This window comes from Phyllostomus hastatus, unplaced genomic scaffold (genome assembly GCF_019186645.2).
Source record: "Phyllostomus hastatus isolate PE091 unplaced genomic scaffold, TTU_PhHast_1.1 phas_contig_5, whole genome shotgun sequence".
In the NCBI taxonomy this organism is placed as follows: Eukaryota; Metazoa; Chordata; class Mammalia; order Chiroptera; family Phyllostomidae; genus Phyllostomus; species Phyllostomus hastatus.
This window is the reverse complement of record NW_025333897.1, coordinates 3,562,519-3,634,607: the sequence shown is the minus strand read 5'-3', so window position 1 is coordinate 3,634,607 and position 72,089 is coordinate 3,562,519. Positions and strand designations below refer to the sequence as shown.

Below are 72,089 nucleotides of genomic sequence, written 5' to 3'. Positions count from 1 at the left end.
TTCCTTGGGCGGTGGACATGACGGACCTGGGGGCTTTTTCCAATAATAGTATATCGTCCCAGGCCCCCCTTGTTTGTTCTGTAACAGGACTTAGGGTTAGATTTAGGGTTAGCCCCAGAGCTAGGGCTAGGTTTAGGGATGGGGATAGGCCTAGGGCTAGGGTTAATGTTTAGTTTTAGGGCTAGTTCTGGGTTTGGGGCTGGGCCTGGTGTTAGGGCTGGTGTTAGGCTAGGGTTAGGTTTAGGGTTAGGGTTATGTTTAGGGTTATAGGTTAGGGTTAGAGTTACAGTTAGGGCTAGAGCTAGGGTTTTGGCTAGGCCTAGGACTAGGTCTGGGATTAGGGTTAGTGTTAGAGCTAGGGCTCGGGGTTGGGCTAATTCTAGGGCTAGGGTTAGGATTAGGATGAGTGTTACTTTATAGTTAGTATTAGGGTTAGGGTTAAGGGCAGGTTTAGGTTTAGAGTTAGGCTTAGGGTAAGTTTAGGTTTAGGGTTAGAGCTGTGGCTAGGGCTTGGTCTAGGGCTAGGGTTAGGGTTATACTTAGGCTTAGGGTTAGGGACTGGCCTAAGGGCAGGGCTAGGTTAAGGTACGGTTTGGGTTAGGGCTAGGGCAAGGTCTGGGTTTAGGGCTAGGCTTGGTTTAGGGCTGGGGCTAGGGGTAGGGTTGGTTTTAGAGGTAGTGTTATCATTAGGGTTTTGGATTAGTGTTAGGGTTAGTATTAGGGCTATGGCAAAGGCTAGGGCTATGTCTAGGGCTAGGACTAGTGTTAGGGTTAGAGTAAGGTTAGGGTTAAGGTTAGGGTTATGGTTAGGGTTACAGTTAGGGTTATTGGTAGGGTTGGGTTAGGGTTAGGCATAGTTTTAGGGCTAGGGTTTGGGCTAGGGCTTGTGCTATGGCTAGGGATAGGGCTATTCTGAGGGCTAGGGCAATGTACATATTGTAGAAAAAATATGAAAATACTATTTTAAATTGCTTTAAATCTGTAAGTTGGTTAAGTTCATGAGGAAAATATATGTAGGATAATCTACTACTTACCATTGGCCTGCTTATTCTTTTCAGACAATAATAGTACAGTGTTTGAACATGCATGAGTTTAATGCATACCTGGTGAGGTTTGGGAGTGCTCATCATTAAACACTACAATTCGTAAATACCAACTCTTCTCATTATTTCTTGTCTAGAGTTGAGTTTACACATAAAACATGATTTTTAAAAGCACTTTTGATGGCATCAAAAGGAAAGTTTGTTAAAACCAAACCTATGTTTGTGTAAATCCATTCATATAAGCCTTGTTCAATGAAACAGTGTATGCCTGAATATGGATTAGAAGATAAAATTCTTGTTACTTGTGCACTTCAGAACGTTAATAGACAGAAAGAGGTGCTGGCAGGGTGCATTTTCTTTGTAAGGTTTGGGACACAGAAAATTAATTACTACATTGCACTTAGTGTACTATATTTTTCTTCATGTCATCAGAACTGCAGTTATACAGAGTGTATGGTTTAGTCAGCTGTGTAGGTAATACCGGGAAGGAAGTAAAGACAGACACAAGATCTTAGATGAACCATGGCAGCCTAGATTTCAGATTGCAATGTATGTACAACTTAGATGTCTCCATGGCTTTTCCAAAAATGCCCCCAAAATGTTAGTTGCCATTTTCTCCACCACCAAATACTTGACAAAATGTAATTCAGTCCTTACATATTTGTGGAAATGCTAGAGAAAACACTATGTCGTTTGACTTCATAGTAGGCCATATGTTTCTTGATTGTGGTGTTGTATTGATTGTTTGAACTACCTAGCCCAGATAAGTCAGCTCTGGTGTAAGTCCAAACATTCTCCAAGATGTACACATAATCAAGTTTAATAGAAATGTTTACACAGGGAAATGGGGAGTAAGAATCAAGCCATTCTACAGGTTTCTGCACCACTTTTTAACTCACAGACTGGGAACCCCTAGGACAGGAGCTGTTGCCCCACTTGTTTCATGATGTATCATAAAGAGACCATTGGCCACAGTGATGAAATTTTTCAGTCATTAGAAATTGTGATTGAATTCAGTTGCCATGTCAGCAGTTCTGTTGGGGGCATATAAAGTGTGTCCTTATTGATGACAGTAGTTTTCTCAAACTACCAAAATATTACACCATGTGAGTTGGTATAAAACATATATATGTGTGTGTGTGTGTGTGTGTGTGTGTGTGTGTGTGTGTATAAATATATATATATATATATATATATATATATATTTAATTCTGGATGTTACAAGTGTGAGATCAGGGTGTGGGCAGGATTGGATCCTCCACAATGATCTCACTGACTTTAATTTCTTAAAAACTATCAATCCAAATACAGAAACACTTAGTTAATGGGCCATTAGACTTCAAACTGTGAATGTGTGGAACAAAATTTAGATTTTAAGATATACTAATTTTTGGCTGAAGAGTATCACAAAGGAATGTGCTGTTGGTACAAGGATATGAACATGTATTGTTTTCTTATTTTTACATCAACAGCAGATTTCAAACCAAAAAGACTGTAGCAGTGACATTGCCACCATCAATCTCTGATCATGGCTGCTTCATTGCACTCAGCCTGACTGGGAATTTATTGTTCTTTTAATTTTATACAGTGGGAACAAGGGTTTTCAGGGACTACTATAAGGGACACATGGGAAAAACCAAGGGGGAGGGTGGAAGCAAGGGAGGGAGGTGGGTTTGGAAGGGGTGGGGGGAGGGGTGGGGAGAAAATACGGACAACTGTAATTGAACAACAACAAAATAATTTAAATTAAAAAAAAATTTTACACATACCTGGTGTCAGGTTTATTCCTGCTCTCTCAGTGCTCCTTTATAGGCACTTTGTTTCATTGATATTTTGAGTAAATTGTCAGTTGTTTATGGGGCACCAGGATTTTCCTATTCCTGAGTCATTTGCTCAAGTTCATTCCTTGTAATGGGCTATCTTTCTAAGTAAAATGTTAAAGTAATTACCCCTTTGCTAAATTTTAAAAGTTCATAATGAATGTATGAAAATTTGATTTAATGTAAAAAAAAAGAACAACCACTGTCCTTATTTTAAGTTTTAAAAGTTATTATAGTGTGTCTTTTATTTTACAGTGTCTCTAAATTGGAAAGAGATGACACTTTCCAGATCATTTTACTCCATGTCAGAGGCAGATCAAGCCAAAGTAGTTTAGAGGGAATGTGGAGACATGTGTTTTAGAGGGTTGTCGGTTGTGACCTAAGGGAGTTTGGGTAGCCATTGAAATCCATAAGTTTCTTCATTCTTCTCCCTATAATCAGGTTCTTTATTGCAGACTCACTGGGACAATGCTCTTAATACAGACTATTCATATAGGAAGGTCTGTTGGTCCTCACCTAACAAAATGCTCTGAAAGGAATGATCATATGTATTTTTTCAAAATAGTAAACACAAACTGTACATTTATAGCTCAGAAGACTTTTATGTTAAAAACTTTTGTTCTTCCACCCATGTCCCTAAAGAACTGAGAGATCCTGGGTGATGTTAACACCTTGACCTTTGGTAGTGCCTAGGGATGTTGCCCACATTATATCTCTTATTTTTTTTACTTAGTGTGAAGATAACACCAGCTTATCTGTGAATGCAACTTGCACCTTGAGGGCCCTTCAGGAAGCATAATAAAGAGGTATCCCATGTATCTGTGGTACTAACTTTTCAATGTAGAACAACCATGTACATGACTACCTAGCTGTTCAATTATATGGCACTTAAGACCACACAGTATATCCTGGACAAGCTTTTCACTAAGTGATTACTGGCTTTCTCCTCAGCACAAGGTGAACCAGCCTACATTCAGCTTCTATCTGGAAATAGTCTTCATCCCTTTGAGGCTCAATTTGCCTCTCTGAAAAGTGAGTAGTAAAAAAATAAATTTTGTATAATTTTTAGTGGGATCAATTGAATCAGCAGCCATGGCCAGTGCATACCTGGTGCTTTTTGTCCATAATATACTGGTGAACTTTCTCTGGTTGTTTGTATTTATAATTTTCCACTTTCTTGTGAAAAGTTCTCTGCCTCTTTCCTCACTGGCCTGTGGCCATTCAGAATTTGGAAAAGCACATGGAAAACAACCTGTTAAGAAATTATGTGTGCTATTTTTCTTGTCATGGTTTTTGCCCTTGCTGTGGTCAGATTAAGAATCTCTGGGGACTGCAGAGAAGCCCCAGAGTAACTCAGATATTTGGTACAATTTTGGATGGAGTTTATTTATTCAACTACAAATATATATATATTTCCTTATGCTAGCTGCAGGCACTTTCTGTGACACAGCATAACTCATGAAAAAATTGCACACAATTCTGGAGCTTCAGTTTTAGTAGAAATTTAGACAAACTAGACATCATTTGGTTCTCTTCTCCATGTGGCACAGATGGTATTTTTAGAGCCTTCTATGCCTCTGGAAGCATGTTCCCAACACAGCCCATAATGATGGATCTCAGGAACATTTAAAAATGTGATTAATCTTTGGCTTTAGAAAAAAACCCTCATGTTACCACTTAGCATGTGTTGGAAAGAAAAGCCTTGCAGTGTGAGTGAGGATGTCCTAGACGAATTCAGGATTCTGTTCAAGCCTATCTTATGGTGTGGACTATTTTTATCCTTTTCAGTGCAGCTGATAGCTTTGTTCTTGTGCCCTTCACATACAAATTCTTCATTACTGGCCTGTGCCAACCTGTTTGTGAGGCCACATTCTTTGAAGTTCAGCTCCACAAAGGTAGTTGTACAAAACATTATGAGATTCCTGAGAAGAATATTCTTATTTTCCCCACATTCTCTGCACCGAGTTTTGTTGCTACAGTTTAAAAAAAATATTGGGGGATAATGTGGCTGAAAATTTCATGTTAGAATCTAGAAATTGCCACAGGGCACAGAAGGTGCATTTTGCCTTTTTCTTCTCCAATACTGTGATTTTAAAAAGCACTGATCTCAGAGGGTTGTTTTGAGAGTTAAATGTGGTATAAAAATGATTAAATAACAATTGTTTTATTTTAAAGTACTGTGTTTTAAAAATATCACTAAGATAATAATGGCCTTAACTGCCACATTAGATGAGTTTGACTTGATAGAAATGAATGGAGCATTTCATCCAAAAGCTCCAACTTACATTTTTATTTCTCTGGTACTTGAAATATATTCCAAAATAGATAATGTGCTTAGCTACAAACAAGTCTCATTAAATTAACAAAATTTGAAATTATACTAAGTATATTTTCTGACCAAAATTGTAGGAAACTAGAATCAATTATGTGAAAAAAGGAAAATTCAAATATCATTGCTATTACCACAAACTATATGTTAAGGAAACCCCCAAATTGTAAACAAAATAAGTGAAGAAGCATAACTTAAAAAGAATTCTTCAGGCTTTTTTCTCCACTCATATACTGATGTGCTCTAAGTCTGACTATAAATCTTGGCTACTGTAAATCACATTGCAATAAATAGGCATGTTACCAAATAGCACTTTGGGTTCTGCTGCCCACTGCCCCTCTCCAGAAGGGAGATTCCAGAGACAAAATATCAGAGCCAAAGTTCTGATGATAAAGGAAAGAAATCTTTATTCTTTTTTTAAATATATTTTATTGATTATGATATTACAGTTGTCCCATTTCCCCCCTTCTCTCCCCTCCACCCTGTACTCCCTCTCCCACCCACATTCCCCCCCTTTAGTTCATGTCCATGTGTCATACTTATGAGTTCTTTAGCTTCTACATTTCCCGTACTATTCTTGCCCTCCCCCTATCTATTTTCAACATACATTCTATGCTACTTACTCTCTGTACCTTTTCCCCCTCTCTCCTCCTGCCACCCCGCTGTTGCTAACCCTCCATGTGACCTCCATTTCTGTGGTTCTGTTCCTGTTGTAGTTGTTTGCTTAGTTTCTTTTGGTTTTGCTTTAGGTGTGGTTGTTAATAATTGTGAGTTTGCTGTCCTTTTACTATACATGTTTTTTCTTTATCTTCTTTTCTTAGATAAGTCCCTTTAGAATTTCATAAAATAAGGGCTTGATGATGATGAAATCCTTTAACTTGACCTTATCTGAGAAGCACTTTATCTGCCCTTCCATTCTAAATGAGAGCTTTGCTGGATAGAGCAATCTGGGATGTAGGTCCTTGTCTTTCATGACTTGGAATCTTTCTTTCCAGCCCCTTCTTGCCTGTAAGGTCTCTTTTGAGAAATTGGCTGACAGTCTGATGGGAACTCCTTTGTAGGTTACTGTCCCCTTATCTCTTGCTGCTTCTAGGATTCTCTCCTTCGTTTTTACCTTGGCTAATGTAATTATGATGTGCCTTGGTGTGTTTCTTCTTGGGTCCAACTTCTTTGGGGCTCTCTGAGCTTCCTGGATTTCTTGGAAGACTATTTCTTTTGCCAGATTGGGGAAGTTCTCCTTTATTATTTGTTCAAATACGTGCTCAATTTGTTGCTTTTCCCCTCCCCGTACCCCTATAATTCAGATGTTGGAACGTTTAAAGATGTACTGGATGCTCTTAAGCTTCTCCTCATTTTTTTGAATTCTTATTTCATCATGCTTTCCTACTTGGTTGATTCTATCTTCCTTCTGGTCCACTGTATTGTTTTGAGACCCAGTTTCCTTCCCTTCACCATTGGCTCTCCTCCGTGTATCTTCCTGCATCTCTTTTATGGTAACCTGCATCTTTTCATCTAATTTGCGCCCAAAATCAACCAATTCTGTGAGCTTTCTGATCACCAGTGTTTTGAACTGTGCATCTGATAGGCTAGCTATTTCTTGGTCACTCAAAAGGATGAGTTCTGGGGCACTGATTTGTTATTCTATTTGAGCCATCGCATTCTCTCTTTTTTTTTGGTCTGGTCACTCTTGTTACGGGGGGGAGGGGGGCGCAGAGCCTTAGGTGTTCACCGAGGCTGGGCACCCCAGTCGCTAGATTGTGACGTTATATGTGGGGGCAGGGGCAAACAATGGCAATAGTTCCGTTTTCCTGGGATCTCAGTCCCTTCTCTGGGATCCTGGGCTGCGAGCTCTGCCCTGATCCACATTTGCCGCTTCACTGGGTCCACCAGCCACAGCTTGCGTACTCAGGGACCACCTCTGTGTTCTTGCACCCCCCAGATGACTTTTGCGCCAATTTCATGCCAAGTTTTCCCCGACCTCCGTGCGCTGCCGACCAGCGCCCGTCCGGCTCGTCCTCTCCTACTAGTCTGGATGTATGGGTCTACTTCAACTTCTTGGCTGTCCGACTTCCATTCAAATAAATCCTCTATCAGTTCTGAGTGTTATTCTAGCTGTAAATTGTTGTTGTTCTAATCTTGGTTGCGTGAGGAGGTACGGTGCGTCCACCTATTCCTCCATCTTGCCAGAAGTCAGAAGTCTTTATTCTAAAGCAGATACTGAAACATATCAAGTCACAGCTTTAAGCACTGAAGCCTATCAATTAAGGCTAAACTCTAACACCTGAGTTGTCCTCGCTCTTCCCCCATTAGTTTCTATAGTTATCTTGTTTTGATAGGGTTAGTTTACAATGGAAAACAACATAATATACAAAAACTACACAATTCTGGAAGAATGGCTGACTTCTGCCTCAGAAGAATCACTGTTCCCTGGAGAACACTGAAAAAATAAATCTGCCACCCTCTGCCAGGACAGCCTGACCCTATGCTTTGCCTAGAGTTCCTACCCATAGAAAATGTCATCCATTGGGAAATGCAGGCAGCTGCAGCATGATCACCCAAGCATCCTTAAGGAAGAACAATGCAACGTGATAGTGCAAGTCTGAGTGTGTAAACCTGAGAGAGACAGCTCAGGAGTCAGAGAGCTCCAGCCAGCACAAGAACATCCCAGCCCTCTTCTTATTTCCATTAGTTCTGGAGGCTTTCAGCTTCTTAGACAATCCCAACCTAGACTGCCAACCATGGTCTCAGCAAACTCCTCCCACAGCCCATCCCTACTTCCCCAATGATCTGAGTTATTTTAATCAAATATACATATATATAAAACATATTTTCTCAAATTAGTGTTTCGATTTTCTTCATGTACAATTCCAAATGTGGAAATGTGGGGTGTCTTGCAGCCTGTCAAAGCCAGGCAGGACACTTCAAATTCGGGCAGATGGAATAAAAGTCACAGAGCCACTGGGAATCTTGACATGCCTTTATTCAAGGGTGGGCGATCCATGCAAACTGCATGTGTATCAGGAAGCCCCTTAACCCTTATATACTAAAAAGAAACCCAGCAGAGAGCCAAAACAGGTTGCATAACATAGTGAGATTCTGTGCATGTGGGCCCTCTTAAGGCTATGTGAAGACTTATCAGGCTCAGCTTCAAGGCTGTGAGACTACTACTTGAGTTCCGACCAAGATGGAGACATAGGTATACCAGGGGTGTCAAACTCATTTTCACCAGGGGCCACATCAGCTTCGTGGTTGCCTTCAAAGGGCTGAACATAATTTTAGGACTGTATAAATGTAACTGCTCCTGAACACTTAAGTGAGAGCTTGGCACTGCCGTGGGGTAGAAACAAGGTGCTGTGCTGGGTAAAACAAAGTGGAGGGTAGGATTCGGCAGCATGCCTTGCGTTTGCCACCTGTGGTATAATCTCTTTGATTTCTCACACAACCAAAAGGAGGATAAAGACCAATCAAAAAACAAAAAACAACCAGAAATGCCAGAAAACCAAACTGAGTGGAACTCCGACAACCAAGAAATTAAAAAAACAGTCAACTAGACCAACCAGACTGGTAGGAGGGAGACAGGCAGCCAGGTGGGTGGGGAGAACCCGTGGCAAGGCAGTGGACTGCATGGTCAGGGCTCTCTGAAAGGACCTCCCAGTGAGGCAGCTGACTGGACTGTGCGGTGAGACAGGAGGCTGACTGAGAGAACCTGTGGCATGGCAGCAGACTGCATGGGTGGGGCTAGCTGAAAGTACCCATGGAGAGGCAGCAGAATGTGTGGGCCAGGCTGGCTGTACAGGAAACTGAGACTCAGAGTTGGTTGTGGACTACAGCAGGAGTTGCCACAGCAGGAACTCTCCCAGTCTCACACCAGAGTTTGTTGGAAAGTGGGGCTAGAGCCAAGCAAGCAAGCTGCATTGTTCCTTCTCTGACCCCTTCCCCATAGGCAGTGCCACAATGCAGCAAAGAGGGTTGCCTCACTCTTGTGAACACCTAAGACCCTGCCCCCTTATAATTTAACAGGTGCACCAAGACAAAGAAATATGGTCCAAATGCAAGAACAGATAAAAATTCCAGAAAAAGTGCTAAGCGATGAGGACATAGCCAACCTATCTGATGGAGAGTTCAAAACACTGGTAATCAGGATGCTCACAGAAACGGTTGAACTCAGTTGCAAAATGGAAGAACAAATGAAGGCTACCTAAAAAAGAAATAAAGCAAAATATTCAGGGAACCAGCAGTGGCAGGAAGGAAACCAGGACTCAAATCAGTGATTTGGAAAAAAGAAAGAAATAAACCTCCAACTAGAACAGAATGAAGAAACAGGACTTCAGAAAAATAAGGAGAGGCTTAGGAATCTCTGGGACAACTTTAAATGTTCCAATATCTGAATTATAGGGGTGCCAGAAGGATAAGAACAACAGCAAAAAAATTGAAAACTTGTTTGAACAAATAATGAAGGAAAACTTCCCCAATGTAAAATAGACTTCTTGGAAGTCCAGAAGCCCAGAGAGTCCCAAAGAAATTGGACCCAAAGAGGAATTCACCAAGGCACATTATCATTAAATTACCCAAGATAAAAGATAAAGAGAGAATCTTAAGAGCAGCAAGAGGAAAGGAGAGAGTTACCTACAAAGGAGTGCCCATAAGACTATCAGCTGATTCTCAAAAGAAACCTTACAGGCAAGAAGGGGCTGGAAAGAAGTATTCTAAGTCATGAAAGACAAGGACCTACATCCCAGATTGCTCTATCCAGCAAAGCTCTCATTTAGAATGGAAGGGCAGATAAAGTGCTTCCCAGATAAGGTCAAGTTAAAGTAGTACCAAGCCCTTATCATCACCAAGCCCTTATATGAAATGTTAAAGGGACTTATCTAAGAAATTGAAGAAGATAAAAAATACAAACTGTAAAATGACAACACACAATTATCAGCAAATGAACCTAAAAAATAAACAATGAAAATAAATACTAAGCAAACAACTAGAACAGGAACAGAATCAGAGGAATGGACATCATATGCTAGGTTTTCATGGTGAAGAGGAGGGGAAGAATGTGGGGGAAGGTACAGGGAAGATGAAGCATAATTGGTAGGCATAAAATAGATGGGGAGAGGTTAAGAATGGTATAGGAAACAGAGAAGTCAAAAAAGTTATATGTATAATCCATGAACATGAACAAAGGGGGGAATGCTGGAGGGGATAAAGGGGAAAAATTGGGAAAACTATGATAACATAATCAATAATATATACTTAAAAAAGAAACAACACTATTTATCTTAGTTACCCCAACATGTGGGAGAGGAAGCCAGATTGCCTCCCTTTACCCAACACTGAGTCATTAGGCAAATTAATTTTTAATTTCTTGAGGAAACTACCTGGAGTTTTCTTTGGTTGCTACAGTAACTTACATTCTCAAAAATAGTGCATGAGGTCCTCGGTGGTGAGGCTCAGTGTATTGAGCACCAAACTGAACCGAAGAGTTGCTGGTTTGACTCCCAGTCAGGGCACATGCCTGGGTTGCTGACCAGGTCCCTGGTGGGGGGCCTGTGAGATGCAGCCACACATTGATGGCAATCTCCCTTCCCTTCCCTCTAAAAATAAGTAAATAAAAATCTTTGTAAAAAAAAGGATATTAAAACATTTACACAATTCAGTACTCCTTGGCCATAAAAAAGAAAATATATCTTTTGTAATGGCATTGATGGATATAGGGTGTTATTATGGTAAGTGAAATAAGCCAATCAGAGAAAGAAAAATACCACATGGATTGATTTATATGTATAATATAATGAACAAAAGAAACAAACAAAATACAAACAGAGTCATAGAAACTGGAGACTGACAGATGTCGGAAGAGATGGGTTTGAAAGCTCTTCATAAACAATGAAAAAATAGACAAAACCTTATAGACAATGACAAATGTATGATGACTAAAGAAGGGGGTAGAATAGGGAAAAATTAATTATTGATAGAAAAAGACTTGACTTTGGATAATGAAAACAATAATGTAGACAAATAATGTGTAATAAAATTGTACACTTTAAAAATGTATTGATTTATTATGCAACACCATGCCTATAAACTCAATACACAATAAATAAATAAAAACTCCTCCACATGTTTCTATGGTTCTTTTTCTGGAATTCAAAAATGAAAACCTGAGTTAAAAAAACTATCCCCCAAAATACCTTGTCTTAAAAGACAAACAAACCTGGAACTCTTGAGAATAAGTGTTCTCATCAATGAATTGAAGTCAGAAATCTCATAGGTCAATTCCTACAATTCTGCCACCTTTGAGAAGAGGAGGCATTTCCCTTCTATCCCACACTAGATTTCTCAGACTGGTCACTTCTGATCAGTCATAGCTGTGCCTTAGTGACAGCAGCACCAATCCTCAGAAACCCAGGTATGGTGGACTCATGGAGGTCTTCCAGTCCTCTGGGTGTTTATTTCCTCTTTTGTAAAATAGAAACAAGCATTTCCACTTCTCATATGTGTGTTGAGAATGTTTGCTTATGTCACTTGGACATAGAAGTATGTGTTATAGTGGTGCACGGTCCTCTGTTTGGGAGTGTGCTTATCAACAAACTGGTACTTATCCTTGGTCCAGTATAGACATTGCCCAGAACCCACCACTCCACATACCCCCTTCGGTTAACTGCATTACCTGATTTTTTGGCCATATTTTATGTTTGTAGTAGGAATATAATGCCCCCAGGTTGCAAACTCTTGAGATATATATATATATATGAGTTGAATTATTATGAAGCAAGTTTATATTGTGACAGTGTCTCTGGAGGACATTCATTTGGATACAAAACCTAAACAGTGCTTTATTTGGAAGGTGAACCACTATCATTGTTATTTGTGTTCTCCATATTTAAGGAGTAAGGGCAACATTGACAGGATCAAGAACTCTTTTCTTATTTCAACCTTAAATACAGAGGGGAAATTTTAATCTATATCTTTTATCTGTACCATTTAACTGAATGTGAGTATAACACCCACCATGTGTGATACACTTGTAGCAAATTAAATAAACATGGAGTGGAAGATAAGTCTATCAAATTTCTAAATTAGAAACAGAATCTGTACCACAGTGATATTTTGTATTTAGGTAACAGACATCAGAAGACACAGAAAATGTTTGGATAACTGCCTGTATATTTAATTAAAATATTCAGTATAGAAAAGAAAAAGTATCTTTAATTATGTGCCATAGAAGAAATAAAGGAGATGCTATTAAAACAACAATTATGGAGGAAGAACTGGACAAGAGAGATAATGGGGAGTGTGATTGGCTATCATTCTAATTGAACAAGGTTGAATCCACTTATAGCTAGTTGATTGGAGTTGCTCTAGTTTGATACCAGTTGCAAAAGACCTTGTAAAAACTGTATGTAGAACAATCTCTACATAAGATTTTTGATATATTTCTCTCTGTCTGGCAGCATGGGATAACAGATATAAAGGTGGACTCTTATTCCTTCTGATATTGGTGTCTTTCTGTTCTTTATTTCACATATGGTTGCAGAAAGACAGCACTCAGGGTGCAAAGCAGAGCAGAAGTGGTAACTCAAGATGTTTTTGACACAAGTTTTGGATCTTTTCGTCATTTCTGTTAAACAAAAGAAACCAAAAGAAATGACGGTTCTCAGCAGCTAGGCAATTGTGTTGCTAGGCAATTTCCAGTACTGTAAACAAAGCAAGAAAACAAAAACAGCTTAGAAAACTCTGGTTTTGTTGTTGACTTATGGGGCACTGCTCTTACTACAGGCTATTAATATATCTAAAAAATTACTTGAGAATCATAATTGTATAATTCTCCCCCACCCACTAAACTCAAATTATACATTTAAAACTCAGTCTTTTTAATCTTGCGCCCATCTGTCCCTCCACACATGTTTTGAAAGTCTGCAGCTTTGGGATGACTCAAGATACTAAATCTTTAGTGGTTCATGGTGATATGGCTTACAACAGCCCCCTTCCTAGTTCACTTAGTAGGAGAATGATAATTGCTTGTCCCTAAGGAGAGATCTCACCTCCAGGGTCCACCAGAAGTGTCCCATATGTCTATAGTACCAAGTTTCCATGTGGAACTATTATTTACATGACTAGCTATCAAATCACCTCTATGGCATTCTGTGCCATTCAACATACCCTGTTGTAACATTTTACTAGGTGAACACCAGGCACCTTCTCAACAAAAAGTGACTCTGCCCACCTCCAGATTGTATGTTGGGAATATCCCTTCATTGCCATGGGCTTTAATTTGCTTATATGAAAAGAGGGTGTTAGTAAATACATCTAACATCAGCCATGGGGCCTAGTTCTGCGGAAGATACGGCTGGAACTGGTGTTGCTGTGCAGTTTTGTGAATTTTTACTCACATGTGAAAAGCCATCTGTCTTTTTCTTCATAGGCCTGTTGCCATTCTGAGTTTGGAAATGCACATTGAAAGCAACCTGTCATGTATTATGAGATGTCATCCATGGGGTCTTGTTTCTTGTCCTATATGTGTGGCCAGGTTAGGGATCTCTGATAGTGGCAATGAATCTCTAGGTCACCTCAAGTATTTGGGATAAATTTGGATTATTTCCTCTTGCAAAAATGCATATGATACACCTGCTACCTACAGACATGTTGTGATTCATTTAGCATAACTCAGTGAAACAAGTGGACACAATCCTGGGCTTCAGTTTTAGTCAAAGTGTCAGATAGTCACCTTAGGTATCATTTGAAGTCTGTTTTTTTATATGTCACAGATGTATCCTCATAGCCTTTTGTGCATCCGGAAGCATTTCTAAATGCTGACCTGAAAGATGGGTCACAAGACCATGTACAAAATTCATTGATTTTGTGTCCAAAATAAAGTCTTCATGTATCTACAGAAGATGGCTTTGGAAAGAGCATATAAGTGTATATGAGAAGGGCCTGGCATAACCCTGACTTGCTCTAAGCCATTCTGAAGGTGTGACCTCTTCTTTTCTTTCCCAAGCTGTTGGCGTAGCCCTGCTGCCCTCCACTCTCAAATTTACCATCACTTACCTGTGCCATACAGAGAACTTATGGCCAGAATTTATGAAGTGAGCTCCACACAGTTAGTTGTACAAAGACTGATGAGAGCACCCTGATGAGAGCACCCCATTTCCTATTATCAGGGTTTTTTTCACTCTCTCTGAGCTTAACTGCTACCCCATTGGAAGATATGAGGCAGTGGAGAGGCAGAGAAATTCACATTTAAACTTGAACCTGCGCCTGATAAAAGATGAGAACTTAAAGTGGAGAACTTGTTGATTGTATTCTCATTTGTAAGAACATGATTAAAAACGTTTATCTCAAAAAGTCATTTTTTCAACATTTTTAATTAAATGCATTGGTGTGACATTAGTTATTAAAATTATAAAGGTTTCAAGTGTATAATTCTATAATAAGGCATATGTATATTGTGTTGTGTCCACCACATGAAGTCAAGTCTCCTAATGTTTCCTTTCAAAGTTAAATGTGTATGAGTTGTTTTTTTAAAGTAATGTTACTTTAAAATACTGTATCATTAGCCATTTAAGAACTCCCCTTGGCCAGGTAGCTCAGTTGGTTTAGATGTTGCACCAAAAGACTGTGAGTTCAGTTTTTGGTCAGGGCACATACCTATGTTGCAGGTTCGACCCCCCAGTCAAGGTGCACAGGAAAGACAACTGACTAATGTTTCTCTCTCATCAATATTTCTCTTCAACTCTGCATCTCTCTCACTCTCTCTCTCCCTCTCTCTCTCCCTCTCTATCTCCCCTTTACTGTGTTTTCCCCTTCATTTCTCTCGAAAATCAATTAAAAATATATTTTCAGTTGAGGACAAAAAATGTTTAAAATGATACTAATGACCTTACCTGCAACATTGGACCAGACTGATTTTGAAAACATTTATAGAACACTTAAAGCAAAAACTGCATTTTATGCATATTCTTTTGTACATGGAACATTTTCTAAGACAAATCTTGTGCTAGTCCACAGATCAAGTCCCAATAAATTAAAAAAATATGAAATTATATCTACCATATTATCTGACCCCAGTTGAAATCAAGAATCAAGAAAATAAAACAGAAACAACACAAGTAATCAAAGATTAACCAACATGTTTGTAAACAACCAATAGATCGAAGATAATAAAAAACCCTGCAGAATCTACCTTGAGACACATAAAATAGAAAAGCAACTTAACTAAATGTGAGACATAGCAAAAGCACTTGTAAGAAGAAAATTTATAGCTATACAGAAGTACATGAGCAGGAGAAAATATGAAAAACATATTTCAATTTATTCTTGAACAATCCAAAAAAACTCAAACAATTCATGTAGAACAAAAAATATAACATATAGCAGAGCACAAATAAATAAAATTGGGATACAAAGAAAAGACTAATGAAACTAAGTGTTAATTCTTTGAAAAAAATGTTTAAAATTTACAACCTTCTTGTAATTCATCAAGCAGGAAAAACAAACAAAAATTCATATAAAGAGGTTTTAACTGACACCACAGATTAGAATCATTAAAGAAAGCTGTGAACAATTACCTGCAGTTTCACCCACTCCAACACACACAGGAGAATTGGCAAGGACTGGGAGGATTCCCACGTAGGATCACAGTCATGGCCTAACCTCAGTTGGCCTGCCCTGGGCTGCCATATCTGACCCAAGGCTCCACACTACTGACTGACCACAGGCTTTAAAGAAGAGGTTAGAGCCACTGTCTATAGTCAGTGAAACAGTTTTAGTAAAGGCTTTCCAAATGCCAAAGTCTAAGAAATTCTGGAGATGATGGGACAGTATCCTGCTCTCTCAACTCTTTAGTCAGGTAAGCTAAATAGGGGCCTGTCTCAGAAATGTGGGTGCCTGGTTACGAGAGTTCTAAACTCTGTATTGTTCTGTCACCGATGAAGTGAAAGAACTTCTTCAACTTTCTGTTCCACGGGCCTTTTCCTTTCACCAGTCTTACCTGTAAACCTCTCAGAGTTTTCAGCTTCTCACCTACAATACCTCCATAAATACACAAAGATTTCCAACACAGCACTCCCCATGACTTCTCAATAGTGAAACCAGGGACATAGCTTTCGGGAGAAAGATCTGCAGTTAGACCTGTGATTTCTGATTCGTTGAGTTTCCTGTATAATCCATGTGTCTTCCTGGCCCCCTATCACACTATCACACTTATAGCATCATTTACACACAAAATGACAGATGTGATTAACCTATTCCCGCAGTTTTTGTGCAGCTTGTCACATAAAAAAACCAGACACACAAGGTTAGAAGCTGCATTTGCAATGCCCTGTACAGGTACTCATTTCAGTATGTGGTGAATTATAGTGGTGTCTAAGTTGGTAAGTGCTGCTTTCAGCAGATCTATTGACATAACTTTGTGAAAAATGATCCCTCTGATGGTAAGTTTGAGAGTGAAATACCAAATGAAATCACTGTTCCATGGGCAAAAGAGTGAATGGATGCTAGGATACTGTCAGTTTTGATGTAGAATAAGCTTCTGGACCTCAATTTTCAGCAATGTATTCTTCCCAGCAGAGAGGCATTCCCCATCCAGGACATGGATATACACTCTACTATAAGACTTGGACTATCCAGATTTGTGAAGTTCACAATGAATATGAATGTAACAGTCCACTTGCTGTGATTCTAGAAAATTTCACTCTGATAATACTATAGTGAAGTGTTTGAAGACCTCAAAAATACAGTGAAAGAGAAAATTTCATATGAAGAGTGTTTTGGGGAAAATTTATCTGCAACTTTTGTAATGCCATGTACAGGTATTCATTTCAGTATGTGGTGAATTCTAGTGGTGCCTGAGATAAGTGCTGTTTTGGTACATTTGTTGGAGTATCTTTGTGAAACATGATCACTTCAGTGGTAAGTTTGATAGTGAAATAACTACGGAAATCACTGTTCCATGGGAAAAGACTGAATTGATGCAGAGGACTATAGCAATTTTGAAGTAGAATAAGCTTCTGGACAACAGTTTCCTGCAATGTATTCATCCAAGCAGAAAAGTGTACCCCATCTAGGATATTCAGGTACTGGGTACTCTATGACTTGGACTGTCAGGGTTGGGAATGTCAATGTGAATGTGAACCTAGCAGTCCACTTGCTATGCTCCAAGTGCATTTCACTCTGATAATACTGTGGTGAATTTTTAAAAATATATTTTATTAAGCCCTGGCTGGCGTAGCTCAGTGGATTGAGTGTGGGCTGTGAACCAAAGTGTCGCAGGTTTGATTCCCAGTCAGGGTACATGCCTGGGTTGCAGGCCATGACCCCCAGCAACCACACATTGATATTTCTCTCTCTCCCTCTCTATCTCCCTCCCTTCCCTCTCTAAAAATAAATAAATAAAATCTTAAAATAAAAGAATTCACTAAAAAATATATATATATTTTATTAATTATGCTGTTACAGTTGTCCCATTTCCCCCCTTCATTCTCCATCCACCCTGCATACCCTCTCCCACCCACACTCTCCCCCTTTAGATCATGTCCATGTGTCATAAGTTCTTTAGCTTCTACATTTCCCACACTATTCTTGCCCTCCCTGTCTATTTTCTATCTACCATATATCCTACTTATTCTCCATACCTTTTCCCCCTCTCTCCTCCTCCCACTCCCCTGTTGCTAACCCTCCATGTGATCTCTATTTCTGTGGTTCTGTTCCTGTTCTAGTTGTTTGCTTAGTTTTTCATTTTTGTTTTAGGCATGGTTGTTAGTAATTGTGAGTTTGCTGTCATTTTACTATACATGTTTTTTATCTTCTTTTTCTTAGATAAGTCCCTTTAACATTTCATAAAGTAAGGGCTTGGTGATGATGTACTCCTTTAACTTGACCTTATCTGAGAAGCACTTTATCTGCCCTTCCATTCTAAATGAAAGGTTTGCTGGATAGAGCAATCTTGGATGTAGGTCTTGCCTTTCATGACTTGTAATACTTCTTTCCAGCCCCTTCTTGCCTGCAAGGTCTCTTTTAAGAAATCAGGTGACAGTCTGATGGGAACTCCTTTGTAGGTTACTGTCCCCTTATCTCTTGCTGCTTCTAGAATTTTCTGTTTCATTTTTATCTTGGGTAATCTAATTATGATGTGCCTGGGTATGTTCCTCCTTGGGTCCAACTTCTTTGGGACTCTCTGAGCTTCCTGGAAGTCTATTTCCTTTGCCATATTGGAGAAGGTCTCCTTTATTATTTGTTCAAATAACTTTTCCACTTGTTGCTCTTCCTCTTCTCCTTCTGGCACCCTTATAATTTGGATGTTGGATCATTTAAAGATGCCCTGGAGGTACCTAAGCCTCTCCTCATTTTTTTTTTTGAATTCTTGTTTCTTCCTTCTTTTCTGTCTGGTTATTTCTTTCTTCCTTCTGGTCCACTCCATTGATTTGAGTCCCAGTTTTCTTCCCCTCACTATTGGTTCCCTGTGCATTTTCCTTCATTTCACTTAGTGTAGCCTTCATTTTTTCATCTAATTTGTGACCAAATTCAACCAATTCTGTGAGCATCCTGATCACCAGTGCTTTGAACTGTTCATCTGATAGGTTGGCTATCTCTCTGTCACTTAGTTGTATTTGCTGTGGAGCTTTGATCTGGTCTTCCATTTGGGCCATTTTTTTTTTTTGTCTTGTGGCACCTATTCTGTGTGAGGGGCAGAGCCTTAGGTATTCACCAGGGCGGGGCAATCCAGTTGCTGGGTTGTGATGCTGTATGTGGGAGTGGGGTCCGAGAGGCAACAATGGCACTTGCTCAGCTCTCTGTCTGATCCCAGTCCCCTCCGCCACTTCCCCCAAGCAAACTGGGCCCTTCTTCTGCTGATTCCCATGTGGGTGGGCCTGTGTACATTCCAGGACCCTGTGGGTCTCTCTAATGAACTCTCCTATGAGGCTGGGAATCTCTCCCTATGCCTCAACCCCCACAAGTGTTTTCAATCTGTGTTTCAAGGTCTTATTTCCTGGCACTGAGACCCTGGGTTTTGGAGTCTGTCTTGCTCCCCAGTTTCACCTGGTTTATCTGCGCTCAAGTGTGGGACCGCGTAGTCAGCCAACTGCCTTGTGCATAGTGCCTTGCTTCACAATTGCTGCCTTGCTGGGTCTGCCCATTGCCACCTTGTGCCCGGGGTCTTCCAGCTGCCATCTGCATGCCGGGGATCCACTACTGCTGTCTTGCATGCCCGGGATGTCTTGCGCACCCAGTGCCATCACTTTTGGTACCGCAACCCCTCTCAGCCCGGCTGCCCAACTCCGCCCCACCTACGGGTCTGGATGAATGTGTCTATCTTAATTCATTGGTTGTCGGACTTCCATACAGTTCAATTTTCTATCAGTTCTGGTTGTTATTTTGTTTCTAAATTGTTGTTGCCCTTATTTTGGTTATGTGAGGAGGCACAATGTGTCTATCTATGCCTACATCTTGGCCAGAAGTCTCTGTAGTGAATTTTTTGAACACCTTGAAACAACAGGTGAATGAAAGAATTTTGAATGAACTGAGTTTTGGGGAAAACCTGTCTGCAGTGTTTGTAACATCATGTACACGTACTCATTTCAGTGCATGGCAAATTCTGGTGGTTTCTGAGATGGTAAGTGCTGTCCTCAGTAGATCTATTGAAGTAAATGTTTGAATCATGATCACTCAAGTGTTAAGTTTCATAGCAAAAGACCTACTGAAATCACTTTTCCATGGGCAAAACAGTGAATGGATGCATAGGACAATCTCAGTTTTGAAGTAGGATAAACTTCTGGACCTCAGTTTTTGGCAATGTATTCTTCCCAGCAGAAATGCATACCCCAACTAGGACAAGCATGTACAGTCTACTATAAAGTTTGGACTATCTAGGTTTGTGAACATCAAAGTGAATATAAACCTAACAGTCTACTTGCCATGTTCTCATGAATTTCACTCTGCTAATGTTGTAGTTAAGTATTTGGACACCTCGAAACCACAGGGGAATTAGAAAATTTTGTGGAAAGCCAGTTTTTTGGAAAACCCATTGTGAGCATAAAAAACACCCTCTACAGGGAATCATTTCAGTATGTGATGAATTCTAGTGTTGTCTGAGATAATAAGTTCTGTTTTAGGCAGATCTGATGGAAGATCTGACTTTCAGAAGTTGTTATCCCAAGAACAAGGAGATGGAACACCATTTGCCAACAGCAGGCCCAGCACATTTCAGTAGGGGGAGTTCCCCAGCCTCCTCTTCTACAATTCAGGTCAACAGACTAGGACCATGGGATCCTGGTCACCATAAAGAGACCCCTTCCCTGCCCTACCCACCATGTTTCTGTTTGGGCAGGGCACCACCACCCCACCCCACTTAAGTTTCCTAAATAGACAAACCAGGGTTGCAGTAGAACCCTTTGCCAGGACATTGAGATATTGACTAAGTGGCTGAGGGTGCCTGGTGGAGGCCCAGAGGCAGCTCCCCAGATGCTGTGGTGCAGGTCTGAGCACAAGCACGAGAGCAAGCTGGACAACCATGATCACCCAAGTGAAGTCCAAATGGAATATCCATGGGAATATCATGGGCCAAAGGCCTTTGCTAGCCTCTCCTTTCACTGACTACCCATGGGCTAGTGCTAGCATGCTTTCTTTGGCCTGCCAGCAGCTGGAGAAATCCCAGGCCCACAAGATTGACCTCCCCGCAACCAATGCCTCTGGCCACCTGGGTGAACCAGCCTAAAGAGGCCACCATGTAACTGGGGGCTTTGGCATCTCCCAGGAGCATGCACAAGAGTGGATGCCCAAGCCACACTTTCAGAACTCAAAATTCCAAGAATAAGGAGTTGGAATACCATTTGCCAACAGCAAGCCAAGCACATTTCAATGGGGGGGGGAATTCCACCACCTCCTCTTCCACAATCCAGAGCAACAGCCCTAGACTAGGGCCATGGTGTCTGGGTTGCCATAAGGAGGTTTCCACCCCTTCCTCACTCTACCTACCATGTATCCATGTATTGGGTTCAATGCCACCCCACCCCACTGAAGCTTCCTGAAGAGATAAACCCAGCCTGGCAGGAGGTGCCTTCACCTTGCTCCAGGGAAAGTGAGGAGGTGGTAGAGGGTGTCTGTGGGAAGCCCCAGGGCAGCTCCCAGTCACCAGGTCAAGGGTCCCAGGGTGAGTGCTACAGACAGCTGCAGCACTGGGGTGACAGTATGATGTTCAAGTGTAGGACACCTGGCAATACCAGGTGCCAAACACCTTTACCTGTCCCTCCTTTCACCAGCCATCTTTGGGGAAGGGCTATGGGGCTTCCTTTCACCTTCTGGAAGGTGAAGGAACTCCCAGCTCAGGAAGTTGACCTCCCCCCACCCAATGCCTCTGGACACAGGGATAGGCCAGCCCAAAGAGGACACCATGCAACTGGGGTCTGGGGCATTTCCCAGGAGCAAGCACAAGAGTGGAAGCCCCCAGCCACACTTTCAGAACTTGGAACTCCAAGAACAAGGAGATGGAACACCACTTCCAAACTGATGGTATGGCCCTGGTCTGTGGAGGGAGTCCCCCAACTTCCTCTTCAAAGATCCAGAGCAACCACCCCAGACCAGGGCCATGGGGTCTGGGTTACCATAAGGAAGCTGCTGTTTATTCCCTGTGCAACCAACCATGCTTTCATTTGTTTAAGGCACCAATACACCACCCCACTGATGCTTCCTGAAGAGACAAACCCAAGCTGTCAGGAGGGGCCTTCGCCCTACTCTGGGGAAAATGAGGTGGCAGAGGGTCCCTGAGCATGGCCACTGGGCAGATCCTCAGTTGCCATGGCACAGGTCTGAGCACCAGAGGGTGCTGGAGAGCAGGGATGAACTGAGTGGAGACCAAGTGGGGGGCGCCTGGGAATAGTGGGTGCTGAAGGGCACTGCAGGCTTCTCCTTTCACTGGGGACCATGTGCTAGGACTAGGGGGCTTTCTTTCACCTGCCATCAGCTGGAGGGTCCCATGGACCAGGAGGTGGACCTTTCCCCAACCAATTCCTCTGGCCACCTGGGTGAGCCATCCTCAAGAGGACACCATGTAACTGGGGGCTGGGGCATCTCCCAGGAGCACATGCAAGAGTGGAAGCCCCTAGCCACATTTTCAGAACGGGAACCCCAACAACAAGGAGATAGGATACCACTTCCAAACAGCGCCCCCACCCTGGTCAGTAGGGGAAATTCCCCAACCTCCCTTTCGACAATCCAGAGCAACCACCCTAAACCAGGCCACAAGGGTAGGGTTGCCCCAAGCAGGCTTCCACTCCTCCCCTACCACACACACAATGTTTCCCTTAGAGTGGGGCACTGCCACCCTGGTACACAACAGACCAGGGTGGGGAGCAGACAAATACTATTACTGAATGGACCCCCTCTTCTCCAGGGTTCCTCCTGTACTAGGTTCGCCTTGTCTACTGACAGGGAATGACATCTCTCAATGCCAGAAATTGGTGAAAAGGAAAGGGATTATTTATTCAAAGGTAGTACAAACTTAGAGTAATGACTTAATGTCTTCATTGAAATCCCAAAATCTCTTAAAACACCCACAAACACTCACAGTCCTTCCTTCCCTCCTTTGCCCAGTCTGGGGTACCATTTCTCAGGAAAAGAAATAGAGGTCCATGGCTCTGGTAGCCCCTGGTTCTTCCCAGCAACCAATGCTCAGCTGTCATGCCTCCTTTGGTTCCCAGCACCATCAGCTATGTCACTGCCGTGATCTCTAGTTAATCCAAACCCACGTGGAACCTTCTTATGGCCCACAAGCAAGAGTCCTTTCACCCCTTCCCTTCCCACAGTGTCTCTCCTATATTCTTCCAAACTGCTAAGAGAGAGTTCTGCATTTCTGCCACATCTTGCTTCTAAGCTTCCTAAGCTGTGTGGCAAAGGGAGCCCCAAAGCTGGGCAGTTCTCCCTCTCTCCCCTGAAGCCGTGTGATCCCTCGTTTTCTCACCAAAACCGCATGGTCCCCTCTTAGCATGGCTGCTGCACCTGGGTTTAAATCCCAACACCAATCTTTCTCTACAGCCCCATTTCCAACTCCTCCCACAATCAGCTACATCTGCCAGCATTCCCATATTTTTCCAGCTTTTCTGGGCTTCCATAGTAAGTCTGGGCAGGCATGGGCCCATGGTGTGTAGCCAATCATTTCCAAGCACTCATGCAGGTGCTGTAACCAGGGGGAGTTGTCTCCCAATTACATCAGGGATCAAAGTCACAGCCACAGCTATTTAACATATCCATGAAACCAGTTAAAAGTTATGGATATGTTAAGTGACCATATCTGAGGTTAGTTGCAAAACTGTTGGTATGCAGAACAATTCTCAATGGCCCTGCTCCATGTGTCCCATCCCCCAGCTCAGACTTGTGGGGGTGAGGACATCCTATATAATTATTATTTCCTGGACACCCTCAGTTCTGGACTCCATTACAAACCCCTATTTGGGGTCCCCCAGGCTGTACCCTGTTACAACCCGACCCCTGCTGAAGCTGCCTGAAGACACAAACCCAACCTGGAAGGAGGGGCCTTCACCTTGCTCCATGGAAAGTGAGGAGGTGGCAGAGGGTGCCTGTTTTAGGCAAGCCAGTCAGGAGAAGATGCCAGAGTGGTAAGCCCCCTTTGATGCTCTGACCCCCAGGGATACTCCTTTCCATTGCCACCTATTCCATTTTGGTGAGTCTTCTGTTCCTTGATGGAATGTCAGCCGCTAAATTGCAGGCATGGGTCAGCCAGTTAAAAGCCACAAGGGTGCCCGCTGCTTAAAGACACCCATGATAGGATAATCTGGGTGCAGAACTGGATTAGCTTTACCCCCGATAAAAGCAAGAAAACGTCCGTACACCAGTCAGGCACACTGTGAAAACCACCTGACACTGCCCCACCCATGGCCACTCCCTCATAGGCCTAGTCTGACCTTCCATTCAGGATATCAGTCACCACCTCGCCTGCTATGACTTGCTTTCTCAGTCTCCTCATCAGGCCCACAGAGAGTCTTTTATGCTTGTCCTCCCTGGCTGACTTTGGCCTTTACACCTGCACCTGTACCCCACTTGCCTTTTGTGTAGAAAGCATTCCTGCTGTCTTTGTACCTGGAATATCTATCTCGAGGTCACTAATAATCCCATCACTAAGTATAGTTGCAGGAATGGGTCACTCGCACCTTTGGCCTGTATATACCATCATTGTAAGCAGCAACATCACCCAGAGCCACTTAACAGGTGCCTGCAGGGCATTTGTTACCAATATGGCCACATGGAGCCACTCTTACCCAATTAATTGGATTTGGAATTCTCAGGTAGTTTACTTGCCCCTATAGGGATATTTTATTATTATTTTGTTAAGATTTTATTTATTTATTTTTAGAGAGAGGGTAAGGGAGGGAAAGAAACATCAATGTGTGGTTGCCTCTCATGTGGGCCCCACTGGGGACCTGGCCCACAACCCAGGCATGTGCCCTGACTGGGAATCAAACTAGTAACCCTACTATAGGGATATTTTAATTTTCCCCTCTCTGTCCACCATCTCTCTGTGAGATCCACCTCTAGTATGAAGTGTGATCCTTTAGACACTTCTTGAGGTCCCTTCTGGGAAATTTCAGACTCAGGTACAATTCTTAAAGCTTTGGAAAATTAGATAGAACACCTAAGGGTCTTCTTTGTGATTTGGAAAAGAGTCATTTAATAGTAAGACCACCTTGATGTTCCCCTTGGTTGTTTACAGGGCCAGAAACCATTTTACTAGTAAGATACTTCCTTTGCTCCAGACCTGAAGGTTTACAGGAAAATGAGGGTCTCTGTAGATGGAGAATACAGGAATGGAAACATACTTATGCCACCCAGGTAGAGCAGTGGGTCTGGGGTCATCAGGATTATAGGCAATTGCTCAAGGATGCTGGAGAGGTTCTTCCCAACAGTTCTTTGCAGCCTGGACACTCAGTAGGACCATGAATTATGTAAATGGTGTCCAGGGAACTCAAAACCTCTGAATTAAACATAGAAAAAGAAACAAAATTAGACAGTGGCAATCCTCTTAAGTCTTTTAGATTTGTGTCAGCAGACACTCACTAGGATTTCTTTCACTAGAGACGTCTGGAAGGTCGGTGGGATCACGGGGGATGCACTGTGGCACCCAAGGAAAGCTGCTGAGGCAAGAAAAGAGGGACGCCTCTATACTGCAAAGGAGCATCTTTGTATTTTTTTCCTTCTCTTTAGGATCACTGCAGTCGAGATGGGAACCACACCTTCCATCCTTTCCAAATTGCCACCGGGTTGCATTATTAGTAATTGGGATAAATTTGACCCTAAACATTTAAAAAGGAAGCGATTAGTTTTCTTTTGTAACATTGTTTGGCCCCAATATAAATTAGGGGATGGAGAGATATGGCCTGAAAATGGGAGCAAGAATTATAATACTATCTTACAGTTAGATCTGTTCTGCCAGAGGAAAGGCAAATGGTCTGAAATTCCTTACATGCAGGAACTTATGGCTCTGTACCGAGATCCCTCATTTTGCTCTGGCTCCACATTGACAGAAACTATGGCCCAAGTGCTGATCAATTGGAAGATACCCTCCTTAGTTCCCCACCTGTCTCTCAAGGGAAATTAAGGGGATCCTAGAGTTCCAGAGTCTCTGCCTCTACCTTAGAGGGATCAACCTCTCCACCACCTTATGCTATGGACAACCTAAAGCTGCAAGCTGAGGAAAAACTCAGCCCAGCAGGACATACTAGGAGTGGTGCTTCTTATCTCCCTACCACTCCTACACTCCTACCTTTGAGGGAGGAAGTGCTGAAGGCCCTATAAGGGTACAGGTGCCCTTCTCTATAACTGATTTACAACAATGTAAAGACAGGGAGTCTTTTGGAGGACGCTTCATGTTTCACTAGTAATTCCCAGACTCTTTAGCCTTCAGTATGTCATGGAGGGATTTGCACATAATTCTGACCACCTGCTATTCCACAGATGAGAAACAGCGGGTCTGGGAGGAAGTCTGTAAGCATGCAGACCAGCTGCATACCCAGAACCCTGGCTGCTCAAGCCATCCCAGACCAGGATCCTGACTGGGGATACAATACTCAGGCAGGGATCTGGAGTAGGGATGCAATGATAGATTGCCTGCTGACAGGAATGAGAAATTGCATCCAAAAACCTGTAAATTATGAAAAGATTAGGGAAATCACCCAGGGCAAGGAAGAGAATAGAGCTCTCTTCAGAAACAGACTAGCAGAAGCCTTCTGAAAATATATGAACATGGATCCATCTTCCCTGGAGGGTTGAATCTTGATATGACAGCATTTTATAAGTCAGTCTGCCCCTGACATTTGCAGGAAGCTTCAGAAATTACAAATGGGCCCACAAACGATCCCCCCCACCCAGACCAGCTCATGGATACAGGCTTTTCAGTCTTTAACAATAGGGATTTGGAGGAAAGAAAACAGGGAAAGAAGGAAAGGGAGAAGCAAGCTGCACTCCTTGCACTAACCTTTAGTAGTGCTATTGGCAGAAACCAGCCCCATCAAGGGAGCTTAGGGAGGCCTCAAAAGAATCAGGACCAAAAGGATCATACCTGTTATAAATGCAAGCACCCTGGACACTGGGCAAAGAAATGCACTCGACCACCTCTGGGGCACTGTCATCTATGCAAGAACATCAGTTCCCACCCCTGGCACTGGAAGGTAGACTGCCCCTATTCCCAGAGTGGAAAGGGGTCATTACCCAAGGCCATGGCTACTCTTGAGGACTGAGGGTGCCCAGGAAACAGGGTGACCCCAGGGAATTCTCATATTCCCATCTCTACCAAGGAGCCCCAGGTAACTCTGGGTGTGACAGGTAAGAAAATCAACTTTCTTGTTGATACTTGTTGATCTTGTTGTTACTTCTTGACACTCACTCTGTCCTTAACTCTTATTCTGGACCTCTTTCCTCTAAATCAGCTAAGATAATGGGAGTCAAAGGAAACCTTAAGGCATATTTCTATACATTCCCTATCACTTGCCAATTTGAGAGTCAAATATTCAAACACACCTTTTTTATTGTTCCCCAGTGCCCTATTCCTCTGTGAGGCTGAGACCTTTTAGCCCAAATGGGAACCATCTTGTTCCCTGAAGAGCCACTTGAATTAAGTAAGGCCATGATAATCAGTAGTAACAAAAAACAGCAGGAAGTCCCAAGTCTGGATGCAGTAAACCCGCTAGTTCGAGAGTCAGGGATTCCGGGAAGAGCAAACACTGCATTACTGGTTAAAATCCAATTAAAACCTAGGTCAGATTATCCTCACAGGAAGAAGTACCCTATTAAATGAGAGGCTCTGAACGGGTTACAGCCTATCATAACTAAACTTATACAACATAGTCTCATAGTTCCTTGTCAATCTCATTGCAACACTCCCATCTTACCAGTGATAAAACCCATGGGAGAGTATAGGCTAGTCCAGAATCTAAAGTTAGTCAATAAAGCAGTAGTCTCTTTACATTCAATAGTAGCTAACCTTTACACCTTGCTCTCATAGGTACCTTATGATGCTCAGTGGTATTCAGTGTTAGATTTGAAAGATGCCTTCTTTTGCATCCCTTTGCATCCTGACTCTCAGTGTTTGTTTGCTTTTCAGTGGACTGATCCAAAGACAGTGATACATCAGCAACACTCTCAGACAGGGACAGTCCCCACCTCTTTGCTAGGGTAATAGGAAAGGATCTTAGAGAGCTACAGTTACAAGGTGGGGCCATTTTACAATATGTAGATGACATACCAATCTGCAGCCCCTCCAAGGAGGCTTCTGAATAGAATGCCATCCAGACTCTGAATTTCCTAGCTGAAAGTGAATATCGAGTATCAAAGAAGAAGCCTCAGATCACCAAACAAAACATAAATTATTTAGGGTACATATTGACTTCTGGGTCTAGGCAATTATCACAAGAGAGAATTAAAGCCATTACTGAGTTAACTCCACCTGCTACTAAATAGCAGCTTTGCTCCTTTTCAGCAATGGCAGGATTCTGTAGGATTTGGATACCCAGCTTTGGGCTAATTGCCAAACCTTTGTATGAAGCTACTATGGGACCAGACACTGAACCCATTATATGGGGAAAGGAATGTGATCACACTTTTCATAAAATCAAGCAGGCCCTAGTCAAGACCCCAGCCTTAGGCATCCCTAACTTGAACAAGCCTTTCTATACATAGCAGAGAAGCAAAGAATAGTGTTAGTGATCTTAGTCCAACAACTAGGGAATGAACCTCAACTGGTTACATATTTCTCTAAAAAACTGAACACTGTAGCAACTGGGTGGCCTCCGTGTCCACGAGCAGTTGCAGCTGTGACCATGCTAACTGAGGAAGCTGCTAAACTAACTTTTGGGCAGAAATTAGAGGTCTTAACTCCACATCAGGTACAAGGGGTATTAGAAATAAAAGGGCACCTCTGGCTAACAGGAGATAGACTGATAAAATATTAGGCCCTTCTTCTGGACAATCCTGAAGTAACTGTATAGACCTGTAATATGTTAAATCCAGCCTCCTTAATGCCTACAGAATCACCCCTAGATTTGATCCATTCCTGCTCAGACATTATTAATCTTACTCCAGCAGGACTGACTTAGTAGACCAACCCTTAGAAAACCCTGATGATGAATGGTTCACTGATGGGAGCAGAATTGTACAGAATGGGTAGCAAAAAGCAGGATATGCAATAGTTAGTTTATATAACCCCACCAAGGCATGACCCCTTCCACCCTTGGCCTCAATGCAAAAGGCTGAAATTATAGCCCTTATCTGAGCTCTCATCTGAGGACAAGGAAAAAGAGTTAACCTCTATACAGACTCCAGATATGCCTCCCTTGTTCTGCATTCTCATGCTGCCATATGGAAAGAAAGAGGGCTCCTCACTGCTAAGAATTCCCCCATTAAACATGGACCAGAAATCTTAAATCTGTTGGAAGCAGTTAGGCTCCCTGAGCAAGTGGCAGTTGTGCATTGCAAAGGCCACAAAAAGGATATGTCCCCTATCTCTCAGGGAAATAGGAGAGTAGACTGAGAAGCAAAGAAAGCAGCGCTAGGGACTGACAAACAAATGGCCTTTTCCCCTCTGTAAATGGCTCAGATATCAAGCCCAACTATACATCTGAGGAAATATCTTAGGCTTTAGAGCAAGGAGGTATCCATGAAGGAACTCTGGATGTATATTGGCCAGAGGCTCTTCCTTCCTCAGGCCTTCCAGTGGAAATTCTTAAAGGGTTTGCATGACTCCTTCCACATTGGAAGGAATGCTACAATGACAATGGTTAATAAATTATTCATAGGTAGGGGAATAGCTACTACCATAAAGAATATTTGCCAGGCTTGTACTCTTTGTGCCTACAACAACCCTGGGCAAAAGCCATCCCTGCCCCTACTGATAGAACCTATTCAGCAAAGAGGAACCTATCCTGGAAAGGACTGACAGATTGATTTTACCAAAATGCCTCCTTATAAAGGATACAAATACTTACTAGTCCTGATAGATACCTTTACTGGCTGGATTGAGGCTTTTCTGACAAGGATGGAAAATGCTGCAGAAGTAGCAAATGCTCTCCTAAAGGAAATAATACCCCAGTTTATTGTATCCCATCTTCCACAATCCCTACAAAGCGATAATGGGTCATCCTTCACTTCTAGGATCACTAAAGCAGTCTCTGAAGCTCTAGGCATAAAATATTATCTCCATTCCACTTGGAGACCACAGTCCACTCCGCTTGGAGACCACATGCAAATCAAACTTTAAAAAGGACATTAGCAAAACTTCATCAGGAGACCTCTGAAAACTGAGCTAAGTTGTTACCTACAGCCCTTATGAGAATTAGGGGCTCCCCTGAGGCCAATACTAAGCTCAGCCCATTTGAAATGTTGTATAGCCGACCCTTTTTGACTCTAGATCTAATATTTGATAGAGATTCATCAAGCAATTAAGTATATAATAAACTTAGGGCAATTTCAGAAAGCTTTACAGTTATATGGAAATAAAGTTTTACCAGCCCCAAAAGGGAACTTTCAAACTACTGTATCTCTGGGGCACTGGGTGCTCCCTAAAACTTGGAAGGAGGGATCACCAGCGGACCAACTCAACCCTAAATGGAAAGGGCCCTACCAGGTAGTCCAGAATACCTCTATGGCTATAAAACTTCTAGGGGTCAGTAGTTGGGTTCATATTTCCAGGGTAAATCCGGCTCCCACCGATCCAATCTGACTCAGGATCAGCTAGAGACCTGAAGCCCAGACTACACCTGAGAGCCACTGGAGGCCCTCAAGTTCCTGTTCAAAAGGAGGAAGCCCTAAAAGATAAGTAATAATTGATGACATACTAAAATCATCATTGTTCTGGATAGTTACGCTTCTTGGAAACTTTCTATTAGTACTGGTCCTGTGCATGAAGGCTTGTTTACTTCCTTCTGGGGGGAATCATATCTATGATTATCCAAAATGAAAATGTCTTTGTTGTTTCTATTAACCATTTTCTACTCACCTACACCCTGTATAGGGGAAGGGGATGAAAATTTTTTAGTGAATGCTTCTCAAACCTTAGCAGCAGGAGAAAACCTAACCCAATGTTGGATATCTCATCCTAACCCAGAAACTCCTTCCAGATATAATACTCATATGAAGGCCTACCCAATAGCTAATGAATCCTTAATCAATGCTTCAAATTCTTCTGCTAATTAAATGTGTTCCTCTTGTTCTTTAAGAGTCAGATGGGAGCAGAATCCTCCTTTGTGCTTCCATATGACCTCACTAGAATTAAAGCCATTTAATTACTCCAGTACCTCTCTTAAATGCAATAGTACTATAGGATGCATCCCATGTTATAATAATACTCATACAGAGACCATTAACTCGTTTGAAGCCCTGGCTTCTCTTTCAAGTTGCAGCTTTCTAGAGAATCTTTCTGAGGGAGAAATTTTCAAACCTTTGAATTGGTCACACATAGTATGCTACCTGAATTATGATTCTAACTGCATTCCTAACAATACTCATTGCTACTTTGACAAAACTCATAATGCAGATACAAATGAGACTTCAAAATGCATTAGTTGGAAATTGAACCAATCCCTTCAAGGGGTATTAGCAAAATTTCTACCACCTCCTGCAGAAGGGAAAGGTTGGGGAAATAACTTAGGCCTCCTTAAGGATTGCCTTTCCCCCTTGCCATGTGCCCTCCTTAACAAATACAACTCCACCAATGCCACAGTCATTGCAGCACCCCCAGGCCTCGTCTGGCTGTGTGAGACTCCCAATAACTGGATAACAGTTCATTCAGAACTTCAAGAAGCTATTGCTTATACACATCTCAGCAACTCTAAACATGGGGGTGATTGTACTGTAGAGACCTGGGCACCCCAAGACCTTACCATTATGAACATAACCCAGAGTCCTGGAAGTCCATATCTCGGCAGAAAAAATGAGCTTTTGGTTTAGTGGTAGCTGGAGCTGCTGTCACTATAGCCACTGAAGACCCCTGGGGAGGCTTTGCTTGCTATGAGACCACTCTAAGGGAACTCACAAAGAGTAGTCTTAGTAGAATAGAACTCACAGAAGAAGTCTTTAAATATACTGCCAATACTCTAGCTGCACTATCAAGATCAGTAGATTCATTGTCAAATGTAGTCATGGAGAACTGCCTCACCCTTGACTATCTTATAGCAGAACAAGGAGGGATGGTATGAGCTGTTATCAATAAAACCTGCTGCACCTATGTAAATAACTCTGGAATTGTTGAAACTAACATAAGAACATTTTATGAACAGGCAGAGTGGCTACATAAATATAACAAACAGGGCCAAGGAATTAGGGATATCCTGACCTCCTGGCTCCCTAGCATAATGAGGCTATTACCTCTCCTAGGTCCCTTAATAACATTGCTGCTCTTATTACTTTTAGAACCTTGTTTGTTTACTTACTAAATTTGTGTCTTCTAGACTTAAGCATTTCCATATCAGGTTCATGATCTCCAGGGTTTCCAACCAATCGCTGAGAGTGATGTTGAAGCAGACCAAAATACAGCATCTGTGGTGGCCTCAGAAATTCCTCTTCAACCTCTAGATAGAATAGGGTGAGAGTTTTGTGGTTCTCCATAGGCAGGGATGACTGTCCAATCTAAGCTGGAAGAAGTTACAGAAGAATGATCTTCACCCTTCAACAACCCAAAAATGATTTTTGAGAACCATGTCTCTCAGAAGGGAAGTTGAGGTAGGAGATAGGAAGGAGGAAACTCCAGAGGTGCTCCAGGGCTAAGATATAGGACAGAGACCCTGTTCTAAGACCAGCTGTTCCCGCTTTCTCCTGAATGTACCTGCACTTCATTATAATATCATTATAATAAATTAATATTATATGACCCTCTTCTTCAGTGGCCAGTCAAGGAAAATCATAGGAGACCACATGAATAGTAGCTTTAAAATAATACAACTACTTGCACATGCATATTAAAACCCTGCCAAAACTAGCCAGGAAATATCCACCCTATAAGAATAGAATCCTTCCAGTCCCTGAGGTCAATCTTTGCTTGGAGCTGGCCTGCTCCCATGTTCTCTGGAATGTACTATTGCTTCATAAATCTGCTCTCTCTCTTTCTGCTATAAACTCTGTGTGTTTGGTTCAATTCTTTGTCCACGATCCCTAAGAACCTGGTTACTTGTGCCTACCTGTGACACCTGGGCATGGCCACAGGGTAGCTCTCCAGTTGTCATGGTGCAGGTCTGAGCAGCAGTGTGAGAGCAAGCTGGAGAGTAGGGATGACCTGATTGGAGTCCAAATGGAGGACGCCTGGGACTACTGGGTGCCAAAGGGCATTGCAGGCTTCTCCTTTCACTGGGTAACTGCATGCTAGGTCCAGGGGTCTTTCTTTCACTACTGAAAGCTGGAGAATTCCCCAGCCCAGGAGGCTGACCTTCCCCCAACCAATGCCTGTGGCCACCCAGATGAACCAGCCAAAAGAGGGCACCATGTAACTGGGGGCTGGGGCATCTCCCATGGGCTTGCACACCATTGGAAGTCCCCAGTCACAATTTAGGAACTAGGAATCCTAAGAGCACAGAGACTGAATATCCACTTATAACCCAGTAGCCTTGCCCTGGTTAGTGAGGGGAATTCCACAACCTCCTCTTTGAAGATCCAGGGCAACAGCCCCAGACACAGGCCCTGGGGGTGGGGTTACCACAAGAAGGCTTCTGCCTTCTCCACCAAACCCTCCATGTTTCTGTCTGGGCAGAGCATGGCCATCCCACCCGCTGAAGCTCCCTGAAGAGGCAAATGCAAGCTGGCAGTAGGGCCCTTCACTGTGACACTAGGATATTGAGGAAGTGGCTGAGGGTGCCTGGTGGAGGCCTGGGGGCAGCTCTCCAGACACGGTGGCCTATGTTGGATCACTACCACAAGAGCGAGCTAGAGAACCGTGATGACCCAAGTGAGGGCCAAGTGAACATTGCCTGGGTGCCGAAGGCCTTTGCTGGCCTCTCCTTTCATTGGCTGCCCATGGAGCACAACTACCAGGCTTTTTTTCACCTGTCAGCAACTGGAGTAACCCTGGGCCCAGGAGGTTGACTTTTCCCCAACTAGTGCCTCTGGCCACCTAGGTGAGCCAGGCCAAAAAGGGCACCATGTAACACAGGACTGGGGCATTTCCATTGAGCATGCATGAGAGTGAAAGCCCCAGGCACACTTTCGATACTTAGAACCCCGAGTACACGGAGATGGAACTCTACTTCCAAACCGCCACCTCGCCCTGGTCATTAGGAATAATTCTCCAACCTCCTGTTTGAAGATCCAAGGCAACTGCCCCAGATCTGGGCAGTGGGGGTGGGGTTGGCACAAGGAGGCTGCTACCCCTCCGCAACCCTACCCACCAAGTTTCTGTTTGGTCTAGACACCATCTAATCCCTGCTTAAGCTTCCTGAAGAGACAAACCCAAGCTGTCAGGAGGGGTCTTCGCCCTGCTCCAGGGAAAGTGAGGAGGTGGCAGAGGGTGCCTGGGAGAGGCCCAAAAACAGCTCCCCAGTTGCCAAGGCATGATATGGAGTGGGAGCACGATAGAGAGCCAGAGCGCTGGCATCACCCAAGTGAAGTCCAAGTGGAAGATACCTGGCAATGCCTGGTGCTAAAGGGTTTTGCCAGCTTGTCCTTTCACTGGGCAACTGAGTGCTAGGGCTGGGGGCTTTCTTTTACCTGCCAGGCGCTGGATGATCCCCAGGCCCAGGAGTTTGATCTTCCTCCAAACAATGCCTCTGACCATGTGGGTGTGCCAGCCCAAAGAGGACACCACATAACTGGGGGCTGGGGCATCCCTCAGGTGCACACACAAGAGTGGAAGGCCCCAGCCACACTTTTGGATCTTGGATCCCCAAAAACAAGGAGATGGAACACCACTTCTAAACCACCCACCTCGCCCTGGTCAGTGTGGTCAATTCCTCAACCTCCTCTTCCAAAATCCAGGGCAATGGCCCCAGACCTGTGCCACAGGGTCAGGGTTGCCACAAAGAGGCTGCGGCTCTTTCCCCACCCTACCCAACACATTTCTGTTTGGTCCAGGCACTTCTACCTGACCTTTCCGGATGCTGCATGTAGAGACAAACCCAAGCTGTCAGAGGGGCCTTTGCCTTGCCCCAGGAAGAGTGAAGAGGTAGCAGAGGTTGCCTGGGCAAGGCCCAGGGGCAGCTCCCCAGTCCTCGGGGTGAGGGTCCCAGTGTGAGCACGAGAGTGAGCTGGAGGGCAGAGATGACCTGAGTTAAGTCCAAGTGGAGGACACCTGAGGATATGGATGCCAAAGGCCTTTGCCAGCCTCTCCTTTGCCCAGCTGCCTGTGGTCTAGGGCTAGGGGACTTTCTTTTACCTGCCAGCAGCTAGAGAAACCCCTGAGGCAGAGGGTTGACCATCCCACACCAAATGCCTCTGGCTACCCTGGTGAGCCTGCCCAAATTGGACACTATGTAACTGGAAGCTGGGGTATCTCCCAGGAGTACCAGCTAGAGTACTAGCTGGGAGCCCCCAGCCACACTTTCAGAAGTCAGAACCCCAAGAACAAGGAAATGGAACACCACTTCCAAATAGCCAGCCTCACCTGGTCAGTGGGGAGAATTCCCCAAACACCTCTTTGATGATCCAGGACAACTGCCCCAGACATGGGCCCTGGTGGAGAGGTCACCACAATGAGGTTACTGCCCCTTCTCCCCCACACCTGCCATATTTCCGTTGGGCAGGACACCGACATCCTACCCCACTGAAGCTCCCTGATGAGACAAACCGAAGCCAGCAAGAGGGTCCTTTGCCATGCAATGTGAAAGTGAGGAGGTGGCACAGGGTGCCTGGGCGAGGCCCTGGGCAACTCCCCAGTTGCCTGGCAAGGGTTCAAGCAGGAGTGTGTAAGTGAGCGGGAGTGCTGAAATGACCCACTTGAAGTCCAAGTGGAGGCCACCTCTAAATATCAGGTACCAAAGACATTTGCCTGCCTCTCCTTTCACCAGGCAACTGCATGCTAGGGCCAAAGGTTTTCTTTCATGTCTGCTGCTGGAGGAACAATCAGCCCAGGAGTTTGACCTTCTCCTTGAGGCCGCTGGCTACCTGTGTGAGCCAGCCCAAAGAGACCACCATGTAACAGGGGGCTGGGTTGTCTCCCATGAGCATGCATGAGAGTGGAAGCCCCCAGCCACCCTTTTGGAACTTGAAACTTCAAGAACAAGGAGATGGAACATCTCTTCCAAAATGCCCACCTTGCCCTCTGCAGTGGGGGGAATTCTCCAACCTCCTCTTCAATGATTCAGAGCAACCACCCCAGACTTAGGCCTTGGGGGCAGGACCGCCTCAAGCAAGCTGCTGCCCCTTCCCTGACCTCCCCATTAACACCATTTTGCTTGTCATTTGTCATTTCACGTTCTTTTTCCAATTCTTAAAATACCCTTGTTCTCTCTCCTCTTTAATCAAATTTTGTTCATTGGCTATGATAGATTGGTTGTTGCATTTCTTCAATTTTATCTCTAGATCTTCACCATATTGGAATTTCAAACCTATTATTTTACCATTCCCCTCTCCTATTCCATTGTGCTTTCTTCCTGCCTTTCTTTTTTTAACTCAAATTTTAATTTTTCCCTGTCTTAGCCTGGTGTTTGTTCCTCACTCTTCATATTCCATCTCCCTCTATCATTTCAAAGTCACTTCCCTTTTCTCTAGAAATATCTTAAATTTTTCTTTCTTTTTTTCTCTTATTCCCATCCCAACTATATTAATCTTAGCTCATTTGTTGTTGATAGTGCTATGGTGGATGTTTTTCTCCAATTAGGTTCCTATTTTTAAAATGATTATTTATTTTCTTTCTAACTATATTTTTAAAAAATTTCTGTTAAACCTAATACTGTATGCTTCCTTTCTCTTGCTCCAGTCCACCTTCTCCATTACCTTTTATTTATTATGTAAATGTTGCTTTCTTTCCTCTTCTCCTTGCCCTAATTCCCTATTCTTATTATTGCTCCTACATCTATCCTCTCAAAATTATATTTCTTTGTTAGTCATTTAATATTTGTTTCTACTTTCTTAAAATAGTCTTAATGAGCTCACACCATTATTAATACTGGCTAATTTGCTGTTGATAGTGTGATTGTGGTTGGGGGAATATTCTGCATGTGTGCGTTTGTTTCCTATATTGTGTAGTTTTGTTCTGGCAGCATCTTCAAAACAGGATATGAGACATAGTGGGCAGAGAGACTCTCTGTCAGCCAGCTGGAGGAAAGGAGCCACCAAAGAATGATCCAAGAACAATCAAAACCCAATTACAACCAGAGAGCCATATGTTGCAAGCAGAGAACATATGGCATAAAGGGCATCTGAAGAGCATCAAGCTCAGGAGATCAAGGAGACTTCATCACTGAATCCCACAGGTCTCTTAGCATGGAAGGTCATACCACGAAGACAGGGAGTCCTAAAGACAGGAAGACCTGAAGGCTGATCAATCTAAGAAGCAGAAACAAAAAAGAAGAGTACTTAAAAAGGCAGACAGTGAAAAAAACTCAATTGAAAAGAAAGGAGGAATCCCCTAAAAGAGTGCTAAATGAAATTGAGGCAAGTAAACTATCAAACACTGAGTTCAAAATAATGGTTATAGGGATGCTCAAGGAGCTCTGTGAGAACTACAAAGAAATCCACAGAAGCTACAATGAACTTGATGAGAACTACATCAACATAAAAGGACACAGAAACTATTAATAGAGACAGAAGGAAATGCAGAATACAATTTCTGAAATGAAGAATACAATTTCTGAAATGAAGAACATAGTAGAAGGAATTAAAAGCAGGCCAGATGAAGCAGAGGATTGAATCAGTGAGGTGGAGGACAAGATAAAAAAAATTGCACACAGAGCAATGAAATGAAAACAATTTAAAAAATAATGAAGAGTTTAAGGAGCTTCAGGACATTATGAAACATAATAATAACCATACCATAGGAAAATGAGAAGGAGAAGAGGAGCAAGGCATAGAAAACATGTTTGAAAAAGTAATGGGAGAAAACTTCCTTAACTTGATGAGAGAAAAAGTCATGCAAGTCCAGGAAGCACAGAGGGTCCCAATAAAGCTGAATTTCCAGGACACATCATTAGAAAATGGCAAAATTTAAAGACAAAGAGAGAATATTAAAGGCAGCAAGTTGAAATAGCTGATAACATACAAGGGAGCCCCAATTAGGGCTCCCAGCTGAATACTTCAGCCTTCAGCTGAATACTCAACAGAAACACTGTTGCGCGTGGGTCACCGGCCAGCAGTGACCACGGAACGCTGTGGATGGCTCGACGATAAACACGCGAGAAAAAACAACACATGCACAGAGACAGACTAGTTTCTGTGGGGAAGTAGGGACAGAATGGCCACCCCCCCAGTGGGGAGCACGCTGATTTATCATCCATACCTGCTTTTATTAGGCTCATTTTGCATAATAATTCAGGTAAAGTACAGTACTCATTAGGGGAAGTAAGGAACTACAGAAAACAAAGAACTCTGCTGGTCTATTGAGTTGGGGGTCAAAGAGCTGTAAGACTGAGGAACAAACTAACTTCCTCCTAAGACCCTTCTCATTCAACTGAGAGCATTCTAAACAAAGAAGGTTTCACAGTAATTTACATGTTCTTTCTTAGGCCTGATCACCCCGGGAAATCTGCACTTCTCAGTACCGAGCTGTACCACCCTGTCATTGTTTCAGGCTTAGGTGGAGCAAGGGAACTAGGTAACCAAGAGATAAGGAGATTTTCTCCCAGACGATGAGAACTCAGGCTATGTCAAAGCCGAGGAGCGAGGGTCCATCACCCCCTTTTGCTGCAGCCCCCCAAGTCCTTCTTTTGGGGAGGCCTCCCAAAGTGATCGTGCCTAGCTTAGGTCGTTCCCCCCATGGGGAATCTTACCCGTCTTTGGCTAACCGACCAAGCTTTTTGGGGTTCAGTTATGAATAAAGCAGCAGAAGCAGCATTCCTGCCAGGAAGACAAGCTTTTGTCTCCTTGCTGGCTCACGGTTCCAAGGGCGTTCCCTTAGCCTTAGCTAGGCGGGGTTTTCAGCTTCTGATACCAGTCAGGGCGGTTCCCAACAAAACACTACAAGCCAGAAGGAAATGGCTTGTAAGAAATATTCCAAGTAATGAAAAGAAAAGGACTACTCTATCCAGCAAAATTTTTATTTAAAATAGAAGGTGAAATAAGGAGCTTGCAAGAAAAAAAAAAAAGGTTAAAAACACACATCTCCACCAAACCAGCATTATAAGAAATGCTAAAGATACTGTTTTAAGAAGATGAAGAATGAGAGGGGCGGGGGGGGGGGGAGAACACAGGACAAAGGTGAAAAAGACAACGAATAAATACCTATCAATAATAACCTTAAGTGTAAATCAATTAAATGTCCCAAAGAAAAGACATAGGGTTGCTGAATGGATAAGAAAACATAACCTGCATATCTGCAGTCTACAAGAGACTCACCTCAAAACAAAAGATATACAAAGACTGAAAGTGAAGGGGTGGAAAAACATTAGAAAGAAACGGACATGGAAAAAGGCTGGTATAGCAATACTTATATTGGACAAAATAGATTTCAAAACAAAGCGATAAAAAAAGACAAAGAACGACACTACATAGTACTTAAGGGAATAATCCATCAGAAGATATAACCCTTGTAAACATATGTGCACCCAACACAGAAACATTTAAATACATCAGGAAAATCTTAGAGGACCTAAAGCAAGATATCGATAGTAACACACTGATAATAGGGGATTTTAACATCTCATTGTCAACAATTACAAAGGAACAACAAAAAAACAAAGCCCAGAACAAACAGAAGGAAGGAGACAATCAAGATCAGAGAAGAATTAAATGACATAGAGATTAAAAGAACAATTCAAAGATCAGTAAATCTAGGAGATGATTCTTTGAAAAGATAAGCAAAATTAACAAGCCCTAACCAGACTCATCAAGAAGAAAAGAGAGATGACCCAAATAAATAAAATCAGATATGAAACAGAAGAAATTACAACCGATACCACAGAAACACAAGGATTATAAGAAATTACTATGAACAGGTATATGCCAAAAAGCTCAAAAACCTGGGAAAATGGACAATTTCCAGAAACACATAATATTCCAAAAAACTGTATCATGAAGAAGCAGAAAGTCTGAATAAACCAATAATAATTAATGAAACTGAAAAGGTAATCAAAACACTACCAGCACCCTAAAGCCCTGGACAGGATGGCTTCACAGCTGAATTTTACCAAACATTTAAAGAAGAGCTAACCCCTATCCTTCTAAAACTATTCTAAAAAATTCAAGAAGAGTGAAGATTCTAAAGCTCTTTTTATGAGACCACTATTACCATAACTCCAAAACCAGGTAAAGACACAACAAAGAAAGAAAACTACAGGCCAATATCACTGATGAACATAGATGCTACAATCCTCAACAAAATATTGTCAAATCAGATCCAGCAATACATCAAAAAGAGCATACACCATGATCGAGTGGGATTCACCTCAGGTATGCAAGGAAGGGATAATATTCACAAGTCAATAAACATAATACACTGCATAAACAAAAGGAAAGGCAAAGTCACATGATCATATCAACAGATGCTGAAAAAGCATTTGATAAGGTACAGCACTCATCTGTGATACAAACTGTCAGCAAAATGGAAATAGAAGGAGCATACCTCAACATAATAAAGGACATATACAAGAAACCTATAGCCAACATCATACTCAGTGGGCAAAAATTAAAAAACTTCCCTTTAAGATCAGGAAGAAGATAAGGGTGTCCAATTTCACCACTTTTATTCAATGTAGTGTTGGAAGTTCTAGCCACAGACATCAGACAGGGAAAAGAAAAAAAAAAGGCACCTGAGTAAGAAATGAGTAAGTAAAATGGTCATTGTTTGCAGATGACATGATCGTGTACATAGAAAACTCTATAGGCTCCACCAAAACAAACTATTCAACTGAATAATTGAATTTGGCAAAATAGCAGGATACAAAGTCAATATTCACAAATCGAAGGTATTTTTTGTATATCAACGATGAAATGCCAGAAAGAGAAACTAGGAAAAATAATCCCATTTACTATAACAACAAGAAAACATGTACCTAGGAATAAACTTAACCAAGGAAATAAAAGACCTGTACTCAGAAAACTACAGAACACTGAAGAAAGAAATTAAGGAAGACACAAATAAATGGAATCATATATGTGTTCATGGATTGGAAAAATTAACATAATTGAAATGTCCATACTCCCCTAAGCAATGTATAGATTCAACACAACCCCTATTGAAATACCAATGACACATTTCACCAATATAGAAGAAACATTTCTAAAATTTATATGGAAACATAAATGACCCCCCAATAGGTGCAAAAATTTTGAGAAAGAGCAAAGTAGGAGGGATCACAATACCTGACATCAAACTATAATACAAGGCCACTATAATCAAAATAGTCTGATACTGGCATAAAAATAGACATATAGAATAATGGAACTAAACAGAGAGCCCAGAAATAAACCCATATTTGTATGGTCAATTAATATTCAACAAAGGGGGAAGAACCACAATATGGAGTAGCCTCTTCAGCAAATGGTGTTGGAGGATCTGGACAGCTACATGCAAAAAAAAAACAAAACTTAAAGTGGACCACCAACTTACACCATATACTAAAATAAAATCAAGCTGGATAAAATACTTAAATATAAATACAGACACCATAAAAGTTCTAGCAGAGAATATAGGCAAGAAAATTTCAGATATCCATGCAGCAATATTTTCTTCAATAAATTCCCTAGAGCAAGGAATGTAAAGAATAAACAAATGGGACTACATCAGATTAAAAAGCTTCTGCATGACTAAAGAAAAAATAGTCAGCCCTGACTGGTGTGTTTCTGTGGATTGAATGGCAACCTATGAAGCAAAAGGTTGCTTGTCCAATCCCCAGCCAGGGCACAAGCCTGGGTTGTGGGCCAGGTCCCTGGTGCAGGGTGTGTGAGAGTCAACCACTCATTGCTGTTTCTATCCCTCTCTTTTTCCTTCCCCTCCCCTCTAAAAAATAAATAAATGAAATCTTTTTAAAAAGAAAAAGAATTCATCATCAAAATGAAAAAATGTACTTGCCAATGATACCTCAGACAAGGGTTTAATCTCCAAAATTTATAAAGAACTCACATGACTCCACACTAGGAGGACCAACAATCCAACTAAAAAATGGGCAAAGGACTTGAAGAGACACTTCTCCAAGGAGGACATACAGAGGGCCCAGAGACATATGAAAGGATGCTCAGCATCACTAGCCATTAGAAAGATGCAAATTAAAACCACTATGAGATACCACTTCACACCACCAGGCAGCGTAGCCATCATAACCAAATCAACAAACAAGTGCTGGCAAGGTTGTGAACGAAAGGGAATCTAATATACTGTTGGTGGGAATGCAGACTCATGCAGTCACTGTGGAAGACAATATGGAATTTCCTCAAAAAACTAAATATGGGACTGCCTTTTAACCTAGTAATTCTACTGCTAGGATTATATTATAATAATCCTGAAACACCAATTCAAAAGAACCTATGCACCCTATGTTCAAAGCAGCACTATTTTACAATACCCAAGTGCTGGAAACAGCCTAAGTATCTCCTAGTAAATGAGTGGATCAAAAAACTGTGGTATATTTACACAATGGAATACTACAAAGCAGAAAGAAAGAAGGAATTCCTACCCTTCACGACAGCATGGATGGAACTGGGGAGTATTATGCTAAGTGAAATAAGCTAGGCTGTGAAAGACAAATACCATATGATCTCAGCTATAAAAGGAACCTAATGAATGTTCAAAACAAAGAGCACAATAGAACCAGACTCATAGAAACAAGGGACAGACTGACAGTGACTAGAGGGGAGGTGGGAATAGGAGAAGGGGGAAAAGCAGGGGAAGGATCTAGTCAAGGAACATGTATGGATGCCCCATGGATATAGACAACAGGGTGGGGATTGACTTTGGGGTCGGGGGGGCAGAGCCTGGGAGAGCAATGGAAGAAAATTTAGGACAACTCTAATAGCACAACATTAAAAGTACAAAATTTAAAGAGGAACTGTGGACACAACAGACACCAACAGGAAGATGACAGAGATACTGGAATTATCTGGCATGGATTTTAAACTACCAAAGCTCATCTAGGATGAATAGTTTGATAACTATTAAAGTAATTAAATACTTAATTTAAATCTTTAGAAATCTTTAGGCCTTTATTTGGGTTCTCAGAGACATAGAAATAATAAGCTATCAAAGGTTTATAATAAGGAGATGGCTCACATGAGTATGGGGCTGAGAAGTCTTATGATCTGTCACCTATAAACTGGAGAACCAGGGAAGCCCATGGTCTAATTCAATTTCAGTCCAATATCCTGAAATCCAGAGGAGGCAATGATGTAAATCCCAGATTGAATGTAGGACAAAGTGAGATGAGATATCCTAGCATAAGTAATGAGTCCTTTTTTTGTTTGTTTTAATTTGGTCTGATGGGGAGGGCAACCTACTTCACCAAGTCCACTGATTCAGATGCTAGTCCCATTTGGAAACACCCTCACAGACACATACTGAAATAATGTTTAACAAGATATCAAGTTGACCCATAAATTTAACTATTACAAATCCAACCCTTGTCAACTCAGTACTCATACTTAATCTTCAAATAAAAACAATTACAAGGTCATAATTTCAGCTGTAATACAACTATCTTGTGTACAATAAAAAATTCACTAACCCTTTCTCCAGAAGAGGATGCAAAGTCCTTGGGTGATATTTACTCTTCTTCCAGATACCCTGTACCATAAATACTGTGACATAAAATTAACAATACTTAAATACTCTAATGTAGTCATACTTTAATACTATGATATACAGTTACATAAGAAAATAAGGGAGGGAAATATACAGAGATGAACACACATACACACACAAGTTTATTACAACATAAGGAGGAATGCTGATGACAATTACATTTCTCATTTCTGTAACTGGTCCTGTGATTATGGTTCTTAACCTGGTGGAGTGATACAATTTTTTATTCCTGAAGGGTCTGGGTCATTAGCAATCCTGCCAGGATTGGGTTGTTGTTTTCCACTGATCTTAACCAAAGGGTAGTAGCAATACTGAGACATCCTAAGGGATGTCCTGTATTCCAGATCTTCATTGTGAAGTAGCAGTCCAATTTTCCCCTAGTAATTAAGATTAATAATCCTACCCATTACTATAACTCTTCTTTGCTTGTTGATTTAAAGGCATGAGGAAGCTGAAGTGGCTGGGTGAGTCTTAACTTCCAATTTACCAAAATAATTATTGTCTCCTGGTGGAAGCATTATTTCCTCCGGATCTAAGACCTATAGGCAAGCAGGAAATTAAGACATGGAAACAGCAAGAAAAAATTTTGCTAGTAGGTCACAGCAGGTAAGAGTGATGATACCATTCCCATTTCCACCTGTCAAAGAAAACCCAGTTCTTCTTACTGTGTGTTTCTTCCCTGTGTCTCCTTTACTACTCACAAATACTACTGCACTTCTGATACTTCCAGTCACCAAATATGTGTTGTTTTATTCCCCCCACAACAAGCAATTCTCTGCTATACCAGCTAGCTACTACAATTTAATTTAATTCTAACACTATCTGCCTGGAGATAGATACCATAGGTTAAGGGTTAAGTCTCACAAGACTACTCTTCACTTCGGGTGCTAATGACAAGTCCCCAGGTTACCCACAATTTCTGTCCAATTTGGCTACATATCAGAGGTTCCTGTGACCCATCCTCAGGTTCAATTAATTTGCTAGAGCAACTCACAGAACTCAGAGCAACACCTACATTTACCAGTTTATTAAAGAATATGATAATGATACAGATAAACAGCCAGAGGAAGAAATACTTATAAAGTGAGGTCTGGATGGGTCACAAGAGCTTCAAGAGCTCTTGAAGCACAAGAGCTTCTGTTCTTGTGGAGTTGGATGTGTTTACCAACCTGGAAGCTCTCCAAACCCTGTACATTTGAGGTTTCTATGTGGGCTTCATCATGCAGGCATGATGGATTATTAACTCAATGTCCAGCTCTTCTCTTTTCTCAAGAGAAGGTGGGGAGTGCTGAAAATCCCTAGCTTTTATTCATGACTTGGTCCTTCTAGTGACCAGCTCTCATCCAAGAGCCCATTCAGAACTGCTCATTAGAACAAAAGATACTTTAATCATCCAGGAAAGTATAAGGGTTTCAAGAGCCCTATGTCAGGAACAAGGTCACAGATTAAATATTAGAATGTGATGCCCCTAGTGTTCTAATCACTCAGAAAATTACAAGCATTTTAGCTCTGTGTCAGGAAATGGGGGCACAGACATATAAACATACATATATTTCAGTGTTATTTTACACCACCCTTTGACTCCTGTATCCATGGCTATTGGAGAAGCAACCATATAATTTGGATGCTGATTCAGATTATATACAGAATTCTAGAGAATCTCGCCTCAGCCTTTAAAATATTGCCCCCCTAGATGGTACTGTAACAGAGTCCTCAAAAGGTCATTCCACCAGTCTATCAAGACAACTGATTCAGGACGGTGAGGAACATGGTAAAATGTGATATTGATGAGCATGGAGCCATTGCTGCTCTTCTTTTTCTGTGGACTTACTTGATTAGAAGCAATGCAGTGTGGAATACCATGACAGTAGATGAGGCAAAATTCATGGATAGTAGTTGCAGCAGAAGCATGGCATGAAATGAAGGCAAATCCATATCCATAGGAAGTTTCTATTCTAATAAGGACAAAAAGCTTCCCCTTCCATAATAAAAAGTGGTCCAATGTAATCAACTTGCAATGAGGTATCTGGCTGAATACTCCCAAGAATGGTGCCATATTGGGAGGCGGGGTGGTTTCAGTGTTGGTCTTTGCTGCTGTTCTATTGAAGACTTAACAATGGCCATTTGTAAGTCAGCCCTGGCGTGTGAAAGTTCACGTTGCTGATCCCATGCATAATCTTTATCCCTGCCACCATGGCCATATTGTTCATGAGTCCATTGGATGATGACAGGGGTGGCTAGGGAAATATTTTCAGAGAAATAAAAAAGGAAGTCAGACAGAAATTACAATATATTCACACAAAGTTACACCCAGTATGCAGGCCTCTCTTTCCACCTCTGCCACCTGAGACAATAAGATCAAACCGTCCTCTTACTCCTCCTCAGGCTAATCAACACAAAGAACAAGGATGAAAATCTTTATGTGATGATCCACTTCCACTTAATAGTAAATAATGGTCACACTGTAGTTAATAAACTCATCTGTTATGTGTCTTTAAAAATCTAGTAACTGCATGACAATAACCATATGAGACATTTTAAACCATATTTTTAATTACAGTTCATATATATTATTTTAGCTCCAGGTGCACAATGTAGTAATTAGACTTTATATAACTTATAAACTGATTACCCCAATAAATCTAGTACCCACGACACCATAGTTACTACAATATTATTGACTAAATCCCCATGCTGTACCTTATATCCTCATGGCTATTTTTATAACTTGCAATTTTCACAACTTAATCCCTTCTCCTTTTTTCATCAATGTCTCCAAACCTCCTCACATCTGGCAACTATCAAAATGTCTCAGTATCTCTGAGTTTCTGATTTTTGTTTTTTAGATTCCATGTATAAGTATAATCAAATGGGATTTTTCTTTCTCTGACCCATTTCACTTAGTAAAATACCCTGTAGGTCCATCCATATGGTTGGAGATGCAAAATTTCATTCTTTTTCATGGCTGAGTAATATTTTATGGCATATATGTTACCACTTGTTCTTTATTCATTAATGGACACTTCGGTTGCTTCCATGTCTTGGTCCAATGTAAACAATGCTGCAATATACAATGTAAACAATGCTGCAATAAACATAGGGAGAGATATCTTTTCAAATGAGGGTTTTGGATTTTTTTGAATACCCAGAAGTGGAATTCCTGGGTCCTCCTTAGTTGCTTATTATAACCTTTATTGTTTTTTTTTCCTTTATTTTTTTTCTTAACATTGATTGGTTGCCTTCTGCATGTGCCCGGACTGAGGATCAAACCTGAAACCCAGACATGGGCCCTGACCAGGAATTGAACCAGCAACCTTTCAGTGTATGAAATGACACTCTAACCAACTGAGCCACACACACCAGGACAGCCTTTGTTTTAAAGTCTGTTTTGTCTGATATAATTACTACCACCCCAGCTTTTATTTTGTTTCCATTTGCATGAAATATCTTTTCTCATCTGTTTACTTTTATTACGTGTCTTTCTATCTGAGCTGGGTCTCTTGTAGGTAGCATATGTATGGATCTTGCTTTCTTACCTATTTGGCCACCCTATGGTTTGTGTGTGTGTGTGTGTGTGTGTGTGTGTGTGTGTGTGTGTGTGTGTTTTACTGGAGCATTTAATCCAGTTATATTTTAAGTAATTATTTATAGGTATGTAGTTATTGCCATTTTGCTATTCATATTTTTAACTTTTTCCCTTTTAAGTCATTTTAACAAATTCTTGTTAACATTGCTTTGGTAGTGATCAACTCCTTTGGCTTTTTCTTGACTGGGAAGCTCTTTATCTCTCCTTTGATTCTAAATGATAGCCTTGCTGGGTAGTCTTGGTTGCAGGTCCTCTCTTTTCATTACTTTGAACATTTCATGCCAGTCCTTTCTAACAGCAAAGTTTCAGTGGAGAAACTAGCTGACAGTTTCATGGAAATTCCCTTGGAGGTAACAAATTGCTTTTTCCCCCTGTTAAGATTCTCTTAAATATTTGGCATTTAATAAGTGTCTTGGTTTGGGCCTTTGAATTTATCTTCTGTGGGATTCACAGCACTTCCTCAACTTGTATGCCTATTTCCTTTGCCAGATAAGGGCAGTTTTCCATTATTATTTCAAGTAGATTTTAAATTCCTTGATTCCTCCTGTTGTTCTGAAATCTGTATGATATAAATGTTAGTATACTTGTTATTGTTCCAGAGGCCCCTTAAACTATTCTCATTTTTTTTCTTTTGCTGTTTCAATGGGGTGTTTTCTGCTACCATTGTCTTTCAAATCACTGGTAAATTCTCTGCTTTATGTAATCTGAGAGTGCCTTTAGTGTATTCTTCATTTGCAACTAATTAAAAAATATTTTCTATCTTCATTTTTGTTTCTTATGTCTTTGTTAAAGTTTTCACTGAGTTCTCCTATTCTTCCTCTAAGTTCAGTTTAGTATTCTGAACTGTGCATTTGGTAGATTGCATGTCTCCATTTTGTTTAGTCTTTTTTTCCTGGCGTTTAATTCTTTCACTTTGAATTCTTTCCCCTTATTTTGTCTGACTCTCTGTTTGTTCTTATGTTGTCAGGTAGAGCAGTTACCTCTCCCAGTCTTGGTAGAGTAGCCTTACGTAGTGGGTGTTCTGTAGAGTCCAGTGGCAGTCTCCCTGGTCACCCGAGTTGAGTGCTCCAGGTGTGTCTTTTGTGTGGGTTTTGTGTGCCTTCCTGTGGTAATTGAACCATTATTGTTGTTGGCATGTAAATGGGAGAGATTGACTCTCAGGAAGATTGGCCATGAGAACTGGTGATGACAATAGCAGAGGATCTGTTGTGCAGGGACTGACCCCATGAAGCAGTATTCACTTATCGTGGTTCTGGTCCTACTGTCATTTGTGGAGGTGGCTGAGTGGTTTCTGCTGTAGTCTGAAACTGGCCACCAAGTGTGTTGACTCTGGGACCTCTTGGGACTGGCTCTGTCTCCATTGTGATCAACTCCAGGACAATATCAGCTGTTGCCCTAGGGCCATCTCATATGAGCTATAAAGTGATTAGCAGATGTTGCCACTTGTGCTGAACTTGCCAGTGCCTGAGAGAGGTTAACCTGCAAACTTAAACTAACTGTCACAGTTCCAGGTTTGGGGCCACTTAGCAAGAGGTGTTGGGCATAAACCTATGCATTTTTATAGAGTTCCAAAGCATGAGCCAAGACTGGCCAGTTGTATGGCAAAACCACTGGAAGTGTGGTCTCACAAGTTTGGTGGGATGGAGTCTCAGGAAACTGAAGTGCAATAACATTAGCCAAGTTGCTGGAGACTTATACATGGTGTTGCCTGAGCCTGCAGACTGGGTGAGAGTAGGGCTCAACAAAGGAACTATAGCCCTTGCCAGCACTTGTCGGGGAGAAAGCTGCCCTTCAAGACATTGTCCTGAATCCAGACAATTTAGTCCCTTCCTGTCTTTGGTTCTTTTCAAACTGCTGCCCCACTGCTGAAGCTCTGAGCAAGCCCATCAGTAAGTCTATTGCAGGCCCTTTAAGAGGAGTACCTGGGACTCCAGAAACTCTATCTTACTCAGCCACAATCCCTGCTGGTTTTCACAGCCACAAGTTATAGAGACTTCTCTTTCTCTCACTGGAAACCTGTGCTGGGGGAACTAGGTGTGAAGCTGAAACTGCTTCACTCCTCAGTGAGGTTTCTCCACACCAGGTGGGTGTGGGATAGCTGATTTACCATCTCCACCCCTACCAGTCTTACAGTGGCTTCCTTTTTATATTGTTAGTTATAGGACTTCTCAGGTAGTCTTCAGGTGGCTCTCAATGGTTATTCCATAGTTTGGCTGGAATTTTGATGTGGTCATGGGAAGAGGTGAGCAGTGTTTACCTACTCTACTAACTTGGCCAGAAATCATGAGACATTTTTGTATCATCATTGCCTAAGTATGCATCATGTAGAACATAGTGAATAAGACTTAAAGTGGATAGCCTATCCCTTACATAGGCATGTTATTAATCTGTATTATAAAATTAATGTTGGCTTTTTCATTGTTCTAACTTTGCTCTCTGTGAATTGCATTATTGTGCAGTACTTCTCATAATTGGAGAAACTGTATTAGCCCATCACAGATAAGTGGCCTTTAAATAATGTAATATTTCCAATAATGTATTATAAATATGGCTAATGTTGTATGCCATAAAAATTTTATGACTCATTAATGTATAGGCTAGGCTGCCATGAAAGAATCATATTGCTGCTTCTTTGTTATCACAGTTATACCTATAAATAAATGGATTTTTCACATCTTTTTATTTTTAATATGTAGTGATATGTGTAACATCTACATTGTTTTGTATCATACAAGACAGTACTTAGGTATGTACTGATAATTCATCTTGCAGATGATGTATATTTATGGTATCACTAAATACAGCATAGTACTGTAAATGTATTTTCCTTATGGTATTAACATTTTTCCTCTAGCTGAGATCCATTGAATATAGTATATAACACATGTAAAATCCATAATATACATTAATCAACTGTTTATACTTTCAGTATGACTGACTATTAGTAGTAGGCTAATAATAGTTAAGTTTTGATGGAGTCAAAAGTTATACACAAATTTTCAGCTAATAGATCAGCTTCCTGCACCTGCATTCAAGGGTCAATGGTATAAATTATAAACACATGGACTTTATTCCAGACTTGATAAATATTTGAAAATCTATGAAGGTAATCCATCATAATAAGAGAGTAAAAAACCCCACACACATTATATTTGTTATAGAAATTTGTACATATTTTAAATACAATTTCAGGGAAATATAGCAGGTTCTATGACTGTTTCCAGGTAACAAAATGTCCTCAGAGGTATAAAAACCCTGAGAGAGGAAAAACAATCAACTATATGGTTCTGCATGAAAATGCAGCCTTAGGGTAAACATGAAGCCAACTTTTACCCTTTCTGTGAGATAGCAGGCCTTCTAATAATTTTAAAGTTATTTTTTCACAGCAGCCTCACAGTGAACCCCATACAGAGAAGATCCTATTGATCCTTTGTCTAATTGAATGAACCCTAATAACACACATAAAATAGTTTTTAAGAGAACTGTACTACTTGAAGCAATACAAAGTTGAACAAGACAGAAAGAGTACAAAGTGAGAGAGGGTCTTTGGATCCCAAAATGTCTACAGGCTAAAAATAATCTAAGCAAACTATTCAGCTGTACACACAAGCCACCGTTTATGAAGGAATAAAAAAAATCCCAGCATGACTCAGGGTAGAACCAAGAAGACCTCAGTATAAAAATGTGCTACTTGGAAGTAGAAACACACTTAAATTGGATTCTGTATTATATAACAATGTTATCCACTGAATGTATCACTGCTTCCACATCACAGCAGATAAATGCTGTGAGAAATTGATATATTACATTCTTTTTTAAGTAAATTTTCAAGACCCCATGTGTACTTTACACTTAACATTTTAATTTGAACTAGTTACACTTCAAGTTTTTAGTAGCTCAATTTTGAGTGGTCTACACATTGCTAGCAATGTCTATTCCATCAATCTCCACATTTAATTGCTTTTACTCATTCTTTAAAAATATGATATGTATGAAGTATGATGGGACAGGAACTGTAACAGATAGAGTAATAAGTTAATTAGTAAAATCTGGACCCTCATTCTTTAATTTCCTAAATACATTATAGCATATTTAATATCCCACTGCTTAGAGCTTTGGCAATATCCACAAGTTCTAATATATAGGCATTTTAAAAATTCATTCACTAAAAAAATTCACTTCAAACTGGTAATAACACTGCATAATTTTACCTTTTAAAAACATTATAGAACACTTTAAATACATAAAAATAGAGAAAATAGCAAAAACCAAATATACAATAACTGTGTACCCAAGACACTCATCTTACCACCATTTTGACAAACTTGTTATTCACCCTCTTTTCCGTGAACATTTTAAAGAAAATTCCAGACACTGTATCACCTTGTTTATATAAACTTCAGCCATTTTTACATAAACACAGTGCTATTAATCATTCAACAAAAACGTAATTTCTTAATGTTAACTACATTTGGTTCATACACCTCTTAAGGCTCTTAATATCTAAGCAATTCCACTTTCATTTTTTTTCAGTGCCAATTTATTGGTTGAGAAGCCAGGTAATCCCCCTTATAGAATTACCCATATTTTAGATCTAAATGCTTCTTTTTGCATCATGTAATTTGTTCTTCCACTCCCTGAATTTCCTGTAAACTGGGAGTTAGATCTTGATGCTTACTTAGATTGTTTCAATATTTTTTGACAAGATGTCTTATTTTACCTCATTAAGATATTTTGTCATATTTTTGATGAGGTTAAATTAGTCAGTGGGTTCAGATGTCAGCCTGACCTACCTACTCACAATGAAGTTCCTATCAACATTTCACCTAGTGTTCTTAACCTCTACTGAGAATCCTGACTAGTTCCATTAATTTCATGTGTTGCAAAATTCTCTACTAGAGAACATTACCACATCAACTTCTTTCCCACATTCACTCCTTTAAGAGATTTTCTTTCTAGAATAAGTTTCCTAAAATTTAACATCATTTAAATGGTGATGAAAAGCTTCTTCATATTCATGGACATATCCTTCCTTTAAAATAAAACCTCTTAAGTTAGCTGTGAGCATGAAGTAAAAGGAATTCTTACATTCAAAAACTTTCCTTTAGAATTTTTTTACCAAAGTTCCCTAACGTAATATTAACAATGGAAGACTTTCTTATAATTATTTAGTGACATTATGAATTCGCTGATGGTAAGTAAGGTGTGAGTGTTGTCTGAACGCCTTCATACATTCTTTACAATTGTATGGTTTCTCACCAGAATGAATCCTCTGATGTTGAATAAGTGATGAATGAAGTCTAAAGGCCTTTCCACATTCCTTACAGTCATAGGGTTTCTCACCAGTATGAATACTCTGATGTTGAGTAAGTTGTGAGAACAGTCTAAAAGTCTTCTCACATTCCTTACACTTATAAGGTTTCTCACCAAAATGAATACTCTGATGTTGAGTAAGTTGTGAGAATAGTCTAAATGCTTTCCCACATTCCTTACAATCATAGGGTTTCTCTCCAATATGAATACCCTGATGTGAAATAAGTTCTGAGTAACGACGAAAAAACTTCTGACATTCTTTACATTCATAAGGTTTCTCTCCAGTATGAATTCTCTGATGGAGAGTTAGATGATAGCCACGGCTAAAAGTCTTCCCACAGTCTTTACAATCATAGGGTTTCTCACCAGTATGAATTCTCTGATGGAGAGTAAGCTGTTGCCTTACTCTAAATGCCTTCCCACAATCCTTACATTCATAAGGTTTTTCACCAGTATGAAGTTTGTGATGTATTCTAAGGCCTGTACTACACAGAAAAGCCTGCCCACATTCCTTACATTCATAGCACTTCTCAGCAACATTAAGTCTTTGATGTCGAGTAAGGTGTGCATACTGTCTAAAGGTCTTTCCACATTCCTTACATTCATAGGGTTTCTCACCAGTATGAATCCTCTGATGGAGATTAAGTTGTCCACGTACTCTAAAGGACTTCCCACATTCTTTACATTCATAGGGCTTCTCACCAATATGAATTCTCTGATGTACTCGAAGATCTGCACTACATGTAAAGATCTTTCCACATTTTTTACATTCAAGGAGTTTGTCAGAAGTATGAATTCTCTGATGTCGACTAAGGTGGGCACACTGTCTAAAGGCTTTACCACATTCTTTACACTCATAGGGTTTCTCACCAGTATGAATCCTCTGATGGAAAGTAAGTTGTTGGCGTACTCTAAAAGCCTTTCCACATTCCCCACATTCATAAGGTTTCTCTCTATTATGAATTCTCTCATATAAAGTCAGAGATTTAAGTTTTCTGCAAGTGGGCCTTTTTTCAGAAGTGTTTTTTTTCACTTGCCTGAAATATCCCTTCTGAAGACCTTTTTGGCCCTCAAACATTTTATATTCACATTTTTTTCTGAAAAAGAAGGCTTCCAGGCTATAACTTCTAATATTTTCCATTATATCCCACTGTGACAAATTCATTTCATAAATATCCTTTTGAAATATTTTGGATTCCAAATCTGAAAAAAAAAAGGATAAATGCATGCTATTTTCTTATTCTAGAAAAAGTAAACAAGTAAGCAAATAAAAGCCTTAAAATAGAAAATAAAACCCAGTTGAAGTAAATGGATGCAAAAACTCTAAAATAATCATTTAAGTTGAAGAAAGTAAAGGGGAATAAAGAAAATGGTAACACCAGATTGTTGAGATTCAGATCAAAGTTTGAAATTCTGTACTTGAAAATTTTAATGGTTTCTTTCAATTATAATAATGTATAAACACCTTACCATGAATAACATGGCTGCTGTTTACCTTATTTTAAAACACTGACTGTCCCCTTTGCTCCTATGTCATGATCCTTCCATTTCCTAGAGATTTTCACTGGTTATTAAAATTCCTAGGAACACTGACTTGGGTTATCCAGCTGGTTGGGTTCCTTTCATCCTTTAGCTACCATGTTACAAAAACATTATTCCTGGTAATTTCAACTAATTTATATCCTTTCTTTCCTATCTCAGTAACTTGTTTCTTGCTTAACACTTTTTTTCAATTTTGTTGTAACATATTCCTGAATTGTCTCAATTTTTATTTTCTTATCTTAAATCTCCTTGAGGGCAGAAATAATCTTTCAATTATCATTGAATAACAAATCATAGAACATAGTGACTGTTTATTAATTTCTCACAATTTGTAAAAGTTATTGCACATGTTGCCTTGCCATCATTCTTGCACATTACTACATTGATTAAATATTCTTTTTCATCATTCCCAACAGAGATGGAAAACAAAAGCCCATGTAATCTATCTCAGTCAAATATAAACATGGAAAATGGTGATTTCTTTACAAGTGATTATCCTTCCAACTGCTTGTCTACTTTCACTTGCAGATACTGTCAACACAGCTCATTTTCTACTTTGCATAGTCATGAGTAAACCTCCTTCTGCTTTCACAACCAGGGTAATGACAGGTTCTACTTATTTTCAGCAAGTTTATATAACTATGCACAATTATGTTACAAATTTTCTCAACATTTTTGTAATAAGTGTTCAATAATTTTCAAAAAGAAAACAGTAGTTTAAGAAACTCATAATACAGAGGACTTCTGGCCAAGATGGAGGTGTAAGTAGACACACTGTGCCTTCTCACACAACCAAAATAAGGACAACAAAAATTCAGAAACAAAATAACAACCAGAACTGACAGAAAATTGAACTGTGTGGAAGTCTGACAACCAAGGAGTTAAAATAGACACATTCATCCAGACTCATAGGTGGGGTGCTATTGGGCCCAGGCACAAAAACAGTGGCACCAGGCGCGCAAGGCAGAAGCTGACAAAACCTGGGTCCGCAAGACAGGAGTGGGCGGACCCTGGGTGCACAGGCGGCGGCTGGCAGACCCAGGCATGGGGTGGCAACAGGCAGACCCAGTGAGGCAGCAATTGTGAAGCAAGGCACTACGCACAAGGCAGCTGGCTGACTGGGTGATCCCACATTTGCGTGCAGATAAACCAGGCAAAACTGGGGAGCAAGACAGACCATGCAACCCAGGGTCCCAGCACCAGGAAATAAAGCCTCAAAACATTGATTGAAAACACCCATGGGGGTTGAGGCACAGGGAGAGACTCCAAGCCTCACAGGAGAGTTTGTTAGAGACACCCATGAGGTCCTAGAACGTGCACAAGCCCACCCACATGGGGATTAGCACCAGAAAGGCCCAGTTTAATTAAAGGGCCTTTCAAGCAGCAGAAAGAACTGAAGCAGCAGAAGGGACTGAAATCAGACAGAAAGCGAAGCAAGCACCATTGTTCTCTCTTGGACTCTGTCCCCCCACACAGTGTCACAACCCAGCAACTGGGTTGCCCCGCCGCATTAAATAATTAAGGCTCTGCCCCTCACTATGTAACAGGTGCAACAAGACAAAAAAAAATGACCCAAACAGGAGAACAGATCAAAGCTCTACAGCAAATACATTTAAGCAGTGAAGAGATAGCCAACTTATCAGATGCACAGTTCAAAGCATTGGTGATCAGGATGCCCACAGAATTGGTTGAATTTGGTCACAAGTTAGATGAAAAAATGAAGTCTATGCTAAGTGAAATGAAGGAAAATGCACAGGGAACCAATAGTGATAGAAAGGAAACTAGGACTCAAATCAATGGAGTGGACCAGAAGGAAGAAAGAAACAACCAACCAAAAAAGAAGGAAGAAACAAGAATTCAAAAAAATGAGGAGAAGCTTAGGAACCTCCAGGGCATCTTTAAAAGTTTCAACATCCAAATTATAGGGGTACCAGGAAGAGAAGAGGAAGAGCAACAAGTGGAAAACTTATTTGAACAAATAATAAAGGAGAACTTCCCCAATCTGGCTAAGAAAATAGACTTCCAGGAAGTCCAGGAAGCTCAGAGAGTCCCAAAGACACAAAGGCACATCATAATTACATTACCCAAGATTAAAATGAAGGAGAGAATCCTAGAAGCAGCAAGAGACAAGGAGACAGTTACCTACAAAGGAATTCCCATCAGAATGTCAGCTGATTTCTCAAGGGAGACCTTGCAGGCAAGAAGGGGCTGGAAAGAAGTATTACAAGTCATGAAAGGCAAGGACCAAGATTGCTCTATCCAACACAGCTTTCATTTAGAATGGAAGGGCAGATAAAGTGCTTCTCAGATAAGGTCAAGTTAAAGGAGTTCATCCACCAAGCCCTTATTATATGAAATGTTAAAAAGAATTATCTTAGAAAAAGAAGATAAAAAACTTGTACAGTAAAATGACAGCAAACTCACAATTATTAACAACCACACCTAAAACACAAAGAGAAACAAACTAAGCAAACAACTAGAACAGGAACAGACCCACAGAAATGGAGATCATATGGAGGGATAGCAACAGGGGAGTGGGAGGAGGAGAAAGGGGGAAAATGTACAGAGAATACGTAGAATAGACAGTAGGTAGAAAATAGACAGGGGGAGGGCAAGAATAGTATGGGAAATGTAGAAGCTAAAAAACTTATGACACATGGACATGAACTAAAGGGGGGGAATGTGGGTGGGAGAGGGTGTGCAAGGTGGATGGGAATGAAGGGGGGGAAATGGGACAACTGTAATAGCATAATCAATAAAATATATTTTTTTTAAAAAGAAGAAAAACCTCATAATACAGAAACATTATTTTTATTTGTGCAAATTGGAAAGAAGTGTTCATCAGCAGAAGAATTGCTAAGTAAATTATGACATTTTGATATAACACAATACTGCCCAGCAACAAAAATAATCTATAAGTGCACCTAACTTAAATTGATCTCACAAACAATAATGAGTTAACAAAGCCAGATATAAAAGAATATATACTGTATGGCTGCATTTTTATAAAGCCTGAAAACAGTAAAATTAATCTATAGAGTTCTTAAAAGTCAGGATAGTGGTCAACTTTGGTGAGAAGGAATGACTAGGAGTTAGGAGGAAGCTTGTGATGTACTAGCAAAGCTCTTTTTCTGAATTTACATGTGATCACTTTGTGAAAAATTCAGTGACTTGCATGCTTATAATTTCTGTATATTTGCATGCATTTATATTTCAATAAGTTTAAAGGATATACTAAAAAGAGATTAAAAGGTAACGATGATTTAAATTGTGTGTAGGAAAAGCACCCCTCCTGCTCTCCTCCCATATCACCTGTCTGTCTTCACCTCCCCAGCCACGGCAGCAATACATTATAGGAATGTTGTCAAAATTTTTGGGAAAAAGTTAATTCAGGACATCATTATGATAAATATGATACAAATGATATATAAAATGATGAATAGCTAGTCATAACAGTAGTAAGGGACAGTTACAAATGTATGAATAATGTTCTTAAAATAAGGTGGTAATTTCAAAGAATTTACTTGGAAATTATAAACTGAAAATCAGTAATCAAAAAGCTAGTGTCAAAGTCAAATTAAACAGTCATAACATTTATAAGAAAAATGAGGCCTGGCTGGTGAGGCTCAGTGGATTAAGAACTGGCCTTCAAACCAAAGGGTCACTCATTTAATTTCCAATCAGGGCACATGCCTGGGTTGTGGGCCAGGTCTCCAGTAGGGGGTGTGCAAAAGGCAAACACACATAGTTGTTTCTCTCCCTCTCTTTCTCTTTCCCTTCCCCTTTCTCTAAAAATAAATAAAATCTTTAAAAAAATGAAAAATGAGAAAGTGTTCACAGCACAAAAACCCATACAAATTGACATAAGAAACATAAAACAACAGAAAAAGTAATGGAATAGAGTGAACAATGTACAAATAAACAGAACAAAACGTTCATAATTACTCATAAAAAGTAGCATAAGTTATAAAACTTACCCAAATAAATGTGGAGGTTTTGATTAAAAACAAACTGAACATTTCCAGAAGGCATATAGTGAACCCAACTTAAGTGACATGCCAGATCAAGACATTGACATGTTGACACTTCTTACCTAGGAGACTACTCTACAAAGAGCTGAGCTGTAATCTTAACAAAAAGTCAGCCAACGTTTGTTCCCAAATTTGTTTATGTGAGTTATTATCTCTACAAGCAGCAAAAGACAACCATTTTTCTATGAAAACTAAGTTGATTGTTTTGAAAGTACGGGCTACAGATGAACATTACATTGTTATTGAAGTAGACATGACTGAGACAATAGTAAAGATTAATGAGATATAAAAATCAAAGACCTTACTCAGACTGCTTCACAAGCATCTTGAGGTTCATATTCTAGTTTAAATAAACTAAAAATATAAATAATAGCCCATGCACTGTTTGTGTCATGTAATCAATAAGGAGTAGATTAGACCTATGTTGAAACAAAAGGCTGGCACTAAATGATTGGCCTATGGTAGGAAACTTTAATATTCCAAACTTTAAGATATATGTAAAATATTTAACTATTTAAAATTAATAAACCAATACTAGTGTGGATTCTACCAAATCAAGGGCTATGTGAAACCAAAATATTAGCCCACCTCAGATCAATATAAAAAGAGAAATGTTATTTCCATTTGTAGGGTATCAGCTTTAATTAAAAAGAAACTGAGAAGCAAAGTACCTGGTCATAAAATTAATATAATCTGTAATCACTTTTTTTTGGTGATACAATATGATATGGGATGCAAAATATTTATGACAGATGTGTTTTTAGTCACATTAACACTAGGGTTAATGTATCAAGAGATCTATAAAAGTTAAAACCCTATGACCACAGAATTGTACTTCTGAGAATCTATACTGATCAAATACTAAATATTCCATACTGAATTAAAAAAAACACTAAATAATCCTCACATTTTGATGGTAATCTTACTGCTTATTTCACCAGGAAATTAGAAGCAATTGAAAGAAAAATACAATTCTTCTCTTCACCACATTATCTAACTAACCTATAACCATATCCTTACTAAATGCATAGTTTTCCTTCATAAGTTGGTTCCTACTCTGTCTCATCTATAAGATCATTGTTTACAAAACTGTCCTCTTTCTCTACTCTATCAATTTTCCTCTCTTTGAAATTATTCCCTTCAGCCTATAAATATGTTCTAATACCTCACATCTTACATTTCCTATATCCTATATCTGCTTCATGGCAAAGCTTTCCAAGTTGTGTATACTTATTTTTACTACTGCCACATTTCTCATTTCTTTCTCCTCTTATCTTCTAATAACTTTAAAACAAAACTTTATTACAAGAGCATTACTAGCACTGCAAAAGTGAACAGAATAGTATAGTAAACATCTTTGTATCTATGAATGGACCTTAATAATCACCAACCCAAGCCTAATCCTGGCCTATGCTGCTCACAATATTTAAAGCAAATTCCATAAATTAAACTATTTTTGTACCTCTTTCAGAATTCATGTCTAAAAAATTTTCTTTAAAAACATAATCATAATACCATTATCAAAACCTAAAAAATGAACAATTCTTATATCATCAAAAATCACACTTCCTTCAACTATCTCTAAACTCATAATTGATTAAAAGGCCATAGAGTATATCTTTTTTTAATCTATAGGTTCTTCTGTTATCTTTTGATTTCTCTAGTAATTTATTTGTTGATGAAAATCTTTTTGGCCAAGTAGCTTTTCCCATATTCTGAATTTTGCTGACAATGTTATCAAGGTATAGTAAACCATGTTCCTCAATCTTCTTCCCATTACAGTGATCCCTCACCTATTGTGGGAGTTATGTTCCAGAGACCCCCATGATAGGTGAAAGTAGCAGCGTTATATTTATTTTATTATTTATATATACTTTAAGGCTTTATAAACCCCACACACCTATAAACCTTTCCCACTCTGTTATTAACTTTTCCCACACTCTTATAAACATTTCATATGCTCTTAAACACTTTCTACACTCTTAAACCTACATAATTTTAACAACATATAAAATTCTATATGGGTACAGTATACTGCAAAATCCCACAATATAGTGAAAGCTCCACAATATAGAATTAGATATATTAAAAAAAATAAACCCATGATACAGTGAAGCCACAATAAGTGAACCGCAATATAGCAAGGGATGACTGTAATTGGTAATTGGCTTTAGAACCTTGATCAGACATAAGGTCAATTTTGTTGGCAAAGTTACTTCCTACGTGATACTGTGTCCTTACATTAGAGGAAATATAATGCTGATTGTCTCTTTTGTGATGCTATCAGCATTGATGTTTGAGGTCTTGGTCCAATAGCTCATAATAGGTTCCAAAACGGCAATATTCTATCATTCTTCATTTATTCACTGAACACTTTTATTAAGAAAAACATTCCTTACTATAAGAATAGTTCTTATAGTAAGGAAGAACAATTCTTATAGTAAGGAAGGCAGTTATAAATGTTTTATATCTTTTAAATTTATGTTTTCCAATAAGTTATTTCTCTAGTAGGTCCCAGTGGTGAACAATTTGCTGTTACTATCATAAGAATTTATGAAATTAAGCATATTTTATGTGTTATAACTCATTGCAGTTATGTGTATAGATGTTCAAATGATTCCATCTTTGACAAGTTTCAGCCTCTCCCAGTTGGTTCCTCTTCCATAACCATCCTATCCAAAATTACCCCGTTCTCCCATCATAATTATCTACATTCTTACTCTACTCACTTTTGTTAATAATATTTAATCATTTCATGGTATTTGGTAATCCATTTGTTTGTGTTTTTGCTTGACTTTCCTACTACAATGCAAAGTCCATGAAAAGAGGGCAATGAAGAAATATATGTATTATTGGGTTGGCCAAAAAGTTTGTTTGTTTGTTTTGCCATGAGATGACTATAGTAGTGCTTAGTTGTCTTTAACTGCATTCAAAACAACTTTGTTAGATTGTATTGTGATAGCTATCATATCAGCATGCATTTTTTAAAAACATCAGAAGTGGTGAGTTTTTGTGTACTCATTTTAATAGTGAAGATGGAAGAAAACAAGCAACATTTTGTGCGTATTATGCTTTATTATTTCAAAAATGGTAAAAACGCACTGGCAAACCATATCCACCAATACATTAAAAAGATCATATATCGATTCCCAGTCAGGGTACATGCCTGGGTTGCAGGCCATGACCCCCAGCAACCGCACATTGATGTTTCTCTCTCTCTGTCTTTCTCCCTCCCTTCCCTCTCTAAAAATAAATAAATAAAATCTTTAAAAAAAAAAGATCATATACTATGATCAAGTGGGGTTCATCCCAGGGATACAAGGATAGCACAATATTGGCCATCAATAAATGTAATACATCACGTAAACAAAGGAAAGACACAAAAAATCACATGATCATGTCAATAGATGCAGAAAAAGCATCTGATAAGGTATATCACCCATTTATGATAAAGCCAATCAGGAAAGTGGGAGTAGAGGGGAGCATACTTCAACATACTTCAACATATAAGAAACCTACATCCATTTCATACTCAATGGGCAAAAACTAAAAGTTTTCCCACTAAGATCAGGAACAAGACAAGGATGTCTGCTTTCACCACTTCTATTCAACATAGTATTAGAAGTCCTAGCCACAATGATCAGACAAGAAAAAGAAATAAAAGGCATCCAAATTGGAAAAGAGGAAGTAAAACTGTCATTGTTTGCAGATGACATGATAGTGTACATAGAAAATCCTACATACTCCACCAAAGAGCTACTCAACCTAATAAGTGAATTTGGCAAAACAGAGGGATACAAAGTCAATATTCAGGAATCAAAGGCATTCTTGTACACCAACAATGAAATATCAGAATCACAAATCACGAAAGAAGTCCTATTTCATATAGCAACAAGAAAAATAAAGAACATAGGAATAAACCTAACCAAGGAAGTAAAAGACCTGTACTCAGAAAACTACACATCACTGAAGAAAGAAATTAAGACAGGAAGACACAAACAAATGGAACCACATACCATGTTCATGTTTTGGAAGAATAAACATCATCAAAATGTCCATACTACTGAAAACAATTTAGAGATTCAATGCAATCTCTATTAAAATAACAATGACATATTTCACAGATATAGAACAAACATTTCAAAAATTTATATGAACCATAAATGACCCTGACTAACTCAGCAGTTTTGAGAAAGAACAAAGTAGGAGAGATCACAACACCTGACATCAAACTATATTACAAGTCCACAGTAATTAAAACAGTCTGGTACTTGCATAAGAACAGACACGTAGATCAATGGAACAAAATAGAGACCAGAAATAAACCCAAGTCTCTACGGTCAATTAATATTCAACAAAGGTGGCAGAAGCACTTAATGGAATAAAAATAGCCTCTTCAACAAACAGTGTTGGGAGAGGTGGACAGCTACATGCAAAAAAAATGAAACTTGATCACCAACTTACACCATACACAAAAGTAAATTCAAGTGGATAAAAGACTTGAATACAAGTCATGACACCATGAAAGTCCTAGAGGAGAACACAGGCAGGAATTTCTCAGATGTTCCACACAGTAACATTTTCACCAATATGTCCCCTAGTGCAAAGGACATAAAGGAAAAAATAAACCAATGGGATCTTATAAAAATAAAAAGCTTCTGCATGGGTAAAGAAAACAGCATTAAAATGAAAAGAGAACCAACCATATGGGAAAACATATTTGCCCATTATACCTCAGACAAGGGTTTGATTTCCAAAATATATAAAGAACTCACATAACTCCACTCTAAGACAACAAGCAACCCAATTAAAAAGTGGGCAAAGGACTTGAACAAACACTTCTCCAAAGAGGACATACAGAGGGTCCAGAGACATATGAAAAGATGCTCAGTATTCCTAGCTATCAGAGAGATGCAAATTAAAACCTCAATGAGATACCACCTCACACCATTGAGAATGGCCATCATAAACAAATCAACAAACAAGTGCTGGCGAAGATGTGGAGAAAAGGGAACCCTAGTGCACTGTTAGTGGGAATGTAGAATGGTGCAGACACTGTGGAAAACAGTATGGAATATCCTCAGGAAACCAAAAATAGTTTTGCCTTTTGACCCAGCAATTCCACTGCTGGGATTATATCCTAAGAATCATGAAACATCAGTTCAAAAGAACCTATGCACCCCAATGTTCATAGCAGCACAATTTACACTAGCCAAGTGCTAGAAACAACCTAAATGGCCACCAGTAAATGAGCAGATTAAAAAACTATGGTACATTTACACAATGGAATATTACGTAGCAGAAAGAAAGAAGGAGCTCCTACCCTTTGCAACAGCATGGAAGGAACTGGACAGCACTATGCTAAGTGAAGCAAGCCAAGCAGTGAAAGAGAAATGCCATGTGATCTCACCTATAAGTGGAACCTAATCAATAAAACAAACAAGAAAGCAAAATACAACCAGAGACATTAAAATTAAGAATAATCTGACAGTAACCAGAGAGGAGGAGAGAGAGGGATAACAGGGGATAATGGGGTGGGGGCACCAAGGCACATGTATGAAGGACATATGGACAAATCCAAAGGTGGTGGGTTTGAGGGTGAGAGATGGGGATGGATGGGGCAGAGGGGGGACATCGTGGGATGAAAATGAAGACAACTGTACTTAAAAAAAGGTAAAAACACAACTGAAATGCAAAAATGGATTTTTGCAGTGTAAAGAGGTGCTGTGACTGATTGAATGGATCAAGAGTGGTTTGCAGTTTTCCTGCTGGATGTTGCCCCTTGGTCAGGTAGACCAGCTGAAGCTGATAGCAATCAAATGAGACACTAAGAACAATCAATGTTATGCCATGTAGGAGATAGCCCACGTACTCAAAATACCAAATGTAGTTAATGGTGAAAAAGAAAAACCTGTTTTTTATTTTATGGAAAAACTAAATGGACTTTTTGGCCCACCCAACAGGTAAAATGGTTGTCATTAGGGAAGAAAGTTTTCCCCTATGGAAATGAGAGGGAAATATGTGTAAAGAAATAAATGGTAAGTGGAAGTAAAGGTAAAATTTCTTTGGTGGCTCATGATGATGTCTAAGTTTTCTTTCCAGATTTCAGGCCTTTTCTTCATAATCAACATCTAAGGTTATGTTTCCTTCCCAGCCATCCCATAATGGCTTACCTCTGCCTGTTCAGCACTCACTCACCTGGCCTCCATTTCTTTTTTTCATCCCTCATAACCATCCAAGGTTCCTTCCCTTGCTCTAATAGGGTAATCACATCTGGCTTAGAAATGGAACATCCTGCATGGAAAAAAAAAGGGACATAATAAAGAAAGTATTTACTTGCTGCAGAACTAGTAAGAATAATGGGATTAAAACCCATTTGTATCAAAGTTAGTTCAGGATCACAAACACTAACAAGAACAAAGAGGTAGAAACATCATGTTATTTTAATTTAAAACTATACAGGCTCTCTCTTACAGGGAAGTTAATGGCTGTGAGCACTAGTTTCAAATCATGCCTGTCACCTGAGTCTTAGGGCCTGTTTTCTCAGTTGTTGAGAGAATGATAATGTCTACCAATAATACTCTTGTGACATTTGATTTCATAAACATAAAGTGCTTGGATAAGTCCCTAGTACTAGTAGGCACTAAGTACTATATGTATATAGTGGAAATGGTCATATATATGACCAATTTTGCTATTTTTTGACATTTTGCTTAAAGTAATTAGTTTTCTGCCAGGATATTCATTCAATGGTAAATGCAAAGTTCATGTATTTTAAACTACTAATCATATATCAATTAAAATATATGTCCTTTGTAGTGAATTGAAAATGTCATAAAAAGGTGTCCACTTGAGTTTTAACAGTTGATTCAACCCACCATCATATATATTATAAAGGCTTTTTCAATAGGTATGTAGAGCCAGACACCTTGGTCTTCCTACTTATACTTCGAGTTAGCAGATAATAGACTAGCTACAGCAGCATGAAACCACATTTTTTTGACAATGGTTTTGTTATATATAAGAATTTACATTTAGCTGTCATTAAAGAGAAGCAATTAAAGAAAAGGCAAAGAAAGATGTAAAGGTCAATGAATTATGGAAGAAGTTGAAAGTACTATTTCACAGCTCAATAACTGAAGTTATCTATTTCCAAACTACGAGGCAGATAATCAGGCAATTAAAATTTTTTTTCTATTAGCATTTTAAAAATTTTTATAATTTTTAATGTTGTTCAAGTACTGTTGTCTCCATTTCCCAGGCAATTTTTAGAAAGACAGCACAGAAATCAGTTCTTGAGAATTTCCAAATGATCTGATACAGGTAAGCTTACCCACTGACACCAAGTTGCTATAGTTCTCTAGGATCACATCTCTGTACAAATTTCTCTGGTATGAGTTCAGGCATTCCCACTCTTCCTGAGAAAAGTCTACAGTCACATCTCTGAATATCACCAAATCCTGAAATGACAAACCCACATATTATTCGTAAAATTATTTCTGCAGAGGGCCAGTATTTTAGGCTTTGAACACCACATATGGTCTCTGTTGCATTTCCTTCCATTTTCCCTTCATTTAAAAAAATTCTTTCAGAATGTAATTAACTTATAGACTATACAAAAACAGGCCATGGATTGAATCTGGGTTCATAAGCTATAGTTTGCCTATCACTGCTATCAGCAAAACTGCCTCTGTACTGTGGGATACTTAATTTTATATATATATATTTTTTCAGGTAAATATCAGAATTCCCCAATTAATTAAAAGTGTTCATGAGGACACTGCTTACCATGGGCCTCAAAAATTCTCAATAAATGTGATTTTGTCTAACCTGTTTTCCTTTAAGAATTAGAGAAAAAAACTGATGGAATTCTTTTCCCCAGATGAACCATATAATGTTTTTAAAAAGAATCTACATAAAAGAATCTTTCAGACCTAACTTCATCATTATAGTCTATCATTAGCATTTTTCCCTATTATAACAGATCCTTATTGAATATTTCTGATTTGATACACAATAGTCCATTTTATATACCTTAAACTTAATGATCACACTTTAAAACAAGTTATCTTTAAAATTTGTATTACACGAAATCTCTAAAAAGCTACAATGTACAACATGCTAGCTTAGACACATGTTGTGCTGTAAATATAAAATTCACACTAGATACTGATGACTTCAAAAGAAAAAGAATGTAAAATACTTCAAAAATCTGTATATTGATTATACATTGAAATGACAATATTTTGGTTATATTGGGTTAAGTAAAATATTAAAATAGCCCTGGCTTATATAGCTCAGTGGATTGAGCACAGGCCTGTGAACCAAAGGGTCACTGGTTCAATTCCCAGTCAGGGCACATGCCTGGGTTGCAGGCCAGGTCCCCAGTAGGAGATGCGCAAGAGGCAACTGCACATTGATGTTTCTCTGCCTCTCTTTCTCCCTCCCTTTCCCTCTCTCTAAAAATGAATAAGTAAAATCTTTAAAAATATTAAAATAAATTGTACATTTCTTTTTACTTTTTAAAATGTGACTACTAAAATGTTTAAGATTATATAAGTGCCTTGCACATTACTCTATACTTTTTATAAGACTGACATGCTTCTTATTGCATGCAGAAGGCACTAATTCCATAGAACATTTAATGTGTAACTACTACAAAATTTTAAAATTACATGTGGCTCGTGTTATAATTCTTTAAGACAGTACTAAAGTATTCTCTAGTTATAAAAGTCCTAGATCAAGTATCTCCCTCTAGGGACCTCATTTCTGCTTCATCTCTACTCTAGACAAAGACCAAACACACAGGAGATGCTGAGTAATTGCTCACTTTGCACATGGACATTGATGGAGAAGAGAGACCACACAAGGAGGGGCCTGGGCTGATGGGCTCCACCCCTCACTAGAATGAGAGAGATTGGGAAGAAGCTGTTGGATGGGGCTCTATTAGGAAGCTTCAGAGAATGTTTATAAAACTTGAAAAAAATTACAAAATTTCATACAGAAACACCAACTTACATGAGCCATGATTTCAGAGTTGCAAGAACTGGTCAGTTTTCCTTATGGGTCATTCAATGGAGAAGCAGAAGCCATTTGAAGCTAGAACTGGGGAAACAATGGAAGCCTTAACATAATTGCCTCAGAGCTCTAAATTTTTAAAACCCACTTCTCCATACAAAACTTTCACTTCTCCCCTAAAACGCATACAAGTTATGAAAGGAAGAGGCAGTTTAGACAAATATATGAGCTCGCACAAACCACAGGGAAATCAATTGCATGAAGACAGACGAAGAGCAGAGACTCCTGCGTGAAATCGCATGTTCCCACTTGAGCAAGAAGGCTTCCATGTACTCGTCCACAAGAGGAAGACTGAACTGAACCTAACCATGGGCTGTCCATACTTGCCCTGAGCATATCCCCCTCCTTTCATCCATGGCTACACCATCTAAACCAAAACTTCCTTTTAAAACTCAGAAATCTGGCTGGCTTCCCTAAATCAGAGTATAAAAAATAGTATACAAAAAATTTCCCAAACTTTGCAGCATTATTTGAATCCCCTGCAGATCTTTAAAATATATTGATGCCTGCCACAATCCCCCAAAATTCTGATTTAATTCTTAGAGTGTGACCTGGGAATCAGGATTTTTAAACCCTCCTAGAACCCTGGCCAGGCGGCTCAGTTGGTTGGAGCATCGTCTCATGCACAAAAAGGTTGTGGTTTCAATTCCCAGTCAGGGCACTGATGGGAGGCAATTGGTCGATGCCTCACTCCCTCTCCAATCAATAAAAGTATATCCTCTAGTAAAGATTAAAAAAACTCTTATGATTTTATAAAACCTCTCCCATGTAATCATAATTTGAAAATTTCTATTACTTTATACCAGAACATAAATTAATAGCTCTGCAAGAACTATTCCAATAAACCCAAACAGTTCCATCCCTGCTACCTTTCCCCCTATCTTCCAAATCTAGAGGCAATAACTTTTACCTCTTTTAGCCATTTAAACTCCATTCATTTAAATAACATGCCAATATTGTTACTTCTTAATTTTTAGCTTTAAACATTATCTCCTGGCTTTCTACTATGGAAAGCATAGTTTTAGTAATTTTTTATCCACTGACAGACCTAGGTAGGCCTAGGAGAAATGGGAAATCACCAGGCGGGAACTGTACCATGGGACACAGGAAAAACAGATGCCTGGCTACGATTGGGGTCTGGGGTTGGCCTATCCAGCATAACAGGATGCAGCTTTAACTGGGGCCTTACAAGATGTATCAAGAACAATGGTCAGCAGAAATGGCATCCAACAACCAGCTCTAGCCAATCAGACTCTGACACCCCAACCAGTCACCCAGCAGTTTTTTGTGCACGAAAACCCTGCCTTGAGAACAACCAAGGGAGTCCTAACCCCCCTCGGTTGGCTCCACTTTCCCTCTTATTCCCGGCTGATAAACCCTGCTCCTTAGCTTGCTGCATCCATCTGGTTTCTTGAGCAACTCTGACCTAACAATAACATACATCATGTTTACTACTGATAACAAATATGCATTATATACTTAAAATTGCTGAGAGCAGATCTTAAGTATTCTCATCACAGCAAAAAAAAAATCAATGGGTGATGAAAACATTAAGTTGATTGTTTAATCACTCCATTCCACAATATATACACACATCCAAACATGCTTCACATCCTAATTATACACAATTTTTAAATTGTTGAAAATAAACTAAAAAGGGGTTCTATGGAAAGTAATCTCACAGGGTGTTCCTATCATAAATTCCTAACAGGGCAGGTCAAGCCCCAGGCCTATACTTCTCCCCTACCCCATTCTTCCTTAGTGAGTAGTTTATTTATCTTTGCCTTAAGCAAGCCCTGTCCATTGTTTCTGTGCTTCTGGGTTAACAGACCTTTGAAATAAATGTAACTGTTACCAAATGGACTCGTGCGGGGGGCGGGGGAGGGGGGGAGCCCAGATACTGTTACCGAAACAAGCCCCCTCCACTGGGATCTCTATCACTGTGGATTCTTTGCCCACGTCTCCTAGATTGTGGCTCTCAATGCCAGAGTTTGGTAAAAAGGAAAGGAACTATTCAATTCGTGTGGACTGGCAGGCCTCCCAAGGTGCCTGGCACCACCAGCAGTATTGTCATCATCTCTAGTTGTTAATCTAAAACCACGTGGCCCACCAGCAAGAGTCCTTTTACCCCTTTCCTTCCTGTAAGATCTCACATTGTCCCCCATCCTGCATTGCCTCTACTGCATTCTTTCAAACTACTGAGAGAGCTCTGCATGGCTGCTACATCTTGCTTTCCTTCTTCCTAAGCCTACTGGGCAAGGGAGTTCCCTCTCTGCCCTCAAAATCACGTGGTTAGAACTAGTGTGGCTGTCCTGCCAGGGCTTAAATCCCAGAGGGATCTTCCTCTGCAACCCCATCTCTGCCTCCTCCCACACTTGGCTACACCTGCTAGCACTGCCCTGTTTCCATCCTTTCTGGGCTGCCAGTTAGTCCCAGTTGGGGTGGCCCTGTGGCTGGAGTGAACCAAGATCTTATAGAGGCACTTTAACCAGGGGAACTGCCTCCCACTTACATCAGAGGTTAAAGTCATGCCCACCTCCCTAGGTAGCCTGCTATTGACATGCAAAATAACCATTTTTGCATATCAGGTATGAAGCTGGCCAGTTGTTGCTGTGCAAACTGTCAATGGCCCTGCTCCATGTGTCCCATTCCCCATGGCCCTCCACCTAGGGAGGGGGAAATCTATTTTCCCTGGACACCTCGAGTTCTGGACCCCACACCTCTTTACAAATCCCCTCTTTGTGGGGGGTGGGGGAGGCCCTGGCTGCACCCCATTACATAACCACCTTCAAGTGAGCCTTGCTTCCTCCCACCTCCATATAATCTTCCTTACATTCCCTCCTTAATTTCAAATATATAAAAGAAGCTGCAAAACTGATACTCTCTGGAGCACTTGAGATCCTGCTCTGCAGCAAATGCCAGAAGTTTGGGCTAAAAAAAAAACCCAAAAAACTCATAAAGTCTTCTACAGGTCTAGATTTTTTTACATCAACAAAACAAAACAAACTCATGCTATCAAACTTCTAACCATAGCCAGCTGTTAACAAAAATTTCCACTTTATGAGTTCCCTTGGAAAAAAAAAATCCCACTCCTATTCTAGAATGATTAAAGATACCTAAACCCTAAACTACTCATTAATAAATCACTGTAGAAAGCAAAGGATGAGCATCAATTTACAGAATAGGTATTTCTGTCCTGAGACTCCTTAGGAAAAACAGTGCTCAGAGCAACTGAATATACCGCGCATGGTTAACTAACTGTACAAAGGAAGTAGGTGGACAATAGAAGAAGGAATCCATTACTTAGGTCCCTGCTGTGGACTACTAGGGAAATTCTAGGACCCACATCCGAGAGATAATTCGTAAGCAGGGCATTTCAGGGAAAGGAAATAAAAAATCCCTGCCTCCTGAAAATCAAATTCTGTTCACAGAAACAAAGAAGCAGCACATGATCACACAGAACCTGGCTTTCAAAGGTGCGGCACCGATTCGTTTCACTTCAAAAGGCCTTCTCAGGAGACCGGCAAAACTGGGAAGGCAAACAAGGTTCATTACATCCCAAGATTTTCTTGACAGGGTCAAAGAAAACCGACCTTCCCTGTCCCCTCGATCCTCTCTACCTGTACGCACAAAAGAAAACGAGAGGAGGGCGGAGAAGGTCCGTGGTCTCAGATATCCGAGTTCTCAGCGGAGTGTGCCCTAGTTCAAACACCGCATTGTCCTCGGTACCCCCCACCCCCACCCCTCTGCCGGGTGGCCCACCGCGGTTTCTTCGGTCCAGCGGATCCTCCCAGAGGCCCGCCCAAAACCCAATTCCAAAATTCTGCTAAGGATCTTCATTACGGAGTTCCACCTCCCCTCTCTGGCCTTCTCTTACAGCCGGGCCTAGGTAACTGAGGTGTTTGTGGAGGTGAGCAGGGCCACGGGGTCTCACACTGCAGAACAGTACCCGCGCACAAACCCAGCCGAGCGTAGCCACCGCCGCAGGAAATTCACCGCGCGCCCTCCTGGTCTCAGAACCACCGCAGGTCCTCACTCCGGAGGAAAGGCAGGCTCCAGGACCCACTCCCGGTCCGCAGCAAAGACTTGCCAGTGCTGCGCTGGCTTTCTTCAGAAGAGCGCCGAGCACAACGGAGCCTGGCTTACCGAACTCAGGCCACACCTGGCTCCAAGGAAAGCCCAGCACTCAAGTCCGGCCGCGGGATTCTGGAGAGCGCCTGCCTCTGTGGGAGTGCGCAGGGACTCGGGAGAACGGGGCATGCCCCCCACCCGTGCTCCTGATTCCGACCAGGCCAGGCAGACACTGCAGAGAAGCGGGTGCCGGAAAAGCCAGGGTGTCCAGATCTTTTTACACCGGCCTGCAAAAGTGACCTGGTGAGTGACCGGTGCTATTGACGATAATCCCGGCGTGCTCCCCTATCAGAACTGAGTGTGGGGAAAAATCAGAAAAGCTATACATTAAGGCTTTTTTTCACTGAGTTCCTGGCTCCGTCCCCAAGAGCCAAGAATTGAGGTTCCTGGGAGTTGCTTTCTTGCTGTACAGAATGCGCAGGCGCATTAAGGGGCGGAGGGCTGGCTAACAAGAGGATCTTCTGGAGAACCCGGAGGTTCTTGGGTCGCTTCCCCTGAGGGTTGGGACGCTCGGAGGATGGGGCTTGGGGGAGCAGTGGAGGGGAAAGAGGCGCGTGTATGATGAGGTTGGAACCAGGATCCGTGATTGGGACCTGGTGTTCAGATCTTTAAGGCTTGTGATGTGACACCTCAGCTCTGGTAGCTTGTGCCCTGTGGCCTTGGCTGAGGGACTGGTGTAGTACCCTTTTGCCTGAGTGTGTGATTTAAGACAGGGTTGTATTTTCGTGCTTGAAGCTCTTAACTACGTGTGTGCCATTCATTTGATGCCTGACTGGGATGGCGCCACTGAGATAGTTGTTGGGGATAATGGCAGACTCTGACATTTTTGGTTCATTGGGGACTGTGAGGTCTGT

The 72,089-nt window shown here is 40.6% G+C and overlaps 1 protein-coding gene across 3 annotated transcripts; it reads right to left on the bottom strand.

Moving 5' to 3' along the window:
- Nucleotides 1-49,635: 49,635 nt before the first annotated feature.
- On the bottom strand, nucleotides 49,636-71,625 carry ZFP30 (ZFP30 zinc finger protein). Of its 3 annotated transcripts, none has more exons than XM_045846602.1 (5): nucleotides 71,251-71,625; nucleotides 67,045-67,131; nucleotides 65,360-65,486; nucleotides 64,225-64,320; nucleotides 49,636-53,656 (listed from the first exon to the last, which is right to left on the bottom strand). In XM_045846602.1, exons 2-5 carry the CDS (start codon nucleotides 67,051-67,053, stop codon nucleotides 52,305-52,307), a joined length of 1,584 nt encoding a protein of 527 aa, XP_045702558.1. In that variant the 5' UTR covers nucleotides 67,054-67,131; nucleotides 71,251-71,625; the 3' UTR covers nucleotides 49,636-52,304. The 3 variants fall into 3 exon arrangements, with proteins under 3 accessions (XP_045702558.1, XP_045702561.1, XP_045702559.1); XM_045846605.1 differs by lacking the exon at nucleotides 71,251-71,625 and adding an exon at nucleotides 71,066-71,195; XM_045846603.1 differs by lacking the exon at nucleotides 71,251-71,625 and adding an exon at nucleotides 70,982-71,079.
- Between the last annotated feature and the right edge of the window lie 464 nt (nucleotides 71,626-72,089).

What these genes read in the sequence shown, in the direction of transcription:
- ZFP30 (XM_045846602.1), bottom strand. An exon ending in TAGCAACTTGGTGTCAGTGG is followed by an intron (nt 64,321 to 65,359) that starts GTAAGCTTACCT and finishes TTTTCCATGCAG; the next exon opens with GATGTTCCATTTCTAAGCCA. An exon ending in AAAAAAGAAATGGAGGCCAG is followed by an intron (nt 53,657 to 64,224) that starts GTGAGTGAGTGC and finishes TTTTTTTTTCAG; the next exon opens with ATTTGGAATCCAAAATATTT.